Here is a 72,089-nt window from a genome sequence, read left to right as displayed (position 1 = left end):
GTTGTGATACAAATTCAACCATGAGACTGGATGAAAAGCTACAAAAATAAAAGACATTAATTTATGTCTGTTTGCAAATGAGACATCATACATAAAAGACCCCAGAAATTTCACCAGAAAACTTTAGAAATTTTCAACACTTTCAGAAAAGTAGCAAAATACAAATTCTGCTTCAAAAACCCACAGCCTTTCTATATAACAGTAACAATACATTGAGAAGAAACTCGTGGAAGCAGTTTTACACACACACACACACACACACACACACACACACACACACAAACACACACACACACACACAAGTGTATGTAGGAATAAGCTTATGCAAGATGAAAGATCTCCACAGCAAAAACAGAAGACAATACAAAGTGGAAAGATTTTCTATGCTCAGAGAGAAATAGAATTAATATTGTAAAAATGACAATCCTACCAAAGAAATGACAAATGGTATTTCATGAAATCATAAAGCTTCTATACAACAAAGGAAACTCACAGCAGACCAAAAAGACATCCTAGAGAGTGTGTAAGAAGTTGTGGCCATTGAAGCTTCAAGAGGAAGATTAATGTCTAGACTCTAAAGAACTGCTAATATAAATGCCAAAAAAAATCAGATTTCTTCAGTTAATAGGATAAGGGAATGAACTGACTGTTCTCAAAAGGAGAAATGCAGATGGCCAATGAACATTTGAAAAAGTGTTCAACACCCTTATTTTGTAGGAACAATAAAAGCCTACTTAGGGAAAATTACTTTTGGTCAATAGAATAAAATATCTGGTCTGGGTGGAGAACAAACTTTCCACATGTGCATGTCAATCATCAGACAAGGAGCCACCGCTCATGAAAAGCATTCATCTCAAATCATACTAAAAAAGCAGGAGGGTGAAATATATATATATATATAGTGGCAGCCACATAGCTGTGTAAGTCTGTCTGCTTTTCTGAGTTACTCAGAAAAGCATAATTTGTCATTCTCTTCTTTCTATCCCTGTTCCAAGCACTTTTTCCATGAAACCTTGGACTTCACTTTCTCTGAAGCTCACCTGTGCACCTAGCAGCTCGTCTATCTTGTGGCTGTCAGTTTGACTCAACTGCATGGTTTCTTCTTTCTCTGCTTCACGTTCCCCCTCAGGCAGCTGCCAGGACTCACGGTTTGTCTATCCTGGTGTTTTCCTTTTAAATGCTATTAGCTACCTTACCAAATATGTTATTTGATTATATTATTAATGAAACTTAGAACCCTAATAAGAGTCTCCAATTTCTAAGGTAACATGTAACAATATGTGGTCATGATGAGAGCCCCCCAAATTTTCAGTCACACTTAGCCATCAAGAAAATGAAGATGAAAACTGCTTTGAGATTCCATCTCACCTCATTCACAATAGCTGTCATCAGATGATGATAAGGATTTAGGAAAAGGGAATCCTGTTCACTGCTGATCAAAGCGCAAGCAGTGTACACACCATTGAAATCAATAGGAAGGACTTCATAAACTAAAAATAGATTTACTATTTTATAATCCAGTTTTGCCATGTCTGAGTATATACCCTCATGAGAATATGAAGTTAGAGTCTGGATCACACTGCTTCTCAGGCTACAACACCTACAGCAGCCTCTTCCTTTCTCACAGAACAGTGGCAAATGCCCTACTGGTGACATTTTCTGGTTAGCAGATATCCAATTGCCTAGATTTCTTACTCAGGCATCGAAATGGGTATTGGTGGCTATATAATCTGTTCCCCACGCTCCTCCTGGCCTCTTGTCCAGAAACCAGAGCCTGGCTGCAGGGTTTTTCTGTGAAATCACTCCTGTCCTCACTGATGGCAAGAAGAGACCCACTTCTGCTACAAGGACCCAGAGTTCTTTTTTCCAGAACTCACTGCCGTCATTTCTGCCTATGGTACTGGGGCCTGAATGTTCCTCAGACTCACTGACAGGTTTTTATTAGCATTCCGCCACATTCAATTCATATTTGGGAATAGCTAATAGTATGTCAACTTGACACCTTTAGAAAGAGAGAACTTCAGTTGGGGAGTTGTCTGCATCAGATTGGCCTACTCGCATGTCTGTGAGGCACTTCCGTAATTATTAAACATTAATTAACTATTAATTAATGAATTACTAAACATGTAGAATGGCAAGCCCATTATAAGCAGTGTCATCTGTAGGCAGGTGTGTTTGTGCTGTAAATAAACGTAGCAGAGCAAGCCTTGTTGAGTAAGCAGGTAAGACACCTTCATGGTGTCTGCCTCAGTGTCTAGATCCAGTTTTCTTCTTGATCTACTGCCCTAGATTCTCTCAGTAATGGACTTTAATCTGTAATACATAACAAACTTTTCTTCTTAAGTTGGTTTTGGTCTGTATTGTTGACTTGTTTATTTTATGCATTTGCGTGCTTTGCCTATATGCATGTGTGTGTGTGTGTGTGTGTGTGTGTGTGTGTGTGTGTGTGTGTACTGCTCTGTACATTGCCATCCCAGAAGAAGGTATCAGATCACCTGTTACAGATGTTTGTGAGCCACTGTGTGAGTGCTGGGGCCCAAACCTGAGTCCTCTACAAGACTATCAAGTGCTCTTAAGTGCTAGGCCATCTCTCCAGGCTTTTGGTCATTGATAACAACAACAGAAAGCGAACAAGAATTGTAACCAGCCTGAAAGATGTGAAGATATTCTAAAGAGACATTTGTGTCTCTTAATCTATCAGATTGTTGATAACAATGGACTATGAAGAAATGTGACTCCACCCCTACCTCCACCCAGGAATCTCATTCTGGAAGGAGGAAAAGGCACAAGCCAGAAGGATAACCTCTCTAATTGAGAGAAGTTCTTTCAAACCTGTCAGACCACCTTACAGAAGAGGACTGGAGACCAGTCAAGGAGGATCAAGGATGAGTATGTGCACAGCTCAATAGGACTGCTTAGATCCTCATACCCACGGCCTTCTGCTTAAACTTCCATTTCCTTTCATGACTCTGAAAATGAACTTGAGAGACTTACTGATCTATTTTTTTTTCTCTTCTCAATATGACCACACTGAATAAAGTTTCTTGTTCTGTTTTCTTTGTTTAGAAATAACTGGACCTAATGTGGGGAACAGGTTAAGAACCTCAAGCTCAATAACAAAACAAGACCCTTAGCCCTGGCCAACCAGAAATCCAAATCTGACTTGGCCACTTAATATCTGTGATCCACAGTCTGTTTTCTCAGGCTTCTTATTTGGGTTACTATTAAAGGAAATGTCACTGAGCATAAAAAAGCATCCAGTGGTATAAAAATGTCTACTCAAGACTAGTGAGTTCAGTCTCTATGTCTACTTTTCTTTTATTCCCTAAACATAACAACAGGAGAAACTGCCATTATTGCTGTCTTTGTCCAGAAGGTGCCAATAGACTTGCTCTTCTTGTCCAACATTTGATTCTATAGTCATTTCTAAAGCATTCACACCAAGATAAAGCAATTGCTACTCAGGTTAACTCATTTTTCCCTGTATAACCCTGGAGAATAATGATTTTGGTAATTTAAGAAAAGCATAGATTGCTTTAGCAAGGATGCATGAGTGATTACATAGACCAATATATTCCTCTTGACTACTCACAGAAGAAACTGAAAGTTCAGTAAGTACCCAGCATGCCAATTAGTTCAAAGTGTGTCATTATTTTAATTAGATAAAATCAAGGGTTGCCAAGGTCATAGTTGAAAAAATGTTCACTGTTCCATAAGCAATTTTTTATGGTTTTAAAATTTTTTATTGGCTATTTTATGCATTTATATTTCAAATATTATCCCCTTTCCTTCTATTCCCTCCCCCCAATTTTATATGGCTTAATTTTCTTTTTTATCCACCCTTTTCTTTTCCAGAAATCAATAAATACTTTCTATGCTTGCTTGCTTGGTGTTTTGCTTTGCTGGTTTGTTGCACTAGTAATTATTTTTATTCTGTTGTGTCATTTTCTAAGTGCCATTACAACAGTTTTAGTTTATAGGATAAATGGAAAATCTCCACCAAGTCATGTCTATGTACTTTCCTCCCTTCAATATAATGCTTGCTTCTAGATTGAGCCTTTGTCCCTGGCCTTGGTCGGCAGGTGGAGTGGAATTTTTCTGCCCTGGAATGTGCAGAACCCCTTATTTTGGATCCATGGTTTATTCTATTGTTTTGGGGGTGCTCATTTTCTACTTACTTCTGATAGTTGCTATTCCTAGTTGTCAACGTGACTATATCTGGAATGAACTACAATCCAGAACTGGAAGGCTCACCTGTGATCCTGATCTTGAGGATAGGAGATACAGTTTCTAACCTGGATCGTGATATGGAGATCATGAGGCACAGTGGTTATGAATCTCAGGACACCAAGTCTAGGAGATCTCTGAGTTCAAGGTCATTTGTGACAAAGCAAGGTCCAGATTCAGGAGTGGTGGTTCACACCTTTAATCTAGGCCATACTTTCTGCTGGAGACCTACATAAGGACATTGGAAGAAGGAAGACTCTCTTCTTTGCCTGCTTGCCTTGTAGGACTGAACAACTGCTAGATCCGTGAACTTCCATTCACAGCTGCTGCTCACCATTGTTGGGGAGTTGGGCTACAAACTGCAAGTCACCAACAAATTCCCTTACTATATAGAGACTACCCATAAGTTCTGTGACACTAGAGAACCCTGACTAATACAGAAGCCTTCTCAAGAAAAGATGAATAAACTTGTTTGGAGACTCGACACACTAAAAAGTTCTAATCTGTCCACCCTCATACTCTGGATTCCATTGTCAGAGTTCAAGAGTAGTTGCTCCTTTCCTTCAGAATCTAAGATAACCTGTCCAGTCAAAAGTGAAACAGTGACCGTAATAAAGCCTGTGTTTGTAGCATATTCTCTCCTCTCTCTGTCTCTCTGTCTCTGTCTCTGTCCCTTTTCCTATCCTTCCCTCCCTTCCTTCCTCCCCATTTTCTCTTTAAAATTTCTGTCTGTCTCTCTGTGTCTCTGTCTCTATCTCTGTCTCTCTGTCTTTATCTGTCTCTTTCTCTCTTTCAAATCTGTGTAGCTCCTATAGTGTAGAGTTCACCAGCAGTGATAGAGACGTTTCCCACAGGTAAGTGCTACCTACTGCTCTGTTTGCTCTGGATTACTGGATTATGTTCTTAACACTGCTTCTCTCTGCTTTCTCCCTTCTTTCCCACACTGACCCTCTGATTTCCTTATCTCCCTGAGCTGCTCCATTGGATTTCTTTGCCTTCATGCTTTTTCTTCTTAGAATATTCCATAAATCTATCTTCCACTCTCAAAACTTTGGTCTCATAATGGTAAATTTAAGAATCTTTCTTTTTGTTCTGAATGCCCATCATTAAATAACAATTGCTTTCTTTTAATTATTTAAATAAATTGCTTATGTGTCATGTGTGGGTAAATTTTTGTTTCTTGTTGTATTTCCTTTTATATGTTCACTTTTGCTTTTTTTAATCTTCTATCTCCTCTGTTTGTTTTAGATACTGTATTCATATGAATATTTACTTCAAATTCCCCATTTATTCTTAGTATAGAATAATAAGATGCTCAAGGATCAGAACGAGCTGTGTGTGAATGGCCGAGTTGGGTCCTTTGCAGGTAGACAATTTAATGGGATGAAAAGTCAAGACTTTTGCTGGGCACACCTCCAACTGTCAGTGTTCATGTTTTTTATGATGTGGCACATCCAGACAACACCTCCATTCAGGAAACAGGACTGGCATAGTTTTTAAGCCTCCTTTTAGGTTACAGCTTTTAAGCTTGGCTGTTATATTGTACTTCCTAAGGAGGATAAGAAGGCAACATAGTGTGCTTTTTAAAGTATATTGTAGCTCATTGATGTGTTCTCCTTTTATGGATTGATCTAACTTGGGTTCTTGTACTCCACAGTCTGCAGAGAGCATGTCCCCACTGTATTGGGATAGATTGAAAGCTTGTCTCCTTTCCTGGCCCACATATTCGGTGTAGACAGCTTTCCCACTGCATAGCCATTTTCTCTACAATAGCCCAAATTATAAACTTTTTATTTCTTGCATGAATTGCTTTCTTTCACTGTAGAATTTTAACTTAACGGTTAACCAGGTTTGAACTTTCGGAAACCCATAAATTAACTCTTAGTGACAACATATATTAAACGTATATTCTTATAAAACTTTATTATCGACATTAGTTTAGCCACTGAAGAATAAATTTGATATTGCCAAATTTTCATGAGAAAAAGGAAAGCAGTAAACAATTTTATTAATTAAACAGTGTTCCAGATCTCTAAGAATTCTCCTTTTTTTTTCACTCCCTGGTCTGGCATCTCCCCATGTCCAAGCCTTTTAAAATTCTTGTCTGTCTATGAGTGCAATTGCTTATATTGTCACATGTATGATTATTGCCAGAGACCCAAAAGATCTAACTATCAGTACAGTAAGGAAATCAGCAAAGGTTTAAACAATTTCCAAACGTTCCTTAGTTTTCTAACATGGGAGAGGAATACAAAGTTTCTGAGTGTACGAAGGTCCTCATACAAGGTTTGTATTTTCCTCTGAGACAGGGACATGCCTGACTCATGTTTTTATTCCCCTAAAGCCCTGGCTTAGTGCCTTGAAACTGCAGGCATGTACTAACCGCTGGACGAATGAATAGATACATTTACTTCTTTCTCCTTTGCCACATAGAAAGACCCGATTCATTGATTTCCTCTTCTGACCAGGCTTCCAGTAATTAAGACATATCTGTCTTACTGCCTATGTGGTAGCTAATAAAACAAGATTTATCTCATGTAATGGTGAGCACCAATCCATAATCTTGATGTTATTATGGTAGCACCTCCCTATTTTATGTTAGATTTTTATGTTTTATATGTAAACCTCTGTGCCTCCATTTCCTTTTGCTTGTGGTGCTAGAAACTTGGACTTAAGAGGATAACAAAGTCTATTTGGAGAGAGTTGCCCTCTATACATTGTGCATTTTTATATCCCTAGAGGTCAGCTGAACCCCATTTGTTTCCTGCAACTCTGAAAGTCTTTAGTGCAAGTAAAGGAATGGTGTCATTTTGCAGTTTTAGATCATGGTTGGTGATTTTTTTTAATACAAAAAAAAATGAAAAGCGAAGTTTGAAATAAGAAGCCATAATTAGAGCACAAATGTTTTTTATTGGAGCACCTTCGTAATTCAATAACAAATCTAGTAACAAAATCAGTAGGAAAAGAGAGGAACTAGTGCTCATAAAATTACCATCTAACAACTATAAAATTATGGCGTGTTTATAAACCTGTGTGCTTCCCAGCTTTATTAGAAGCCAAACCAGTATTGTGATAGGATTGTTTATTAAACAATCTTAGCCATAAAAGAACAGCTGGGAAAAATCATTCATGACTTCAAGCTCTAATACAAAGCAATAGTGATAAAATTTGCATGGTACTGGTACAGAGACAGGCAGGTTGACCAATGAAATAGAATTGTAGACCCAGAAATAAAACCACACACTTAAGCCCACTTTATCTTTGACAAAGAAGCCAAAAATATACAATGGAAAAAGAAAGCATCTTCAATAAACAGTGCTGGTCTAACTGACTGTTTGTATATAGAAAAATGAAACTAGGCCCATATTTGTCACCTTGTACAAAGTTCAAGTCCAGGGGATTAAGGACTTCAACATAAAACCAGATACCCCAAATCTAATACAAGAGAAAGTGGGAAAGAACCTTGAACTCATTGGCACTGGGGAAATTTTCCTAATCAGAACTCCAATGGCTCATGCTCTAAGATCAAGAATTGATAAATGAGACCTCATGAAACAGGAATTCTTCTGTATGGTAAAGGACATAGTCAAGAAGACAAATCTGCAATCTTCAATTGGGAAAAAAATCTTCACAAACCCCATATCTGATAGAGGGCTAATATTCAAAGTATATAAAGAACATAAGAAGTTAACCACTAAAAAAGCAAACAACTCAATCGAAAAGTGGGTGTATAGAGCTAAACAGAAAATTCACAACAGGGGAATCTCCAATGGCTGAGAAGCACTTAAAGAAATGTTCGAAGTCCTTAGTGATCAAAGAAATGCAAATTAAAATGACCCTGAGATTCTACCTTACAACAATCAGAGTGGCTAAGACCAAAACTCATGTGACAGCACATGTTGAAAAGGATGTGGAAGAAAATGGGACACTCCTCCATTGTTGGTGGGATTGCAAACTGGTACAACCATTCTGGAAATCAATCTGGAGGTTCCTCAGAAAATTGGAAGTAGATCTACCTGAAGACCCAGCAATACCACTCTTGGGAATATACCCAAAAGATGCCCCACCAGACCACAGGGGCATGTGTTCCTCTATGGTCATAGTGGCTTTGTTTGTGATAGTCAGAAGCTGGAAAAAACCCAGATGTCGCTCAACAGAAGAATGGATACAGAAAATGTTGTTCATTTACACAATGAAATACTACACAGCTATTAAGAATGAGGACATCTTGAGTTTTGCAGGCAAATGGATGAAACTAGAAAATGTCATCCTGAGTGAGGTTACTCAGACCCCAAAGGACATGCATAGTATGTATTCAATAATAAGTGGATATTAGCCACCCCACCCCAAAAGTACAGAATATCGAAGATACAGTTCACAGAACTCAAAAAGTTCAACAAGCTGAAAGGTCCAAGTGAGGATGCCTCGATCTCCCTTGGGAAGGAGAAGAAAGCAATCACAATGGGGCGGGGATCTGGGTGGGAAAAGAGACAGGGGTTTGGGGAGAAGAGGGGAACATGATCTGGTACTAGGTGGAGGAAAAGGACTGAAGCCCTGAGGGCTAGCAGAAAAAGTGGAAACAGGCAACCTCGGAGTCAGGGTAGGAAATGGGGGAGCCTCTAGAATGTACCAGAGACCTTGGATGTGAGAGATTTTCAGGACTCAGAGGGAGGGACCTTAAATGTAATGCCCTACAGTGGGGAGAGGGTACCAGTAGAGCCCACCTCCAGTAGAAAGACAGAGCATCAACTGTGGGTTGAGCTGGTGACCCCTGTGGTTGATTTAGGGAAAAGCTGGAAGAAGCTGAGGAAGAAGTTGACCTTATAGAAGGACCAACAGTCTTTATTAACCTGGACCCCTGGGATCTTTCAAACACTTGAAGACCAACGAGGCAGCTGATATAAGAACCCTAACACATGTACAGCAGAGGACTGCTGGGACTGGGTGCAGTCAGAGAAGAAGCACCTAACCCTCAAGACCTGGAGGTCCTAGGGAGTTTAGAGGTCTGGTGGGGTTGGGATTGGGATCAGTGAGATGGTAGACCCGGAGCAGAATAAAATCTGGAGTATCAAAAAAAAAAAAAAAAGAGTTTAAATAAAACTTTTAAAAATGTAATGTGGTGCTTCTAGGTTTTTAAAACATTGTTTATATTTATTTTTTATGTGTATGAGGTTTTTGAATGCATATATGTCTGCAGCATGTGCGTGCCTGGTGCCAGTAGTGAAAGGACACTAAAATCTTTTGAACAGGAGCTAAGGATGATTCTGAGATACCATGGGCATGCTGGGAACTGAACCTAGGTCTCTCTGCAAGAGCAGCAAGTGCTATTAGCCACAGAGCCATGCCTCCAGCACAGCCTCTAGGTTTCTAAAGTCCTCATAGTTTAATAGTAAGGGTTCGTCCAGTCCCTGTGACTACTATGAAGACATAAGATTGCACCGCCAGTCTACAGCCTATAGAACTCTGTGTATTGGCCATACACATGTTTATCCCATGAAGACGGAGCAGCAGAATGGCCCACACATATGAACTGCTCTAATGACATCACCATGGCTCAAATCCAGTCCTGTGAAAAGAATACAGCAAATACGTTTTCTGGACAGAATTTGATTTATAACTGCATCTATATGTCAGAAACCTTTGCACTTTGGACAATTTGTTACATAAATTTTGCTTAATATTGTCTAGATTCTTAACAAGGTATAGTCCCAGAGGTGATTCAAATTCAATACATTTTTTCCCCAATTGTAATCAAACACATTGCTACACTACATGGTTCCTTCAGATTTTTCTCATATAGGGAAGGAAAAAAAAAAAGAAAAGGCTACAATGAACTTTAATCAAAACATATTGCTACAGTACACAGAAATGAATGTCACTTCTGGAGTGACCTTAAGTGCTGATTCACTTACAGAGTTTGAGTCAAGTCCCTCTGTTTAATCTTACTCAGATTTGTTCTTTCTGATAGTGTGAGAAAATACATTCTACACATTATAAATTATATATAAATTATAAATAAAAAAAGACATGAATTCCAGTTGTGAAATAAACATGTGGGTGATTTGAAATAATGGAGTCACATAATAGTGAACTGTAGGTTCTCTCCTAATAAAGTCACCCAGCAAGGTCACCTAAGACCCCCTCCTGGTCAGGTGATTCAAGGGCACAGCTTTTGGAAAAAAGTCTGGAGAGACTTGGCTGTATTTGCTGGATAAAGTTGTACTTTGGCTTATGCCAGTGCAAAGAATCTGCCATGAAAATTGAGGCATGGTCTTCCTTGTCAGGCTCTGCCGGGCTCTGCCAACACCATGATTTGGCACCATGGATGCTTCCATTAGTCACTGAAAATTCTATCAACAACAGCATCTTGTTCAGGCATGTGGTGGACTGTGAAGGGTGAGGTAGCTGTGAGGCCACATTTATGCTTCAAGTCGTGCTGCCTCTAATATGAGCACACTTCCCTGCACACACGGCAGGTCCAGAGCCACATCACCACCTTTCTCTCTGCCTGACTGTCCAAGCAAATATTTGAAATGGACCTGAACCATGACTTTAGATGATTTAAACCTAGTCCATATTTTCCCAGGATTGCCTGAAAGAGACTTGATATTTTTGGAAGAGACAGAAGCAAAGTGGAACTTAGCAAATACCTTTCTGTTTCCATGAGTTGAGCTGCAGTAGTTTAAGCGACTTTAAATGCTAGCTACATGGGAAACATTGTTTTATATTTAATAGCTCCAGTGTGCACATTTACAATATATTTTGTTTATTTTCAGTTTGTATTTTTAATAACAATATTTCTTCTCTTTCTTTCCTCCAAACCCTCTGATATGCCCCTTCACATTTTTCTTCAAATTCTATTTTAATTGTGTATGCATATATGTATTTGTACATACATCTATTTCCCAATTATAACCTGTTTATCCATATAATATTATTTGTGTGCATGTTTTCAGGGCTGACTCCTAGGCACTGGTCAAGCAAATGGTGTGCTCTTCCTCGGAGAGGGCCACCTTTCTCACTGACAGCTTTACTCAGTCACCTGTCATTCTTTTTGTGAGCTTGAGGCCTCATGGACATTTTCCCAAGGGGAGAATATGAATACTGTGTGAGATTCCAGCCTGTAAATGCTAATACCTGCTCTACACTTTCACATCACATAGCAGATTAGAAATGGGCAGACTGCTTTTCATGCTGTATGTATAAACAAGAAGGATGTGGACTCTTAAAGAATTTGAAAAAAAAAAGAGTTCTCTTTAATTTAATTCATGTTTCAGGGTAAGATTTATTCATGCCATCTTATTTCAAGGTTTTTATTTGCTATTTATTGTTGCTTGGAATAAAAACCAGAGCATTTTTCATTATCACTGAGCCCTAATTTGGTTCATTTTCTAGACAAACTTTCCTTTATTTTTCCCTACTACAAGAGGAAAATACACATTCAAAACAAGGATTCAGTCTATGAGATGGGTCAAAATTTCATTTATTTCACATGACTATAAATTTCCCAGGAACTCAACTGTTAGGAAGGAAGGAAGAAAGGAAGGAAGGAAGGAAGGAATGAATGAAGGAAGGACAGAAGGAAGGAAGAACAGAAGGAAAGAAGGAAGGAAGGGCAGAAGGAAGAACAGGTGGAAGAAAGGACAGTAGGAAGGAAAGAAGGAAGGATGGAAGGAAGGAAGGAGGGAAGGAAAGAAGGAAGGACAGAAGGAAGGATGGAAGGAGGGAAGGAAGGCAGGAAAGAAGGACAGAAGAAAAGAAAGGTGGAAGAAAGGACAATAGGAAGGAAGGAAGGAAAGAAAGAAGGAAGGACAGAAGAAATGCCTAAGGTGTTGGGTTTGCTTTTTTGGCACCACGATAAAATTTAATATATAATAAAATAAAATGCAGTACTTTAATAGTATGTACCAATTTTAAAATAGCAATGTTAGCATTTTACTATGAATAAAATTATGTGATAAACAACTATGCCCTAGAAGTATTAATACAAATATTAGCAAATGTCTTTACTCTTTAGCCTCATAACACACCTGGACTTAACATCTGCATTCATGCTGTTACAATATTTTGAGTTTTAATTGAATTACACAGAGAAAGCCTTTCCTCATAAAAATATGTAGCTGAGAAAAGATCATTTTTAAAACCCCGGGAGAAAAATCATAGATGTTTTTCTATAGCTTCAGGGTGGACTTTTTACCTACCAGTTTAGGGCTCTGAGCATGTGTGTTCCAGAAAATTAACTACAGACAGCAGTGTTATTCATGTCTCTGAGTCACAGGCCATGTAGTGTTACTGTTTTTTTCTTAATTGACTGAAACAGACATAAAGAAAGACTGCTCACATGCACCAAACTTTTCCTTAGAAGGTGAAGAACAGACTGATCTTATCAGCTGGGTTCCAGGGACATAAAACAAACAAGAGAGGAAACCAAGGGCTTGAAAGCCCAGAGAGTCAGAATTTTGAAGGCACATAGGTCTTCGGTGACAAAGATGGGCATGAAGACATTGAGAAAGATTGACAAGGGAAATGAGGAAACATAGTGGGAGAAAAAGAGGAAAAAAAGCACATGTGATGTGCTTTTGTAATGTTGAGTCTGGACACAGATAATCGATGTGTATCAGAAATCTATACATGTGCTTCAGTCAACATGTCACTTAACTCGTTTTATGCCTCATCTACTGAGGACTTAATTTGTCATTGGCTTTTCATTCTGAAGAGATTTGGATTCCAGCCATCTTCCCTCCTGCTAAGTCAACTAACTTATTCATGATACAGTTCCCTTGCTCCTAAGCTTTTGTTTCTTTGTCTTTCCAGTGCAGGCAACTTGTCACTGGATTCTTGTTATTGATTTTCAGGTTATTTACCAATGTAAAAATGACTTCCCAGATCAGAAAGGTACAAAATAACTAGTACCTCTATCAACCAACCAAAAACCTATAGGCAACACCTTCATCCTATAAACACTGTCAATTATTTTCTAGTAACCACCATTCCCAGTACAGCTGCAGCAGTAAAGAAAAGAAAAAGCCTTGTTTAACATCATTAACCCTTTCCAGAGACTACTACTAAAGCTGCAGGATGGCCATTTAGCAACCTTAGATTTCCTTTGATTTTTCTTCTAGAAAGAAATGTCTAAAACACCAGAACCGATTTCTACTTCCTCACCCAGCATCTTTCTCTACCAGCAACTGATCATTCTGCAAGTGGACTGGGGGAAAGTCAGCCTGTATCTGCCTATGTTCCTGTGCCTACCCCAAAAACATTCATTGGATGCTAAACTGCAAGTTCCCAAAGCAAGGCAGTCTGGGAGAATTCTGGAACAAGCCAGGAGCCATATCAAGGTGAAAGGTTGTAAAGAGTTTATGAGCAGAGAAGGAGAGTGGGGGTAGAATATTTTTCACATTCTATTCTCATATATGTAGTATAAAGTATGGTCAACATAGTCCATTTTCTTATGGTCAGTGAATATTTCTGGGTAGTCAACTGTGATTCCAAGTACCTATCCTGTCTAGGAACATAATAATTACTATAATGTCATTATTGACCATGCTTTTAAGACATCTTTTAATATTCTCTTCATAATGACTCCCATTCCATTTTGTCAATATAACCTTTAATTCCACATAAATCACTTGTGTATAAGTCTCTGATTATTACCAGTTACACTATATGAATAGTGAAGATACACTATAAACATTTCAGGCAACCTTTTCAAACATGGGGTGTTGCTTTAAAACAATAGATTTATTTACTTTCTATTTGTGTATGTGTGTGTGTGTGTTTGTATGCACATGCCTGGGTGTATGTACACAGACATACATGTTTGTGAGGTGCAGTCAGAGGCCAGAAAAGGACATTTCAAACCCTGAAACTGGAGTTATAGGTAGTTACGATCTCCCTGATGTGGGTGCTGTAAATGGAAGCAGCTCTCTGCAAGAGCAGTAAATGCGCTTAACCACCAAGCCACCTCTCTAGCCTCTTAAAGCTTATTTCAAGCAAGTAAATAAATTATGTTTCTGATGGTTTTGCATCTGAAAATAAGAAGAAAATGACTCTGGAGAACTGAAATATTTTTTTTAGTGAATTATTTTAATTTGGAGTTAAGTGTTATCTTCATACTTGTGTAGTGTGCCAAGATAACTCAGGGTAGTGAGCCTTTTCACCTCCACAGACACTATAAACTTTTCCTTAACAGATAATAATCATAATTATTTATGAAATATAGCATCATATCTCAACATATATGTACACTATGCACTGGTGAAGTCAGGGTAATCAGCATCTCTACCTCCTTGCATCATTACTCTGTGGTTGGAGAAATCGAACTCCTCTTTCCTCCCTATTAAAAAGCCTAAGTTAGTTACTCTGGCCAGTTCCAAGTTGTGCTGTTGAGGGCTAAGACTTCTCCTCTAATTGTTTTCTGGTAGCAATTAAGCAATCTCTCATTCTTTCTCCCTCCACATCTGGGTCACCACCTTTAGCATAACCTTCTCTCATTTTCACTTCTGGGTGTTGGTTGAAAGGAAATGGAACCATCATTTAAAGAAACATCTGCCCATTCGAGTTTATTGCTACATAATTCACCGTGACTAAGATATGAAATTAGGTAACAGCTTATCAATGGATTGACGGAGAAAGAAAATATGGTTTGCATCGCATATCACATGTCTAGCCACCAACATGCTGACATTGTCAGTAACCTGATGTGACTGGGGACATTGTGCTTATTGTGAAATCAGACTCAAAAAGACATACTGCAGTTCTTTTTCTCATGGATGGAAATTTTTTCGACAGAGGGGCAAGACATGCTTTGCAGGGGTGACTACCTCTGAAGAAAAGAAGAAAGCTGCCCTGAGATAAGGAAAGCCAAGGGTAGGATTGTTTTCTCACACACACAGAAGAATGGGAAGCCGGAGCAGTTTCGGAGGAATTAAGTCAATTTGCTAAGTCCCTGACAGTGGGCTTGTGATGAATGCATGGATGGGGGAAAGGGTTCAAGTCGGTCAGGGATTCTGGACCAAGCTGAGCTTTGTAGTTTGAGAAGGAAACTTCTAAAGGATGTTTTCCCAAACAACACAGCAAAACCCAAATATAGGGCATTCTTCTAGCCAGCCTTGTTACAAGTCATTCCCTCCCAGGAATAAATATTTAGTTTAAAATAAACACACACATTCAGATGGTCACATTTGTAAGAACTCTAGGATTTAACGGTGAGCATATATGTACATGTAAACACATAATACAGCTATTGTTATTTCTTCTGCATGGCCTGTGTGCTGTGATTTGTTTAGTTTGTGAAGTCTCAAACTCTTGAGTTTGCAGCAACCAAATTGTCATTTGGGATGACCTCCAAAGTATTGCAATTTTCTTGAGCTCTGAAAAACAGAAATGGATTCTAACGCTCCATGAGAGGGCCGACTGAGACTCTAGGGAACGTAGCTCTTGACACGGTTTTTCAGATTTCCTTTACAAGTCTCTGACTTGAAGGATCTTCCCGTAAGTTTGGTCTGTGACTCAGCAGTAGGTTCCGATGACTTAATGCTTCCTTTTACCCAGGAGGAGAACATTAGTATTTACTCAGTCAGTGATCCCCAGTTAGGATGGCTGCAGCCTCAGGGGACCTAAGCGTGTGGCTTGGCATTCATTTTTTCCCCCTCTCAGAAAATCAGTACTTACAGTCAGCCTGCTTAACAGACTTTTTTTTTTTTTAAATCTCTTTGGAAATTTCTTGGTTAGTGTGCTTTCACACTGAACTAAAGCCTAGTTACACATATGTTGCTTTCAGCAGAGCAAACCGTTTTTATATATTTTACATCGCTGCTCCTTCAAGGTCTAAAACTCCAGTCTTGTCCATCAAATTCTCACAATAATGCTGTCATTGAAGCTATTATGGCATTGTAGAATTAATTCTTTAGAAACAGCAAGGGAGAGTAAAGGACTTCCTGTCTGAGGCACACATGCATGACTCTCAGGGTTGAATATCAATCATTTGCAGTGTAAGAATTTGTTGTTCTTTTCAGTTGTGTTCATGTATTTGCTGTGTGATAGAGTTTGTACATTGGCAGTGATAATAGTCTTTTTTGTTCATAAGGAGATTGAATTGTTTATATTGGAAAATGACACAGAAACTAGTGGTCAGGAAATATATTCACATGAATTAACTTTACCCTGAAGTTCATTACCATCTGAATTACAAGTAGCAAAAAAAAGGGGGGGACCTGGGCTCTACACACACACACACACACACACACACACACACACACACACGCGAGAGAGAGAGAGAGAGAGAGAGAGAGAGAGAGAGAGAGCGCCAACCTGTACTGTCTTGACGTAGAACCATTTGCATGATTCAGAAAAAATTAGCAAAAACTCAAACAAGTGCAGTTGGTTTAGAGGGGGAACAACTAACTGGGGTGTGGAAGGAATATGAGAGGTGAGAGAGCCGTTTGCCTGTTCACTAAGTTGGGTGAGGGAATGAACAGAGGAACCAAGCTTGTTTTAATATTCAGGACTTGTGGAAAAGGTTATACCATGGACAATTTCAGTGGATATTAGCTGGGAAATTCTTCTCTAATTACCCCTCAAATTGATCCCCTTTCTCCTTTGCAGACAGAATTGATCTTCAGTAGGGTTCCAAGACTTTACAGATAAATTTCTAAGGAAATAGGACTGGATTCTCTCCCAATTACATTGGCTTTTCACCAAAGATATTCAGAAAAGCAATGGCTATTTTATTGTGAGAGTAACTAAGTCTCACAAATTTTCTGCAGCATCCCTGCATTAAAAACTGATGTATGAGACCCAGAGAGATGGCTGAGTTAATAGCGTGTATCACTCTTACAAACGACCCGATTTTCTCTTTGGCTCACACCCATCTGTAAAGCAGGCTCCATGACCCAGTGCCCCTACACCCAAGGACCCCCTTTCCTGTGCAAAAACCCTCCCTGAATATTTATAATTAAAAATAATAAATACTTAAAAATATTGATGCCTAAAATCAGCATCTAGGTATGTACTTGTTAAGAGACAAGGTCTCTTTCTGTAGCTCAGGCTGGCCTTGAACTCAGGATTCCTCCTACCTTACCTTCCACAGGGTTGGGCTTGCAGGCATGGACAATGCACTGGGTTGGAAATTCCAGATTAACTATATGCATCTTGTAGTCCACATAGCAATTTTGCCAAAATTCATGAAAGCGAGAGAGTATCTTTTATTGGCTTATATGTAAATTGGGTGGGTTTTCTGGATGCTTGATTACATGAGCAGATATTGGCACATTTCAGGGAAGGACAGATTCTTTTGGGGAACTCTGCTGCCATTGTTGTTGCTATGGTACTTGGTAGGATCCTGGATTTCCAACAACATCCAGGTAACCTTTAGGTGTAGTTGTAAGGAACACTCAATGCTTCTTAATCTGCCCAATACAAAATCCAGCCCATTGTTTAAGATGCTGTCTTGAATACACCTTCACACAATAAAATCATTGTCAAAGGATAGGATTCTAGATTATATTCTGAGGAAGCTTTTAGTAAACATTGAAGATACACCTGCATTATGACTGTCTGTACCTCTGGCTCTACACATGCTTTTCTGACCTGCAGAGGAGTGGTTCTCAACCTTCCTAATGCTGTGACCCTTTAATAAAGTTCTTCATGTTGTGGACACCCCCATCCATAAAATAATTTTCACTGCTATGTTATAGATGTAGTTTTGCTACTGTTATGAGTCATATGAGCATATTTTGCATGCAGGATATCTGATATGTAACCCCTGTGAAAGGGTCTTTTGAGCCTGTAGGTTGAGAACATTCTTTAGTGATAGCTTCATTCGCACACACAGCACATTCATACATAAATTCCTTTGTCAAAAGCATTTGTGTTGCTGGGTAAATCTTTTGCTATTGTGTTTATAGGTGGAGTCCTCTCCAGTTCAAATGACATATAAGATATCTATGGGGTAGTTTTATTTCACCTAGTCCATATTTCTGGTATCTTGTGGTAGAATTCATTTTCCCGAGATGTGCTCATAGGACAAGACATTGTGCCAACCATGACATTGGCAATGGAGTCCACAGGGAGGAAGACAGACTAGATAATTGGCAAAAGACCTGATTGTATTTTTACTTGTCTGATACTCCATTTTATACAGCTAGAGAACACAGCTAGAAATATGGAAATAATATTTATTTATTTGCATGAAATACAGTCATAGGTTTTCCTGCTTGGAAATTGCTCTCTCTCTCTCTCTCTCTCTCTCTCTCTCTCTCTCTCTCTCTCTCTCTCACACACACACACACACACACACACACACACACACTTGCATGAGCATTCATACATGAAAATTCCCTTTTGTCCTAGTCAGGGTTTCTATTCCTGCACAAACATCATGACCAAGAAGCAAGTTGGGGAGGAAAGGGTTTATTCGGCTCACACTTCCACATTGCTGTTCATCACCAGAGGAAGTCAGGACTGGAACCCAAGCAGGTCAGGAAGCAGGAGCTGATGCAGAGGCCATGGAGGGATGTCACTTACTGGCTTGCTTCCCATGGCTTGCTCAGCTTTCTTTCTTATAGAACTCAGGTCTACCAGCCCAGGGATGGCACCACCCACAATGGGCTGGGCCCTCCCCCCTTGATCACTTGATCACTAGTTGAGAAAATGTCTTACAGCTGGATTTCATGGAGGCATTTCCCCAACTGAGGCTCCTTTCTCTGTGATAACTACAGCTTGTGTCAAGTTGGCACTAAACCAGCCAGTGCACCTTTTACATTATTTAAGTAAATGTTATCATCCGTCCAGTAGTTACCTGGAACAGATGTGCCATCTTCATTGTTAAGGATATAGCTCAGCATCCACATGGTACCCTACAGACACCTTTAATCCTAGGTCCAAGACATCTGATGCCTCTTTTTACCTTGATACATATGGGCAGGCAGCGGTATACACACAGAATAAGTAAAAGTCATTTTAAAAAATCACCACAAATTGGAAACATGTTCGCTTCCTTTTACAAAAGCGTGTTTATTTTTCTTCCTACAGCTGGTCTGTCTGCATACCCTTGAGGTCAGTGTTACCCCCGAGCCCTCAGCACCACGGGGTTCATTATAGCCGGGGTGGCATGAGTCCAAAAGAAAGCCAAACCCAATGGCTTCTTTCTCAGAAGGGTCAAGGTGTTCTTCCAAACTTCTTAGGAGCCACATTAAAAGATCTGTCTACTGAATCGCCGGGGAAACGTCCCGTGTGGCTTCCCACCACGTGACTGAGACACTACTCTGACGTCTGGCTTTTCTCACCACCCAGTGATAAACTAACCCCCAGAGCTGCATGAAAGAAGAACATAGCTGTTGCTGAGGTTGGGGTTTTGTGCACTGCTGAGGCTGGACCCCCCCCCCACCCCCGCCCACACACAGCACTGAGTGGTGTTAATGTATTTATGTACACTGACCTCATGAATATCAAAATACCAATTTTGTTAAAGACGTTGCGTTCAATGTTTCAAAGCTCTGCGAGGGCCTTGATTTTATAGTAAGGAAAGAGGAAAAACAAAACACAAAACCTACAAAATAAAACGGAGTCCTGTAGTTTCTCTCCTGGTTTCTTCTGAGTTTCCAGGGTATTTTGGACACATGGCCTCGGTCTTTTTAAAATCCTCCATTGTGGATTAGAATGCAGAGCAAGAGGTCCTAAACGCCCCTTGTAGGTTCAAATCCTTACATCTCACAGATCAGAACAGATGGAGTCTTCGCTAATGACATCCACAGGCCTGCACTGCCCCCTAGCGCACAGTGTCATATTCCGTCTTCTGACACCAGGGGTGGGAGGCTGCAAAACCAGTTAGACTTTTTTCTTCTCTTCTCCAAAGTGGCCTCCTGTTGTGTATTCTCATAAAAATTAACAGTATGAAAGACAGTACAATTTCAATTCTGATGTTGACCATTATGCAAGATTCAAACTAATTATCCTCCACTGTGAATAAGGAGAATTTGGACATGATTTTTAAGAAGTTGTTCAGTGGAGACATCCTATAATTTCATAAATGAACTTTATCTGAGCCCCAGTGATTGGGGAGCTGAAAAATTAAATGAATTTTATATGAATGGGGGCGGGCAAACTTTCCTAGAAACTATACCTTTATTTGGAATCTTCTGCAACACTAACTATAACGTCTTCCATTGTAGTGAGGTTGGAATGGTGCAGGTCTAGAGCTCCATTATAATTTATCTTGGGCCAGCTGTATCCACCTAAGTAACTATATCTTGCCCACCTCGGTGACCAAACGTCCTGTGACCCATACAAATGTTTGGAACATACTAACTTAGCAGAACACTGGCTTCCGCCAGCCTCAAAATTAAGAATGGAACAGATTATCTGAGAACATGGCTCAGGTTCTCTGTGTTGCTGTAGCTTGTGTCTCTGCTATTCCCACCAGTGTGGCTGGAAAGGGTTATGATTTATGACTTTCTTGCTGCTGGAAACAGCCTCAGCACTGAACACAGAATTCAGGGTTATTAAGTCTGTGTTCACGGTCAAATATATTTAGTTCAAGAACGAACCTCCCCTTTTAAAGATTTATTTATTTATTTTATGTATGTGAGTATACTGTCTTCAGGCACACCATGAAAGGGCATCGGATGAACCAACTTTTTCTTTCCTTTTTTCTTTTCTTTTTTGTTTTTAATCATTTTTATTGAATATTCTCTGTATTGACATTTTAAATGTTATCTCCTTACCCCTTACTCCCTTCACCCTCCCCCTTCCTTTGCTTCCATAAAAATGTTCCCATTCCCAACCCCTCACTCAAACCTCAATGCCTTGGCATTCTCCTACACTGGAAAAATGAGCCCTTACTGGACCAAAGGCTTCTTGTCCCATTGATGCCAGACACTGCTATCCTCTGTGACCTGTGCAACTGGAGCCATGGGCCTCTCCACGTGGGCTCAGTGCTTGGTGTTTTAGTCCCTGGGAGCTTTGTGTGTGTGTGGGGGGAGTTGGTTGGTTGGTTGATATTATTGTACTCCCCATGAGTTTTCAAAGCCTTTCAGCACCTTCAGACCTTTCTCTAGCTCCTCTATTGGGATCTCTGTGCTCAGTCTGATGGTTAGCTGCAAGCATCCTCATCTGTATCAGTGTGGCTCTGGCAAAGCCTCTGAGGAGGCATCCATATCAGGCTCCTGCCAGTAAGCACTTCTTGGCAATAGTGACTGAGTTTGGTGATTGCATATGAAATGGATCCCCAGGTGAGGCAGTCTTTAGATGATCTTTTCTTCAGTTTCTGTTCCTCTATTTGTCCCCGTATTTCCTCCTGTGAATATTTTGTTCTCCCTTCTAAGAAAGACTGAAGCATCCACATTCTGGCCTTCGAGAAAATGGGGAAGAGCTTAGAACACATAGGCACAGGGGAAATTTTTCTGAACAGAACACCAATGGCTTATGCTCCAAGATCAAGAATCGACAAATGGGACCTCATAAAATTGCAAAGCTTTTGTAAGGCAAAGGACACTGTCAATAGGGCAAAACAGCAACCAAAAATTGGGAAAAGATCTTTAGCAATCCTACAATAGACAGAGGGCTAGTATCCAATATATACAAAGAACTCAAGAAGGTAGACTCCAGAGAATCAAATAATCCTATTAAAAATGTGGAACAGAGCTAAACAAAGAATTCTCAACTGAGGAATACTGAATGGCTGAGAAGCACCTAAAGAAATATTCAACATCCTTAGACATCAGGGAAATGCAAATCAAAGCAACCCTGAGATTCCACCTCACACCAGTCAGTATGGCTAAGTTCAAAAACTCAGGTGACAGAAGATGCTGGCAAGGATGTAGAGAAAGAGGAACACTCTTCCACTGTTGGTGGGATTGTAAGATGGTACAACTACTCTGGAAATCAATCTGGTGGTTCCTCAGAAAATTGAACATAGTACTACCGAAGGACCAGCTATACCACTTCTGGGCATATACCCAAAAGATGCTCCAACATATAACAAGGACACATGCTCCACAATGATTATAGCAGCCTTATTTATAATAGCCAGAAGCTGGAAAGAACCCAGACGTCCTTCAGCAGAGGAATGGATACAGAAAATGTGATATATTTACACAATGGAAATACTACTCAGCTATTAAAAACAATAACTTTATAAAAATTTTAGGCAAATAGATGGAACTAGAAACTATCATCCCAAGTGAGTTAACTCATCCACAAAGAACACACATGGTATCCACTCACTGATAAACAGATATTAGCCCAAAAGGCTCGGAATACCTAAGAAACAGTTCACAGACCTTATGGAAAACCAACTTATTCATGTTCCCTTTAAGGTGAGAATTGTGTTTCAGCATCAACAGTGTATCCCTAACATCAGTATTAGAAATCTTAAACATTTAAAGACAATCTAGGGCATAATAATATGATGGTTGTAAAGATGAAGGTATCTGAAATCCAAACAAAACTCTCATACTGCAATAATCCACAGGCCCAGTGCAATGGCTTGATGCTTATGTTAAAGAACTTCCCCTGCATATCTAGAACTTCACACTGGTCTTCTAAAACACTTCCCTTCTAGGCTGCTACAACCACGAACTAAATAATCTTAAATTTCTCTAGCTGTAGGAGGCCTAGAAAGGCTGGCTGGAGTATGAACCAACATATTGATGTCAGAGTACAGTTCACTTGAGAGAGTAAGGGTTTAGTAGAGGCTAAAAATGAGAAGCAATCTCAATGACTGACTATGAAGAGAGGCTGCATGAATGTCCACAGTCCTCCTTAACAAATAGGGTAAATTTTACCCTATGTCTGATTTACTATCCAGAATGAGGCTGGGGGTCAGCCTTAAGCTTACCAAGGTGTGGATTTAGAACAGAGTCTCTCCAACAAAACAGAAAGCCCTTAGATGTACAAACTGATACAAAGAGTGAAAATCATCCACTGCTAAGTGGCCTTAAAGACAATTATGTATGATGTACATATCATATCATATCATACTATGTTATAAATACTGTATTTATGTGAAATATTTAATATTAATTATGTATAATTAATCATACGTTATTATCCCTTGTACATCAGGAATGAAAAGTGAAATTACTTTTGAAAAATTAAAAAACCACACATTGTCCTAATTGTTCAGGATTTCACATCTTGAAACACAGACTCTCACAGGAAGGGGGTTCATTTGGTTCCTCTGTGGCACTATCAGGATGACTCCAGAGAAAGCACGCCTCACACAAGGCCTCTTCTGTGCCTCAAGCCCTTCCCAGCTGTATCCCTGCATCTCAAACTACAGATAAACATGATGCTCTTCTGCTTCTTTCTTCCTATATGCCATTAACATGTAAATTATTAAAGCATTAGCCAGAAGAACAGAGCAGTAGTTAAGGTGTAAGTGAGTATGGACAGTAACATGCGTAAATATTTGCAGAATTCTCAACTTGGTCTTTTCCACCCCACAGCATAAGTCTCATAGTGTCTATCAGATGGGGCCTACTGAAAGCAATTACAGGAGTCATTATTGTACAGTAAAGGCCTCCTAATGCACCATATTAAATACACTGGACAATGTCTGGGTTTCATGCATTACTATGACAAATAGCCAGTTATCAATTTTCTTCATGAAAATTGGCAGATTGACTTTTTAAATGAGAGCCACATTGGAATCCATGTGCAGACACATGTGGCTGCACAATTTACCATATCTCTAGCACTTCTAGATAGTTTCTCTGCCATATGTTATATCAAACTTTGGCAGTTTGATTGGACAGTAGTGTGTTATATGGCACAGTGCCAGTAGCTCCTTGTGAATGTACGGGTACTTAAAGGGCCAATATCTACTGCAGTCATCAGTGGTATGTGTTCTAAAGTCATCTATCTTGACAACAAACCTTTTGTCTTGGTTAGGGTTTTTACTGCTGTGAACAGACACCGTGACCAAGACAACTCTTATAAAGACAACATTTAATTGGGGCTGGCTTACGGGCTTAGAAGTTCTGTCCATTATCTTCAAGGTGGGAGCCTGGCAGCATTCAGTCATGGGTGCAGGAGGAGCTTCGAGTTCTACATCTTCATCTGAAGACTGATAGCAGAAGACAGGCTTCCAGGCAGCTAAGATGAGGGTCTTACAGCCCACACTCATGGTGACACACCTACTCCAACAGGGCCACACCTTCTAATTGTGCCACTCCCTGAGCAAACTGTCACCCACTTTTAAGCAGTAAAGGTTGTGTGTGTGTGTGTGTGTGTGTGTGTGTGTGTGTGTGTGTGCTTCCATTTGCTTTTCAGTTTAGTACCTAATTTAGCAAATAATCAATGAAATGATTATTGATGGGATAAAATAGTAGGAGGATTGCCCCATGCTTATGGTATTTTTCCTATTACTGCACATACTGAGGGACGTCTAACACATGCTCATCTTAGCCATGCTTGGTGATGCCAGGTCCCATATCACTCATCCTCACTTTGCATGAGTGCGACACTGTGTTTCTTTCTCTTATGAGATTTGCATGGAAGACAGGCCTCGAAGCACATGGGAAGTGCATTATGGGAAAAGGTTCAAGGGAGCGTAGAGTGCTCAGCCACAGATGGGACGTCCCTCCCATGGCTTAGGGACCATGACAAAAGAGGAGACAGAACGAGTATGAAAGCAGATTAGGGAAAATGTAGTCAAACAGTGTCATCTGGAAGGACAGGATTACTACACTGGTGAACTCACAAAGTAGTGAAGGGCTGTACCAGAACCATACAAGATCAAGCCAGTTCAATGGAACACCTGAGTTGCTGTGGACAACTGATCACTGCCAGGAGAGAGATCCGATTTTCCCTAAGGGTATGGCCTCTAGTAGGTCAAGTATACCCCAGTAAATGACCGAAGACCAAGGAGGACATGGGCAACATAAACTGGGTAATAGGTCACTTGAAGTGCCAATAAAAAGATGGACATGAAGTTGATGTGGCATAGGGAGGTGTGAAGCTCTGGGAGGAGAAGCTTGAGTAAAACAAGTTGGATGAATAAATAGGAAGCCCACAGATTGGACAAAAATATTTTCCAACAATATATACAATACTACATAGATAGTTTTTAAAGGCAAGGAAACAAATGACCTAATTTAAAAGTTGGCTAGAGAGAAACATTTGGAACTGCAATGGAGTCCTGCCTGCAGGACATGCTAGTGGCCCAGTGCTTATGGGAGTAACCAACGGATATTTCCTTTAACTTAAGGCCCACTTCAAGGGACAGAACACACAGCTGATGCTGCCTGGGTGACCAAGCACTTGAAACTAGAGAGTTCAGGGATGGGGGGTGGGGGGCAGCAAATACTATTGTTCTTTGAGAAATAAAGTAATAATAAAATAACCCCTAGTGATGTTTTGCTATGCTCATAGAACAGTGCCTTACCTAGCTCTTTTCAGAGAAGTGTCATCCTGATGTGGATGGGAACACATATAGAAACCTTTGGCCAGAAACTACGCAGAAAACGAGAGACTGTGGTACAATCAACCCTAAAGGGGATGTCTCCGTCAAATCCTTCTCCTTAGGGTTCAGGGAGCCCCATGGAAGAGAGGCAGAACCAGAGAGAATAGAGGACACAAAGAAAACACCGTTTTTTAAGTCAACACAATCACAGCTCAGTGAATTCTCAGACCCTGTGGTGGGATGCAGAGGACCTGAGAAGTGAGTGCTGGTCTACTGTATATATATTATGGCGTTTAGTTTAGTGCATTGATGGGATTCCTACGTGTGTGAATGAAAGGCTCTGATTCTTCTGCCTTCTCTTGGGCTTCTTTTTCCTTCTATTTGTTTTATTTTATTAAATACTACTACATTGGGTTATATTATTATGTTATATTTCCTTAGAAGTCTATTTATTTTCTAATGAAAGAGAGAAAGGGATTATATCCATATGGGAGGGGAAGGGAGGAGGAACTGAGAAAAACAGAGAGAGGGGAAACCACCACTGGAAAAAATATTATGTGAGAAAAAAAATCCATTTGAAATAAAAGGGAAAAAATTTAAAGTTGGCTAGAGATCTGAGTTCTCAAAAGAAGAAATACAAGTGGCTCAGAAATATGTCAAAAATGTTCAAATCCTTAAAAATTGATTAAGTGAAAACTGAAGATTTCTTCTTATCCGGGGCTAGATCAAGAAAATAACTAAGAGCAAATACCAAAGGGTGTGTGGAAAGGAGAGGACTCGTTCACTGTCGATGGTATTGCAAATGGAATAGCCCCTCGTTAAAACCTATGTAGGAAATTCTCAGGAAGCGAAAAGTAAGTTCTCTGTATACATTTCCTGTACTATGCCTTATCATGTGCCCAAAGGACTAGATATCCTGCTCCACAGATACTTGCTCAGCCATGTTATTGCTCCTCTATTGACAATAGCTAGAGAACGGAAACAATCTACATAGTCCTTAGTGCTGACGAATAGATGGTGACTACATTCCCAGTGATAGTACCACTCAAAATGGCCTAGTTCCTTCTACACCAATTATTGATTAAGACACCTGCCATCAAGACACTCTTGCAGAGGCATTTTTTTTTCCATTGTGGTTCTTTCTTGTCAGATACTCTGTCTTGTATCAAGTTGACAACTAAGCCAACCAGGGCACTGTTGCCCTTGGCTGCCTTCAGAAGAACGTAAAACACTGTGGCTGAACATAGCATACACTTAGGACAGAAGACTTGGAGGAACTGAGGTTCCTCCTTCCAAAGCCCTCCAGAGTTTTATCTCTCAAAGTATCCAAAAGCGCTATACAAAGTTCCACCGGTAGGGGGTGGGGGTGGGAACAGACCAATAATCCTACTTACCGTGTGCCGGCTTGACCATGGTCAACTTGACACAAGGCAGAGCCATTGGGAAAGGAGTTTCAGTTGATGAATTGTCTGCCAGCAAGACCGCCGAGCATTTTCTTAAATATGATATGAGAAGATTCATCCCACTAGGGGCAGTGCCATCCCTTGGACGGTGATCTTGGATAAGAGAGCAGGCTGAGGAAACCATGAGAAGCAAACTAGTAAGCTGCTCTCCTCCATGGTCTCTGCTTCACTCCATGACTCTAGCTTCCTGCTTTGACTTCTCTGGACTATGAATTGTGTGTCTAAATGAAAATAACCTTTCCTCCCCTAGTGGCTTTTGGTTGTGGAGCTTTGTCACAGAAATAGAAAGTCCAATTAAGACACAGTTGTAATATTTACAAACTGTAACAATGACCAGAATGGAAATATATACCCAAGATTACAATAGCCACACTTACATCCCTGGAGTAACCAACAGCTGTCTAATTGGACTTCAGTCCTGCTTAATAGGAAGGGATCCGTGCACAGGAGTGTAAACCTAACCAACCACCCATGGGTAGTGATGTTGTAGACTCTAAAGGAGGACTTGTGACTGTCAGTTTCTTAAATGAGTATAATTCCCACTTGCACCCTAAGGATTTATCTTAAAATCATAGATAAGAGTAGCTCTCACCTCTCAGAGTCTCCAAAAATATATTTTAATTATTTTTGAGAATTTTGATCATATGACTATTTTAATCATATTTACTTCCATATCTTTCCCAAAGCCATCCCAGCTCTTGTCCCAAACACCTAAGTTTCATGTTTTCATCTTTATTTCTTTCAGAAAAAAAATATGTCTTAGCCGATGTCTTGTTCCTTTGCCTTCCCTACCTCCTCTTCTGTGATGTTCCCTGAGTCTTAGGCATAGGACTGTGTTGTAAATATGGAAGGGAAGGAACAAGGGAATTAGAGAACTGAGGGATTATCGTAGGAGTGATGCAAATTTATTACTCACATATTACAATCTCAATAAAATAACTGTTGATTTTATTTGGGGCTAGACAAGAGACTCTCAGTGGTTCTCTGACTGTTGACTACTTGTGGATTTCTGAGACATTTTCTTGCAAATAAAAAGAAAGAAACTTCTTGGGTACAGGTGTGAAGGGAATGTTAAGCAAAAAGAAACTTCTTTTTTGCAGCAAATAAAGGCTCTCCCTGAAGAAGATGACCATTCTCAATTAATACAGCTATAATGCAACCTTTGCACCCTAGGCTAGGGGGAACATCTCTGAAGAGGGGCAGAAAGATTGTATAAACCACTGAAGAGCAAAGTTTGAAGTGAGGTAATATTTTCAACACCTGACAGGGAGCACTCCAGAGATCATAACATGGTCATCTAAACAAACACGAACAATTGTGAATACTAATGGTCATTCCTGCATGGACGAAGGAAATTGCATAAGACCTCTCCAGTGGACGAACTACGGCATTAATGGTAACTAAGACAGGATGAAACTGTCTTCTCCAGCAATTAGCCCCTAATACATTTTCCAATTCTTAGTGGTCAATCTTAAAGTAATATGCATAAGAAAAATGCTAACTGAATTCATCAAACTGTGTGTGTGTGTGTGTGTGTGTGTGTGTGTGTGTTGACTAAAGAAGAGCTTATGTATTTGAGATGGAGAGGAAGGAACAAGAAAATGAGGTAGAAATGATAAAATACTGAATTCATACGAAATTCTCAATATAACAAAACAAGTGTAAAAATAGAAAAGTGCAAAATGAAAGAGGACCTGAAGTAGGGGTGAGGGGATGTGTGGGTCTGAGGTAGGGGTACAGAAACATGGAAGTGTATCTAGGAGGAGTTAATGGGAAGGGTTAAGGTGGCTATGATAAAAATACATTTATAAAATTTTAAAACAATTGACAAAATATTAAAAAGAAATGTTAGTTATTAAGGTACAATACCCCAGTAATTGATTTATTAGTAAATCTACACAAGAATGCATAGAGCTTTCTTAGTAAATAAGAAATTCCCTAAAACTCTCTCTGGAAAGCATTCAGACTCAGTCACAACTCAGAAAATAAAATGCTATCTTACTATTAGTTCTATTACATTTATTTAAAAGTCTCAGAGCCTGAGAGAACAAGAAAGCACCCAACGTTTACAAAACACATTTTGTTTATTGTTTGGTTAAGTGTGTTGTCTTGATACAATGAAATTCCACTGAGATACCAAAGTTGCATGAATTATGCTAAAGAATTTTGCTGTTAGAGAAGGATTAGCATCACACTAAAGTAAGAAGCAAAGAAGTGTAAAGTATTCTGACCCTCACTATCCACATGATGCAAGTGTTAGAATGGGGTGTGGATGGGTAAAATGACAGAAATGAAAGGTTTATACCCGAGCTTTCAGAATGCTATTTATCTGACTTTTATGCAAAATACAAACTATCATACAGAAAACATGTATGTCTAGTTAAAATTAGAGCTATATTTAAAAATACGAGATAATTAGATTTTAGTTGAGAACTCATGATTAATTTTTACAAAAAGTCACAGCAGCAAGTGAACAACTGAGAAAAACAATCTTTCTCATAAAAACATTAATATAATCGAAGCTGAAGCACCTGTCTGTTATTTCAAAAAGACCTGTTGGCTAAATCTCTTTCTCTCAGGATAACCCAACCCAAGAGCATTTAATCTGTTTTTAATAAACTCCAAAAGAATATACTCATTAAACACACACACACACACACACACACACACACACACACACACACAGTCTATGTGAAGGCTGAAAGCAAAGGTGTGAGACTCATTAATCAAATCAGTGGATTCATACATACACTGTCCTTAGTATAAATAAGTACTCTGCTGGTCTTCCATAGTCCTCACTGATAATCTGGGGAAAATATGGGAGGAAAATATGAACTATGTTTTCTTACTGTTTGTATATGATGAGTTGCTTAGCATGTAAAGCAGGCAAGGAGTATTAAAACGATGACAGGGCTTCCTGGAAATTAGATGGATTTCAAAAGAAAACATCAAATGAGATATAAAACTACAGCAGGTAATTGCAGACATCAGAATAAACATTCAGATATAAGGCTTGTGAAAATAAGAGTGCCCGCACTAAATCTGCTGAGTAAGCAGATGCACAAGGTTTGTAAGTTGACAAGACCTTATTTAGCTGTGGCCCTGGTCAACTCTCCCTGGTACCCTCATCCTACCTTCATATGCATTGCCCAGTTCAGGAGATGAAGAAAGATGCACAGAAAATATAAACTGCGTATAAAGAGAATATATTTTATTGTGTAATAAAATAAAATTCCCTACTGAGAACTTTATGAACTTTTACGCACGTTGCAGATGATGCTCTGGTGCATGCCCAAAAGAAACATTTTCTTTGCACATTAAAGCACATTATTTCTGTGCACCTTCTGGATCCTAAAGATGAGGAGTAAGAATAGCAGTTCTCTAACCGAAAATCAAGTTTGACCCAATGGAGAAGAGACAGACAGGCACAGATGACGACCTATGACTTGTAAGTTGATAACCAAGCGCTTTGTTTTCCCAAAGCTCGCAGTCCTATAGCTGTAACACTTGTGTTTGTATGTTTATTTGGCTAATGAAGCAGAGGTTTCACAATAACCGAGTGTCCCAAGAAGCTAAATATTGAACCGAGACACATGTCAAGCCAGAAAAATATACTTGCTAATAACTGAAGGCTATGTATAAGCCGAATGCAAATTTCTCTAATTCTGTTTTCAATGGATGATTTGTTTGATCTTCCTCTATCTTGATGAACGTCTCGGAGGAGGGTGTTCAAAGTACATGAAGTCCTGAAATTGGAGAAGAAATTATATTTAGATTGAGAGATGGATGGCGGGTAGAAATAATTATATTAATGCATATCATAGCCTTCACGATTTATCATGGGAACATCCCATTCCAGTAAATAAATCTCATGCAATATTTATGAGTGAAGCTAATGTGTGAGAGAGAAGACAGATAATAAGCTTTTCATATTCAACAGCAATTAAAATGTTATCATTAACTGGGGGTAAAGCTCAGTGAGGCCGAAGGATGATGGAACTTTGGTGAGCATGATTGTAGTTGACATGTGAGAGAAAAGGGGGCAGCTGCTTTGTAATTCCTCGATTATATTAATGTTCACAGAACAGCTGTTTTGAAGTAGTGATAACCAATAGGAAATGAAGCTGACTGCACCCACTGTCTATCTGGCACCTTCCAGGTGTGCCCCGGTAGACGTTATTCAGCTAAGCTGCATCACCCTGGAAACGTCAGCATGCTTGCCCCTGCTCCAAATGAGTCAAGCCAGTCACCCAGGGCCAATCATGTGCCTAGAAGTGGCACAGAAAGAAGCTGGCTGGGTTTCAAAATAAATTTTCTGCTATAGAATACTGCTTCCCATTATAAGGAACGATCCTCTCAACGCAACAGTGAAAGGCTTACAATGAGGAAGCAAGAGCCAAAAATCATGGCTTTCATCTTCACATCCAGGGCCAAAGGAAAGCGAATCTCAAAGTGGTCTGCATTTCCCATCGTTGATAAAAAGCCGTTCCACTTCCTGATAATGCTGCCGATGTTAGACGCTCCATCTAGAGAGTTGATCTGCAATGCCAAGAATAGGTGTTTATGAAAAGCATCAAGGGAGGTGCCTCTATCCTTTTCTTAGCAGCAGTTTGTGCGGTGAGAATCTATAATGCGGGAACAAACACTAGTGACATCATTTCAAATGAGAAATTCTTGTGTTCAGTGCCTTGAAACTGTTTAGTAACTGAGCTGAGATGTATCTTAAAATCCTCAACCTAGTAAAATTTCCTAATCCTTAAATACATCCTTTGGGGATTTCTGTCAGAAGGTACAGTCTGGATTGATAGTTAAAATCTTTTCTGTAGCAGAGCGAGAGAATTTGGGGATACAAAGTCACTTCCAACCAAGGGAACCTAGAGGCAAAACTAAGGGGTTTGTACTATACACTGTACACGACTCACTCAAGTCTTTGTGGGACATACCCACCGTATCTTAGCAGACCATGGTTTAAGATTGGGATGGAAGGGGGTGGGGGAAAGAGAACATCTCAAATGTAAATACAGAGTATTTAATAAAGAAAGAAATGGAATGGGCTTCTAAGGGAGACATTGACCTCTAACTCATTAGAAATACTCCAACCAGAGCTGCTAAGATCACTCATCATGGATGATCACACACAGCCCGCACCGGGAATCTGGTTTTTTGTTATTTTCTACAATAGCATTAATAAGTGAAAAATGTTTTATTTTATGGTAATATAAAATGAAAACCAAGGAAAGCTTCCTGCAATCACAGGAAATGGTAGAAGGAATAAGTTTAGTGTATGCCAAGCTTCATCCTGTTAAAGGAATTTGAAAAAATCCCCTAAGCATCAGGGCTTCTTTTCTAACAATGTCTTTGGCAGATCCTGGGATAAATACAAAACAAAATGTCCTTTTATATTGAGAAAATGTTACTACATCACCCTGTCATTCATTCTAGCCATGCCCTTATGAATGTACTGAGGGCTACATTTCGCAGAATTTTGCATTTCAAAATAGATATAAGCATTCTAGAAATCATTAGGAAAAAAAGAGGTGACATACACCAAGAATAAATTGATGAAATCAGGCTATTTACTCCTAAACATTTTCATGTTCTCAATGGGAAAAAGATGTTTTTAAAAAGGCGATGCCACTCATAATTTGAAAGATGTCAAGAAACCATGAGGAACCACATGAAAAGGGTTGATGTCAACGCACAATTCATTCTTTCTTTATAGTACCTCATTCACATGAAAATCTGCTGAAGAACATGGTGGCTCTGATATAGAAGGGAGGGAGGAAGAAGAGCAGAAGCTCAGTTTTTGACATGTATTTACCTCAAAAACAGAGTCGGAGCCACAACCGTAGGTTGCACATGGACCACGCACTCTCATTATGCTTTCTCTCTTCTCGTTCTGGATGCTGTAAGAGGCTCTGCATAAGTTCCAGTGTTCTGCAACAAAACCAATGGTGACCCCAGGAGGACACTGCACTTCCAGCTGCACACAGAACAGTGACAGTGGTTAGGATGCTGTATGTGCACAAATCATAGGTGTTACTCACATGATTGTATACACACATACACACACACACACACAACTCGAATGCACCCCCCATACTCACCTACACGCACACATGCATGCACACACGCTCGTACACATACCTGGATTTTGATTGGTTGATAGCATTATAAAACATGTGATTAATGTCCATCCCTACAATTCCTCAATTCATCAGAAAGTAGCAATTGCCAAAGTTCTACTTGACCTCCCCCAACTCCTGCCACCTATCTATCCCATAAGGAGATAAAAGAAAACTCTCAAGGAAGGTCTGTCTTGTGATATATAATTCAGCTTCCTTCCCTTTCCACTACTTGGTTTCAGTTTCATTCTGAGCAGTAGGCCTAGAAAGCTTCCTCGAGTGTTTAGGAAGAAGTCCCAATACCACAAAAAGCACAGATCAGGAAGTGACTATGACTCCCACTCGTGTTCTCTGACCTCTTGCCTTGCACAGGGGCAGCAGAAACAGCAGCAGGTGCAGCGGAAAGGCCTCTGCATAGTCATGATCTCTCTTCCCAGGCAGTCAGTGACCCGGAGCACAAAGGGTCGTAGATTCCGATAGGCATTCCTGGTAAAGTCATCTGTGTCTTCCATCACGATGTAAACCATCTGGTCTATGTTGTTCTTGATATCATATCTATTATTAGTTTCAAAATGTGCCATCACTAAACGTTAGAATGAGAAAAGGATCTTAAGTTAGAAATAGCTGAGACGGACCTCAGACAGCCTTGGTTTCTTCAATGAAAAAAGAAAATGGAAGGAGCAGAAGGATGAAGAGGAGAATGAGGGAGAGAGGAGGAGGAGGAGAAGCAGATAAGGGGGAGAAAGAGAAGTAGTAATTATTATAGTACTTGTGGTAGTAGTGATGGTAGCATGATTGGGGCTTAAATAAATCTTTAAAACATTCAGAAAAAAAGGTGGAATCCAACCATGTGACACATTAAGTATTTTCCTAACGTAAAACATTTGCTAAGTTTAATATAAAATTATTTTAACAGTTTCCCCACATCAGCACAGTAGTTAATGCAATGTTCCTGGAATATCAGAATTCAGAAAATGTTAATGATAAAATCAGTTTCACGGAATCACACATTCCATTAAGCCGTGACCATGATTTAATCAGCTCATGACATGGATGGAATGACTGGAAACATGGTACTTGCACATAAAAAAATAAATCCAGAATCATCAAAGTCCCTGTGCTGTCCCCAGAGGGGCATGTCCAGCTCCTACCCTGAGCCCGAGGAGCCTGTAGGGAGAACAGAGCCAACTGAATGGATCATCTTTCCAGACTTCTATAACAATAGCCAGACAATAACTCAGCCATCTTGCATTGCGTTTTCTCTTTGCCACTGACTGTAGTGAACTGTGGGGCTCTGCCTAGCTCAATCCACAACTCTTCTCCTTCTTGCACCCATCTAAGTAAGGTAAATGCAGAGGAAGGAAAAGAGCATGTGCTCCAAGGGAGATAATCAGGTTAAAAGTAATTCCTTCTGGAGTCCAAGAGATCATCAGTGCTTGAAGTACCGATAGATAAGACTGTATATAATAATTTTTTAATTTCTTTTATGAATATAAGGTAGCACAGAATTTCACTAAAAGTCCATTAGCATAAAATAAGGGACTAGGTATGAAATAATATAAGTATCCATGTGAGTAAAATACCTCTAATCAAAACACAATGTGCATCAAAATGAATTATACATACCTTCCAGAGGCTCAAAATGCTGAAGAACATGTATATTGTCCAACTGTGGGGACAGAACAAAAGCAATTATAAAACAGGAAGCCAGAGTTAATATGTATTAGCATGAGAAAAGAATGTGATACCACAGTATTAAAATGTATTAATCGTGGTCTGGAGAGTTTGTGTAGCTTTAAGAGCACTGGCTGTCTTTCCAGAAGAAGTAAGTTGGTTCCCACAACGTGCATGTTTGCACACAACCATCTGTAACTCCAGTTCCATGGGATCAGACACACTTTTCCTTCTCTGTGGGTACCAGGCATGCAAGTGGTGCACAAATACATATGCAGGCCAAATACCCATATGGATGGGATAAAATAAAAATAATTAAAATGTCTCTATTGGTGCCAAGTATCTCTTTGAAAACTAGATGGAAAGGAATCTAACCATGTAATCAATGGCGATTATCTCATCTGCATCCAACTAGATGGATATTAGCAGAGGTGTCTAAATGAGAAAAACAGTTTCTCTTTAAAAGACGGAGCTGACTGACATGAGGAAAACACCTGCTTGCTACAGTGCGGAAGCCCTATACATGCGCAGAGGAATAGGTTGCTTCTCCATCAACTTCTCTGAGATGGTCATAGAGTAGTAAGTCAGGATGACCCAGTGTAGGCTAGACAGAGAGTGTGTGATTCTCCTGTGGTTTGCGGAAGGTAAACAAGCCAAGGTACGCCTTGAATAGGACTCTCTGTTTCACATGGTTTCTTGAGTGACACACCCAGTGGTTAAGCACCATGGACAGTAACACAGCAGGTTCCGGCCAGAGTCCACGCTCTAGTATCAATGCCATGAGTGTGGTACGATGTGAGTAAGATTTGAAGGGGAGGAAGCATTCTAAGATAGCAGTCCATCCAAAACAAATGGTTAGGAACACCATTAAAGAAACTCCTACTTCAATGGGATTGGAATCACGTTGAGGATGGCTAGTTTGAGGTTCCGTTATCAGTTACACCTCTGCACATCCGGCAGAAGATAAAGAGCTCTCTCGGACAAAGGAGCCATTATCAACCTAATTGTAAGCCATTTAGATCATTAGACCATTCATAATCGATGAGCACGGAATGCTGCCTAAAAGGTTGCATTTTATAAAAAGTTCATTAAATAATGAAAGCTACATGAATGTAACAACAAGACTTAAAACAACTGGTTACTGGTGACATATGGGGTGATTAGTTCAAAGAGAATATAAGAGGACATGATCCATGTTTAATGTAAAGCTGATATAAATTAATAAGGAGATATCGAAGGGTCATTTCATATAAAATATCAAAATGGCCACTAAAGTTGTTTGCCGTTTATTCTGTAAAATACTAAGAAATTAAAATATAGGAATATAAAAATATTTACCATGTGGTAAAGGTATCTACTGCAGGGAAAAATGTTTTTACTGTGGCTGTGCCAGCAAGGAGTAGACAGACAGGCAGAATGGCTGGCAACGACAAAGCTCTGGAAATAAGCTGCAGTGGGTAAGAGCTCTCTGCAGGCTTAACAATGTATCATGTGATCTGCCTGTGAGAACTCAAACCACCTAACAGGGAAATGATGCAAGAGAAGCTAGTAGTGTCCAGAGCCAGCATCTGTAGGAAGTGCCCTGGTGGCCAGCAACTGGACAGCCATTACAGGTTTATCCACTAAAACTTCTCACAACATTATAGGCTGCTGTTGACCAAACCGTTTCCTAAACAATAAGAACAGAGACTACAAGGATAGAGTTAGTGATTAGAGAGGAACAAAAATCAGGTTCGTCTGGCTCCAAACCTCTTTCATTTTCATTTATTTTAAACTCAAGAATTCCTGACAGGGAAAACAGAACTCATGAAATAGGTTGGTATTTCAAAATCTTTTGAAATTTCATTGGGTACAGAAGTAGAGCTTTCTAAGTGATATTCATTTGGTCACTTCTGAAAGCCTTTCAAATAACAAATGCACCTACTAAGTTTGCTCAAGCAACCTTAATAAGAAATTTCATTCGCAAAATATAATTCAAAGTTTTCTAACTGTTGACCTTCACGTATCTGCAATGGAACAGTGTACCTGTGATTTTTCAATACATAAGAATAACAGGTCCCTTCCACACAGAGAACTGGAAACTAACATGTCAACTCCAAAAATGTTTGGCTAACTATATGGAGTACATTAAATTGAGATGTTCTTATAACTAATGTACTTAAAATACACCCTTTCCCAAAAGAAAAAAAATGTATAAGTTTGAAAGGCATCTCCACAGTTAGCTTTATTTTATTTTCACCAACCAGTTTTCTTTATCAGGTTTGAAATCTCATTTGTACAAAAACTGCATATCACACAAGCACCGTAATTTACGTGTACACAAACCCGGAGAGTCACTGTGCCCTATGAAAGGGACATGGATTTTAGTTGGAAGCAACATCTTGTACTTACTGAGATTTGTATGCTTGGGGGCTCTGGGGTGTTAAAGAGAGTCTGTGGTGTTGAGAAGAAGCCATGGGGTGAACATTCTATGACTCTCCCTCCTTTTGTCTAGTGTTCTCTTTTAATTTTGTTTTTCATAATGTGTACCATTCATTTGCAAGCAAATGGCATAGCCTCAGGTTAGTGACTCTCATACGTAGTTTTCTGATTTCCTTCAGAAAGCCACACTGAATAATTTCAAAGTTATTTTTGTTGCTTCAAGAACGAATATGTCTTACGAATACACTCTTGTATTCACTGTCTACCTACAAAGTCACCATCACCAGCCTCTACTGTCAGTGACTTATCTGCCTGTTTGCTCAAGCCAATGTCTTGTTCCCTCTCCTTAAACCTCACGGTGGTCACACTTCATAGAAAAATGCTTTGGATTTATTAGAGTACCTGAGCTAAGTATTCCAAACCAGGAGGGCAGTTAGGCACTGGAGCTGGCCCTGGCATCCACATTACAGAAGCAGGCTGATTCATCAAAGGATATTTGCCAGGTTGGTACTGGATTGGATGAGTGCCACTGATGGGCTGGTACAAGGGGATGGCACCAGGCTGCTGGGGAATGTAGTATCCCATAGGCAAGCCTGCAGGTGGAGCGATAGCTGGTCCAGCAGGGCCTGTGTTCTCAAACAGATGAAAGTATTATGCATTATCAATGCAGTGTATTAGAAGTTAAATAATTTCTATATAAGAAAATAAAGATGCAACGTGCTTTTTAAAGAAAATAAGTCCTGCTGTTCTCTGACTGTGTACCCAAATATAAACCATGTACTAAGAAACAAGAGAAACAAGACAGCCTCTCAGCACATGAGGCTTTTTCTTTGGGGATCATAAATGCATTTCATTGGTTCTAATGAAGCTAGCACAAGGTCTAACATGCAATTATCAATGTCATGTTACAGCCTACCACAAAGGGATCCTTAACTGTCTGTCAGTCACTTCTCTTTATCCTTTCATCTGGTCCTTGGGCAGCTTCCCTCAGAGTCAACTTCTCACATTTTGTTTCTTCATCGGACTACTATAAGTGGATCAGTTTCAACAAGTGCTCCCTTCCCCGGCTCTAAGATGGGAACTCCGGGATCACCTGCAAATCTAGCCTACGCTCACCCTCTTTGTGGCCTGGGGTGAGTGCCCTTCAGAAATGTCCAGGCCTTCAATCATAAGCCCAGGCCAGCTCTCATGAGACCATTAACTCCACCCCAACGGTTTCACTCTTATGACCTGAGCAAACCTCAAAACAGACACCATCTCCCCAGCCTTTCTCATAGGCCCCAGCTGGTGAATTTTTGTTAGGGGTATGAGATGCTCAGTCCAAAGTACTTATCCATATTTATGGCCTATTCTCCACACCCCACCACAATCCAACATCTGATGAGCTCTGTCTCTGTCATTATAAATCATTCAAGCTCCCAGGAGTAGCATTTTCCAATTTTTTTTTGGGGTGGGGAGTATTCAGAATAATAAAATGCTACAAAATAACAAAAGCACAACATTGTCCTCCACCAGGGCTGCTGAGGTCATGTTTGTTACAGAGGACAGGGGTACAGAAAAACAAACAAACAAACAAAAAAACGGATCTAAATTTCAAAAGTTGGTTGTTTAAATGTACTACTTGCCAAAGTGTAAAAGAGTCATTTTGGGATTGTTTCTTTAATTCTGCCACAATATAGTAAGTGCTTCAAAAATAGCCTAGAATTCTCAAAAAAAAGAGACTCCTGGCTCAGATTCCATTTATCAAGCACAATGTCCAAGTCAAACGGCCACTCTTATTTCTTCCTCTCTCATCTCTGGAAACCATTCTCAGTGGTTTGCCTAGGGTGGGCATGTCATGTAGATGGTAGAATGTTTTCAAATTCTATTCATGATATAGCACAGGCATTGAACTTGCAATATTTCATTCATTTTATGGTTGATTAGCATTCTGCAATGTGGAATGTATAACATTGTTCCTGTTCTTTAATTCAAAGGACGCTTGGGTTGGCTTCACTTTGGTGATTATAACAACAATGTTTTATAAGCAGCAGAACAGTGAGACATAACATAAAATGAAACAATGGGGACCAAGCCAGTAAGCAGCCCTCCTCTGTAGCCTCTGCTTCAGTTCTGCCCTTACTGCCCCTCCATGATGGACTGGAAAATGAAATAAACCCTTTCCTCCCTAAGTTAATTAAAAAAAAATGTTCGTACCAAATGTGTACATGAAATTTGTTTTATTAAGAATGCAAGTGAAATTTTTTTGGGGATTATGTGTAATCATACAGCCACCTTGACAACCACAGCTGCCATCTCATGGGCGTGAGCAGTCTTGTGTCTTCATTCATTTCTTTCGGAGCTTTTTTTTTGCCTTTCTTCTTAGGAATTTTATTCTTGTGTGTTTTGATATATTAAAAATACTGCGAATGAAAGTTTTCCTGATAAGCTGTAATTGGTCAATACTAAGACAACAGGTTTTTGATGCTTCTTTTGCATTCTGCCACTTTGCTGAAAGTGTTTATTAGGTCTAAGTGCTTCCTGATGGCGTTTTAAGGGTCCTTTAGGTATAGAATCATGTCATCCACAAACAGGAGTGCTTAGAGTTTTGTTCCTTTTTCTTTATAGTCTTTATCTCTTTCTCTTGTTTTACTGTTCTAGCTAAGAGTTCAAGCACTGAACTGAGTAAAAATAGAGAGAGTGGGCACCTTTATATGTTTCAAGTGAGAAAACTCACTAATTTTTTCCCTAGTTGGTATTATATAAATTATAGATGGGACCTATATAGCCATTATTATATTGGGATTTGTTTCTTCTATTTTTAGTTTCTTTGAAGATTTTATCATGCTGAACTGTCAGAAACCTTTTCTGCATCTATATTCTTGCATTATATAACATTTACTATATTATTAACTACATTATCTCAATATCCCTACTGCATATTGAGCAAAGAATAGGAACACTCACTAGGGGACCCTTCGAGGGTTGTAGAGCTACCAACTGTATGCCAAAATCTATTTCAATCTTTAAATTACACACACACACACACACACACACACACACACACACACACACACACACACTTCCAGTCATAGAAACAAAGTGAACTTGAATTAAGCAATACTGAGAAAAATAATCTGTTGGTACAAAAAAGGAGACAATCTCAGAGCTTGAAGAAGTTTCTTTGAATGGAAAATAGGGAAAAGATAGCATTTTCCACAAAACAAGTTGTGCATGGGTTCAAACTCCTCCAATTTAAACATTAGTTTTTGAAGTTAAATGAATCTGTGACATCACAATCTATGATAAAAGCTTGCTAATAAAGTCACGAACGACAAGATCAATTGTCTAATGCTATCTCAAAAAGAAGCTATGAGGTAAACATTACTTTATCTAGGGAACGTTAATCAAATCAAACCTTAGGAACCAGCTGTTCTGGCTGAGGTTAGAAAGGGACTTACACACTCATTTCGGCTTTCTGTATTTTGGAGCATATTAATGCTTGCAAGAAAAGCAAATGGTCATTACAAAGCACTTAACTGCTGCAATTGCAGAGAAATTCGTAGTGTATTAAGGAATGTCAGAAGGGGCCCCTTAACCTCTGAAGACAAGACGAAGAATGACACAAATGCCAACTCCCTCAACCTGGCCCTCCATGGCAAGGAAAGGTCTTGTGAAAACACAGTCCAGAACAAGAACAGAACAAAGCACACTCGACTCTGTTGAGGCAAGGGCTGCACGTGGTGGTGTTCACACACAAGCCTAGGCAGGTAAGAATATGGGCAAACTTTATGTTTTATATGTACAGCTTGAACTCTGAGCCATGAGGATGAAGGGTAGATGTTTTCACATTTGTAATTCTTAGCATACAATGTTACATTAACCAACATGTGCTTGCTAGCATCCAGATGTAAGGCAAGATAGTTTAGTTGTGCTGAAGAAGAGATCAGTAAAACTGGCATTTTAAAAAAACGGTGTCGACTCATTAGTGAACTGGTTGTTAAGGAACAATTCAAATGTCCCTAGTTTGTGCTCCCACATGCCCTCCAAGTGTGGAAAATAAGTATGAAAGTGGGAGTAATATGTCAATTTGGTTTAGTGATTGCGTCTGAGAACATCTCTCTGTGCCGAGAACATAGCATACAGGCAGGTACAATAGAAAATCTAAAGTGTAGTGTGATAAAATGGTTCAGAATGAGATTATAAGTACCTTAAAGCACACAAAACTAGTTGGATTGTCAAGATCACTCCATAAGAGGGTGTAAAACATGAAGAGTGGATAAAGACAGGGGTCGGGGGAGCCCGGCAGGACTCAAGAGAATGCCAAAGAACACTGAGAAAGCCAGTTTGTAAGGATAGGGGTAGATCCCTTGATTGTAGAAGTTAGGTGTAGTTCTTCCTCTAACCCCATGCTCCCAGAAACAAGACTCAGACTAGAGAATATATTTACAAATACTTTGGCCCCATAGCTAGGCTCTACTCTGACTAGATCATAGCTAAAGATAACCCATTTGTTTTAACCCAGATTCTATCACATGACTGGTCACCAGTACTCATGTACCATGCATCTCTCTCCTCAAATCCTCCCAGGTGAAGCTCCCTTCTGGCTCTATCCCAGAATTTTTTTTTCCTCCCAGATGTCCCACCTCTCATTTCCTGCCTAAGCTATTGGCCAAAGACTTTTTAATTGACAGTTGATGTATCCCATAGAATACACAAGATATTCTCTCTACACTTGATAAAGATGAAAAGTACATATTATTAAATGGTTGATAATGGTAATTTAACATGCTATTAACTTAAAACTCAATGAGAATAAAGATGGATAACTATAAAAGAAGAATGAGAGACATTTTGAGTTTAAGCTTATTATAAAGAAGGTACTCCAATTCCTCAAAGAACTATTATGAGGGTTCCGAACTAGGAATCAGGGAATCTTCCTCAGATTCTCAAAACCTTCATTTAAAGAATACTAATCATTATGGTATGTAAATGAGTTAATTAACATATCTTGTGCATTTTCTATAAAAGCACTTAAATAATAAAAGTTGATGAAAAATAGAACTTATATTAAAGACTTATTCGGTACAAAGGTTAAGTTTCTGAAATTATGTACAAATGTATATAAATGAGTGATTTTTTATAAGTATGTATTAACCCCTGTTTAAAAAAAATGTGAAAAAGTTATGTGTAATAAACTGGCATATTATGTTTCTTTCTGAGTTGGAAATTGCCCATAATGGTTCCTACTATTTCTGTAGAAAAACAAACTGAAGCCAAACAATGCATGTTTAAGTTTGTATAACCACACTACCTCACATTAGTTTACAAAGAACTCTGGTAATAAGCTTTCTGCCAATGCCAATGTGAGAAACTGCCTATGGGATTTTCATTCCTAATAACTTTTAGTATAACCATTGTTTTTATTTCAAAAAGTCATACTACTTTGTCTTCTCAAATAGATTCCACACAACCATGGTTCATTTATTAACTAAGCTTTCATTAAACAATATAGGGCATTATTTTTGGTTGAAAAATAATTCAGATCTATAATGGAAATCAAATTCTATTTGAATTTAAATAATTTCATTAAACCAAAATTTGCAAGTATATTATTTCTGGTTTCTGTGGATTAGGAAAACATAATTCATGTCATAAGATTTGGCACTTCCATGAGTTGTTGGTCATGAAGGTGCCACAGCCTCCAAAAATAAGATAAATTATTGCCATTGTTCTTACTTCCAAAACTGAACTTGATGATGCAGTCTTATTGCACAAAACACAAAAACACTTTGACTATAGACACAGACCCAGAAATCAGACCGGAACTGACCTAAAAGTTTCTTCCTGGGTGGTTGGTTTTCACAGTGTCAGAAGGTACTATATAGGATGCTGAGATGGGAAGTCATCAGCCAATGTTTCTGGTGAGCTACAAAATTCACTTTCCAGGCAAAATGTTTCCAGTAGTAAAGAAGAGGCATGGTTATGATGAGGATGAAGGAGGCGTGGTGCAAAAAGAGATCTTGTAGACACAGCACAGCTGTTGATTGGCTATCTGCTCATGAGACCTCACAGCTGCTTGAGGACAATTAGCACTTAATGGTTGGTGGGAAAGAGGGTATCATTTTCTTGTAGCCTGTGCTACTACAAGCAGTGCTAATTAAACTTTGTGGGACACACACACACACACGCATGTACACACACACAGGCATGTACACACACAGGTACACACACACACACCGACACACATACACTTGTGGGGGGAGGACCAAGACACACAAAGACAGAGAAACAGACACAGACAGAATCACAAAGAGAGAGGGAGAAACAGAGATTGAAGTAGGAAGGAATTTCCTGGGAAGAAGAGTTTCCAGCAGAAGAAAGAGGAGTGAAGGTCACCATATACAGGTGTAAAACTGTCCACTATTCCTAAAGGATATGGTCATGCCACTAGGTGGCGGACACAGTGACTTTTCACTGTTGGTGACAATTCATTAGCAGTGCACTTGGCATTGAGTCCATTTTTAACTGACCTGTGGAGGAACACTCCTGGAACTAAACCCACAGCCCTCATTTTCTAGACAAAGTCTCTTATGACTGAGATAAATGCCTAACTCCACCTATGTTTTTGATATAGAGAAAACCAAGAAGTTCCCATAGTGAACAGAACCTGATTTTAACAGTGTTTGCTCCTTGGAAATAGTGTAGTTATTTCCGAAAATGACTATATTCTCTCAAATTTACTCTAGAACTATGTGAGTGCCCCTCTTCCCAAGTCTCCATCAATAGTGTTGACACACAGAAATCTATACCATTCCTAGTCAATACTTACAGCTATGCTCCTCCTCTTTTCTATCACTCCTGCCATTTACCCACACATGAGGCATGTAAGACAAGGGTCATTTTCCTTGTCTATCAAAGCCTGCTTTATCCAGCACAGCTTTTTTCCAAACCCTGGCAGCGTCAGACAGCACATGCAGAAAACAATATGTTCTGTTTCCCCAGGATGTTCTCTTTTTCTGTCCACTAAGAATATTATCCCTACTTTTACAACTTCCAATTCACAGCTGGGGATCACCAGAATATGCTAAACTGGCCCTCTTTCAACTCCCAGTGTTTATTTGTTGAATTAAATGTTGATTGAGAAATTGACCTTAACTATTGCTAGGATATTCTGGAAGAGGGTGAATTCTTGAAAATTCACCTTACCTGGTACAAAATGAGAATTGTAGTCAGGAGGAGCATCAGGCATAGTGGTTGTCGATTGTCTCTGATTTTCCATTTCTTTGGTAGGATGCTCAGGGGCTGTGGGGACCACACCTTGAGAAAGAGAGGGACATGACCCACACAGTAAGTGATAACATGATTGCAAAATGCAGTCTTTTTTTTTTTTTTTTTTTTTTTTTTTTTTTTTTTTTTTGGTCTCTTTTAAGCACCAGAAAATGCGCTCATTTCTTATGAAAAACACCTATTAATAAATTTCATGAATGTTAGGCTGAATGTAAGTTTTGTAAAGGAAACTAAGCATCATACTGTGCTTGTGGCTGCTGTCTAAGCTTCCTTGGTTAGGCCACCTGCAGACTCCCACCTACACAGTTAATCTCCTGCAGACAAAAGAGATTCTTTCTCTCATTGTCTGAGAAACACTGGGAATATAAAGCTGATTTTTCATAGTCTTTTGGAAATGCGGTCTCTAAATTGAAAACATGAAACAAACTCTCAGTAGTTACAGCCCTAAGCACATCAGTCATACTTGGTTCAGCCCATATCTGCTGTGACTCGTGCACTTACTGAATTCTTCCTAAAAGCCACTTGGTCCCACTGTCACAAAGGTTGCTGTAAGGATGGTACAGACGCCATCACATTATGCTGTCTCTTGTTCTCTTGTTGAGATTAAAGGAAATCCTGACTTGACTCACTGTAAGAAAGGGTCTCAGTTTCCTAAATAAATGGCTGAATTTTATATCAGAGGAAACAAAAGACCCTAACTGTGAGGCAGAATCATCACCTGACCCTTTTGCCTCCGGGCTAAAAGTCATGGCATCCTCTCAGCACTCCTGCCTGTCTGGATTTCTCTCCCATCTTTCTTTTGCTTCACCTGATTTTTGCTAAGCACTTAGCATGCAAACATGAGCCGATTTTACTCCTTTTCTTTCAGAGCATTAATATGTTCCAATGAACATACATACACCTATATCAAAAGCGTCAAATGGTGTGAATGCTCAAATATGTCAGAATAAAATGTATCCTTTCAAAGAAAACACATTTTTTTTTAAATATAGTAAAATTGGGACCGGATTCCTCACTCCAGTTAAGAGAGCTTAACTGGTCCAGAAGTTAAGAGTGCTTCTTGCTTTTGCTGAGCGCCCTGAAGGAGTTCTCAGCACCCATACTGGGCTGCTCGCAACTGCTTGTAGCTCCAGTTTCACACATGAACACTTTAATTAAAATAACAAAATAAATTTTAGAAAATTAATAAAAATCTTACCTGACATTCTGATGAATTCTAATTATTCCTGTAAAAGAACATATGTTAATACCTTTATGGGTATATACAATATGTGTATGCAACAACAGAAATAACAGAAAGTTTACAAACGCAAAGGAACTGAACGTCTTACTACTGAATAAAAAATTCATCAAGACGAAAATGGAGTTGGAAATGGAAACCTGTTTAGAAATGAATGTAAGTGGAAGGAGAAACAATAGCCCCAAGTCTGCAGAACAATGAAGGCAGGTCTAAGAAGCATGTTTATTAACAGCAATGTGGAAGTGTGAGCTGAATAAGCCCTTTCCTCCCCAACTTGCTTCTTCATCATGAAGTTTTGTGCAGGAGTAGAAACCCTGACTAAGACAGGAGAAATCAGCAAGATTCACGCATTCTTAGCCAAATTAATTAAAAGAGAGGAGAAACAAATTAATAAAATTAGAGATGAAAAGGGGACTACAACAAACACTGACAAAGTTCATAGAATTATAATAACACATTCTATAAAATACTTGCAAACAGAATCCAAGACATCAGGGAGATTATCCACCAAGACCAAGTTGGCTTCATCCCAGATATGCAGTGTGGGTCAACATAGGCAAAACAATAAATGCAATGCAGCATATTAATGAAGTAAAATGTGAAAATACACATGATCATTAGATGCAGAACAGGCCTCTGACAAAATTCAATGTCCCTTCAAGATAAAAGTTCTGAAAATCCTATGGATACAGGGGACATTTTTCTAACATAATAAAAGTGATTTAGAGGAACTCCACAGCAATATCAAATATCATCCTAGACAGAGAAAAACAAAGGATGGCCACGAAAATCAGGACAAGACAATGATGCCCACTCTCTTCCTACTTTCTCCGTGTAGCACCTGAGAAATTAGCTACAGCAATTCTTCACAAACTTAGAACGCAATCTTCAGCTTCTCGTGGAAGACACAAAGCAACCAGGATAACAGAACTGTCCAAGTTCTCACTATCCCGGATTTCAACTTCGATTACAGAGTCTGAGCAACAGAACCAGCCTGGGGCTGGCGTCACGACAGACACACTGATCAACGGGATCTAATTCAGAGCACAAACGTAATCGCCCACGCTGGGATCCAGCAGTCTTCTGTGCATGCCTGGCAGGTGTTGTGAAGAAAGAGGCAGTAAAAGAAGACATTCTTCAAGTTCGTGAGGGTGGAACTAATTCCTGTACCGACTCCAGGAAGGCAGTATTGCTTTTGCTTTAGGATCTCCCTAGCCTAGGTGCTTGCTTCAGGCTAACCTTTTGCAGTTGTTTGGCCTCCACCCCTCCCCCCCTCCCCCCCCCCACATCACCTCCCTCACAGATGAGGGAATCTGTGTGTATATTTTGCTAGTTACTAAGCGTGTCTATTCCTGCAATGTGAAAGTAGGGGAATTCCAGGGAGTATGTTTTCACACTCACAGATTGACTGGGAGAAGGGTTTTGGGTATACACCATGATTGTTCAGTTTCCATAAGCTCCTACTCCGATTGGTTGGTTGCTATATAAGACTCTATTCTGAATGGTTGGGTTCCATAGCCCACACTTTCTGATTGGTTGGTTTCTGTAAACCACTACTGTGATTGGTTGGCCATAGTGATGTCTCCTAGACTAGAATCAATTCAAAGCCAGTGTGTAACAGCTTTTGAATAGTGAGATTTATTCCTTTCTTTTAGTATATAACTATCATGAAATAAAAGTAATTTTTTTAAGATTCTTTAAAGAAAGAGGGGAAGAAAAATTAATACAATGTTCAGTATTATTCTTATAGGATTTTTCCTCAAGAAGAATTGGGCATTTCTTCTGTCAAGGAGTTCTGGGTCTGTAAGCTGACTATAAATGGCTAGTTTTTTATGAAATTGACACCCGCTAGAGTCTGTGGGAATATGGCACCTCAGTTGAGGAAACAGCCTCCCCCAGATTGGCTTAGGGTGCATCTTAATTGATGATTGATTCAGTAGGATCCGGATCACTGTAAGTAGTGCTACCGATAGTCAAAAAGAGATGAGGCCAGTAAGTAGTATTTCCTCGTGGTCTCTGCCATGGACTATGTTGTGGAACTCCGAGCTGAAATAAACCCCGTTCTCATCCCCTCTCTGCAAAACCCATACAAGTTAGATAGAAACTAATTCTAAAGAAATAATGCAGAGTGTGCAAGCATATCACCTCACAGACTGCAGATGCCAAGTCCCCCCCACACAACCCCCCCACACGTTTAGCCACTAGGGCGTTTTCTCATCAACTTAGATTCTCTTTCTTTTTTTTAATAGTCGTACAATACAATTCTAGCCAAAGTAAGCACAATAATTTCCAGTTGGTACAAGCAAGAATTCTGTCATCTTAATCCTCTCTTAATAGTAAACTGTTGCAGATGTTCTGTCTGTCAGCAACCCTGAGGCACTGAGACTGGCTTCTGCCTTCGACGTTTCTAGAACTGAGGCACACCTCATTAGTATCCCTGCTGAAGCCTTGGCATTTGGGGACATATGAGTCACACAGGGTATCTACAGACGCCTGGGCCATAAAAGAGAGAGGCTGGGCAGTCAGGACACAGACAAAGCCAGGTCGGGGAAAGGATTCACTTCCTTGTGAGGAGGCAGCTGCACCTGCTACTTCAAATGACGTCTGACAGCAACCGAAGACATATTAAACATCGCACATTCTTACCCACCCGTGTCGCTGTTCGTTTCTTCTACATAATGTTTGCCAACATATTATGTAAGCAGGGTAATTTGGCAGAGGCCAGAATTCTATCTTAGTCCTGGAGTAGTCAGTGAACTGAGGAACATGCTTCTGTCACTCAGCACAGCTAACCAGACTGAGACACGGACACAGAAGATGGCTCTTACCTTTCGCCTGTACAAATCATGACACGGCACCAGAAAACCATCCCATAAAACCAGAGGTTCTAACACACACATGGAGATTTCAAAGTTCGGTCACAAGACCCAAGCTGGTCAGAAATTCACAGTGAAGCACTGGCCTTGTGCTGATCTCTGGGAGGGAGGGTTGTCTGTTTGGTTATTTGTTTGTTTGTTTTTGGCTGGTTGGTTTTGTTGTTGTTGTTGTTATTTCGTTTGTTTCTTTGATTGCTAAGTGAGGATCACTAGGCAGAGGCTTAGAGATGCATTCTAAAACCCTGGTGTTTGCCTGTCTTTTAAACCTTTGTTTTAAAACAGGACAAAAAAAGATGGTTTTCCCTGCTTGTGAGCTAATATAGCAAAGCCCTGTACACAGTACCCAAGTCTCCTGTCCATCCAGTGAGTCTAATATGCAATTAATTTCTGAGCCATGATATCTTTTTAAAATCTTAATCCTCACTTAAAGACACCTGGAGGTTAAAAAAAAAAAAAAAAGATGGGGCAGCCACCCAATAGTGCAAGCCACCCAATAGTGCAAGCCAGCACATGGCTGACAGCACATACCCTCTTCTACGGTGTGACACTGAAGTGACCACGAGAACCCAGCTCTTTTTCAGGTTGTCCTGTGGACCACAGAAAGAGTACCTGTGGTACCAACCTCCAAGAACTGCTGTAAAATGAACAGTTCCATGGAGACAGCCTGAGGCCCACAGACAATCTCAGATGATCGGTATTCCAACTGATTCACTACTGATTCACTACTGATTCAGTTGTGCACGCACAGCAATACTGTGGAACATGCTCTGGCACTCAAGTCAGTCAGCATATACCAGCTCAACAACTGCCGGACCAGCCAGAACTTTTCCTCTCCCAGAGAGGGAGGTTCTAATTTCCTCCGAATTTTAAGTGTTCAAAGGAGCCTAGATAAGAGAGTTTGTTTCTCAATCTCTCTCTCTCTCTCTCTCTCTCTCTCTCTCTCTCTCTCTCTCTCTCTCTGTCTCTCTCTCTCTCTCTCTCTCTCTTTCTGTGTGTGTGTGTGTGTGTGTGTGTGTGTATCCATTTCTTTTAAGAGAGACAAGATCTCACTCAACAGTCTAGACTCACAGTATAGCATAGACTGTTCTTGAATTCACAGAGAATCTCCTGCTTAGGTTTTCTAAGTGCTGGGATTACAGCCCTGAGCCAGTGTATCAAGCTCATTGCATTTTCAACATCAATGGACTAGAGAATTGGACTAGAATAAACTAAGTGTCTTAGCACAGTTCTCCTCGCAGTTGAAGGCCTATGTGTAGTAGGTATATGAGTGATGATATATTTGTGTGGGAGTCATATCACATTTGGTGAACACGAAAGGGCTAAATAAAATATTGTGATTCTTTTCACATGTTCACATTTAGCCTCATATGTCACAAGGGACCAAGACAGGGGAATGCATTATTGTTTCAATAATCCTAAGGAAATTTGTAGACCTTGTCTGATGAAGTAAAATCTGTCAGGCCTTAAAGAGAGATTCCTACTAGATCTTCAAGAATTCATATCTGATAGGTCTTGCTACTGTCTAACCATTAGTTTCTTCTACCTCCACTGAAAATGACACTAATTAAACTTTTATTGTTATATGTATAATTTAGTTCTAGATAACAGCAAACTTGTGTGGCTGGTCTTTTTTTGGGTTCTAAACTCTGGGGATGTCTCAGTGACAGGGTTATTCTTGTTATATATGGTATATCCTTAGGATTACACATGAGGTTATGCAGAGGAAATGATTCAAGATGTGGACTGGTCATTTCTGGAAGACATATCACATGTTCAGGGGGTTAGAATGTTCTAACCTCTAGGGAGGTAGGGGACTAGAGACTTAGTTCAACTACACAGTCTAGGGTTTTAGCAGTCAGGTCTATGTACAGAAACCCCAATACAAAGAGTACTGAGTATCAAGTTAGCTCCACAGCTTCCTTGGGTAAAGGGATGAATGTTTTGTATTTAGGACAATAATCCAAGCTTTACACTAAAGCCATGCGTGTAGGGGACTGCCACACAAGAGGCATGGTGTTGTGTGCAGGTCAGGACACAACGCTCAGAAGGCAGTTTCTTCTACAGTGTGTGTTGTGGGCATTGAAATCAGCTCCTTAGGTTCAGGAGAAAGCATCCTAACTCACTAGCCCCTTCCACATGTGCTTTTATGTGGCTAATCTTGATTTGCATTTCTTATAATAAAGCTCTACTCACTTAGGGAGTCCTGAGTCCTATGACTTATTACAGAAAACAATTCACACCTGAAGGGGTGGTTGGGCTCACTGAGTGGTCAGAGTGTAAGTGATCGGGAAACCTCACACCTGTGTCAAATGCCTGGCATGAGAGAATTCTTCTTGCCAACTGTGAGACTGGTGAGTCTGTATTGACTTTGGATATTTAATTTAATGTTGGAACTAAAACTGAAATATGTACTCACGTAACTGAAAAGGTTACTAGCCACTTTGATTATAGAAACAGGAACACGGGGCAAGAAGCTTTTAGTTTGTTACTCGGACTCCTGGCCTCAGAATAGCCTGAAACAAATGGGAAGGCACTTGGTGACTTCAGGACATGTATGCCTTTTTTGTTCTGGCTTGGGTAGGCAAGGGTGACTCTAAAGAATTCCCAATAATGTTTCCTAGAACCTAACAAAGACCTGGAGATCCAAACAAGAGAGAATAGTGCCCAAGTATGAGTGTGAATGCTGGGTTGTGTCCACTCAAGAGCTAGCTGAACAACAGAGAAAAGAAAGCTACCATTGAAGTCACACACTCAGAAGCTGGCCAAGAAGGACGGCCTCCAAACAAGTACATGCACTGCCTGACCAAACAGTGAGACGGTCAGCTTTCTCCATGGAGTTTAACAAGACTCGGGTTCTCCTAAATAATACTCAAAAGGTACAGAAAACAACACAAAATTATGGCACAAAAAAAAGACTAGAAAAAGGTCAACTCTTAGGAAAAAATATCAGAAGATGTTAATGCTAGGATGATGGCAGTGCTGTCTTACCTTACAAATTACTTAGGTATTGAAAAAATGTTCCAGAGTCAAGAATGGGCCATGGAGCAAAGTTCCTTCGCTGGGTCAAGGAACTTGTCACACAAGTATGAGCTGAGTTTGATCTCCAGAACCCACACAAGATGAAAGAAGGAACTGATTCCTCAAGGCTGTCCTATGGCCTCCACATGTATGCCCTGGACATGGGCACCCACACATATGCATTATGTGCACAAATACTAAAATAAAGTTTAAATGTCCAATACTGAAAGTCTCAGCAAAGAAATAAAAGATATAAAAAGTAGATATGTTTTAGAATTGACCAAATACAATAACAGAAATATAAACACCACTGGATGAAATCAATAGGCAAATGGAGACTGTGAGTAAAGCTACTAACTGAACAGTGAACCAAAGAGAATTATCCAGTCATATAGAGAAATTATAGAAAAACACAGATGAATTATAGAACAACCAAAGAACATGTTTGAGCATGCAATTCCATGGTGAATGAATGCTCAACATGGGTGAGGTCCTAGATTTGATCCCTACCATCTATTCTGTCAATTTTGCTTTTGTTCATTTATTAAAGATCATGTTATAATGCAGTTACTATAGAACACACACAGTTTCGATTAACCAGTAACATAGGGATTCCTAAAAGGACCCAGCACTAAAGGTGACTTGGTGACAAGCAGACAACTTGGACAGAGTTACAGTAAGACAATGATTCAGTATTGCAGACTGTTCCCCCGGGGAGAATCTGGGAATGTAGGACTTCTCTGATAAAGTATGACGTTCTGTTTAAAAAAAAAAAAAAAAAAAAAAAAAAAAAAAAAAAAAAAAAAAAGGAATGCTCAGCTTTCACCAATCTCCTAGCAGTGAGACTGAATGTATCCTAATAAACTGTCAGGTCAGAGTGACCTGGACATAAGGAGACTTAGACACTAGGAAAACAGAGCTATAAACAGTGCTTAGGAACTTGACCCCCCGAAACTCACAAAAAAACTACAGAACAAACTCAGGCCATCTCACTATAAAAACACTGTAACCAAGTGGGATTTATCTCAATAACAATATGGGATTTTACTTACTTGAATGTACTTCATTTTTCACTTTTTCTTAAAATTTTTATTAGCCTATTTTTATAACCAATAATACAATTTCATATAGAAATCAATCAATACAGCAAAACTGCATTTAATCTCAATAGACCCCAGAACAAAATATCAAAGAGATCCAATTCTCTCTCTCTCTCTCTTTCCCTCTCTCTCTCTCTCTCTCTCTCTCTCTCTCTCTCTCTCTCTCTCTCTCTCTCCCTCCCTCCCTCCCTCCCTCTCTCTCTCTTCCTCTCTATCCCTCTCTATCTCTCCCTCCCTCCCTCCCTCCCTCCCTCTCCCCTCCCCCCCTCTCTTGGTTAAAAATATAAAGCAAAGCACTCAATAACCTCGAACGAGACGGGATTTCCTTAATCTAGCCAACAATCCTGTAAAGCATTCCATAGCTAAAAAAAGAAAAAGTAAGAAAACCTGCTTCCGGTAAGACTGAGAGCAGGAGGGTGCTCCCAGTGTCCTCTCTGTTCAAAGTTATCCTGGAGTTTCCTGCTGGGATAGTTATGTTAGCAAAAGAAACGAGACAAGCATATTAAAAATAAAAATGTGACATTTCTACATTTCCTCTGCATGATGGCTTCTCGGAAAATCACTAGACGCTCTTAAAAAACAATGAAAAAGCTGTGCAAACTCAATCAGACAGAAGACTAATAAACAAGAGGATAAGAGGGAGGAAAGGGGGAGGGGCAAGAGAGGTCAACTGGAGCCTGAAGGGAACTAAGGAAACCATACTGACATAGCGTTCTCTAAAGCCTCTTTCTTTTTTGTTTTAAGGATTAATTTATTTATTATCTATAAGTTTACCGTAGCTGTTTTTAGACACATCAGAAGAGGGCATCAGATCTCATCACAGATAGTTGTGAGCCACCATGTGGTTGCTGAGAATTGAACTCAGGACCTCTGGAAGAGCAGTCAGTGCTCTTGACTGCTGAGCTACCTCTCCAGCCCTAAAGCCTCTTTCTTGAATCTAAGTAACTTTTCTCTGTCTTAAGTCTAGAGATTCAATATTAGTTTGGCTTTGGGTGGTCTTTTTCTTTTCTGTAAATGAATACAGACTAGAAGCAAGCAGCGGCAAGTGTAAACTACATGCTACATGCCGGCTTAGACAACACCTCACAGTGGATCATCATAAACTAGTCATCCAGGGAAACAAGTAGATGATCTTGCCTGAAACATGTAATGTTTGCAGCACACTCAAGACTATTATTATGTAGTTTGTTAAAGTATGAAAAGGAGAAATTTTGACAAGAACAACAATATTGCTTATAATTTCATTAATAGGCATATTATAATCCAAACAGTAATTAAAAAAAATATCAGCTGAAAACAAAAGTTGGCAATGTACGCCTTCATAGTGATTCCATAAGGAAGGAGCCCTTGAAGTTTGCCAGACATAAAAGTGGGTTGCATGTAACTCTGTGCATAGACCTTAAGCCAGCTTCTTGGCATCTGTGGTGTGAAGCATTGATTTATTTTACAGGCTTTTTTCTTGTCCAGAGAACCAGTAGTAGAGAAGCTGACCAGAAAGGGTCACTAAAGGACCCTGGTAGCTGTATTCCACAGTTCTTCAACCAAAAAGGTGCTGGTGTACAGGTCGAGGTTAAGAAAATACCCAATGTATGCAGTGTAGATGGGGACGTTTCATTGTCAAGGTAAAGGGGACAGTAAAATATGTCATGAAGATAAATCCATCAGACCTACATGCAAAAGATATGGTTGGAAAACTACGCTGCATAAAGTTAATCCTCCAAAAAACTAGAGAAGCCGCTTCTCAGTGAACAAACAAACCCATTACAAAACCCAAATCAAAGTTGGCTGTTGCATGTATAACCTAAAATAGTCCTTATTTTAGTCACACCATGAATCCTTCCAAAGAAAAAAAAATGTGCAGTTGACTATTTCCTTATGATCTTGTGGGCTGCATGTGGGATTAATTCCAAAATAAAGGCTGGGCTAAAATGGAAGCAGAGGTGGCAGTGAACCTATAAACAACTGACATACCTGGGAAACTCTTTCAAAAGGTGATTTGCTCTTTCTATTTTAACTATCAAAAAGTGTATTATTATACAGTATAAAAATATTCGCACTGCACTTATGCAGAACATCACCAAGCCTAGTGCACTATCAAGAATGTTGCCAAGTCAGGACTGTGCCATCTTCTCCTTAGATAGGCAGAAGGCCTCTGGCTTACTTTAGATAAGCTTGAACAATTATACTTACTAAAGAGAATTCTTAACGAATACGTTGTCTGAAAGTGAATATTTACTCAAGCAGTTCAGCAGTTACATAAGAAGAATTCTATCCTTTTTCTCACCTATATATTGGACTTTTATATCACAGGTATATAAACTTCTAGTTTTTGTGTAATACTGTATGTGTATGTGTTTCTGTGTGTAATATTGTGTGTATGCATGTGTGTATAATATTGTGTGTATGTATGTGTGTATAATATTGTGTGTGTATCTGTGTGTATAATGTTGTATATGTATCTGCATTATATTGTGTGTATTTGTGTAATATTGTGAGTGTATGTGCCTATGTGTGTAATATTGTACGTATGTGTCTCTGTGTGTAATAGTGTATGTGTATGTGTCTCTCTATGTGTAATATTGTGTATATACATATCTCTGTTTATAATATTGTGTGTGTATAATATTGTGAGTGTATGTGTCTCTGAGTGTAACATTGTGTGTGTATGTGTATGTAATATTGTGTGTATATGTTTTTCTGTGTGTAATATTGTGTGTATGTATGTGTGGGTGATATTGTGTGCATTTATCTTTTAGTACAGAGTGAAGCCTTCTATATCTGTTCTTATTAAAATGTCTCTAACCATTAATAGAACTATTCTCATTTGATAATTAAATATACTCAACTGACTGGCTTGGCTATTTAAATTTTAAATCGTTCCATAATTTATGATATCACAACTTTGGAAGCACTTATGTAGATAACTCTGTGTATCAACATTTTAAATTCTAGAAGTAAACCCAGAAGGTACAATATTTGTGCATTTGAAACATTGTTAAATATCCATCTAAAGAATTTAAATCAGTTCTCCCACTGGACAAAAATCTAGGCAATACTGCTCACAGTGCTTCTTATCGTCCACCTTGCAGGAAGAGAAAACTTGCCTTGATTTCTCAAATGTCTTGTGGTGGAAGGGGGTGAGTAGCTGTCACCTCATCTGGACGTCTCCACTGCTGGAAGTGTCCCTTTCGTCATCTGCTCATTTTCTGTTTATTAGTTTTCTCTTCTTTGTCATTTGTGTGAAGAGCATTAAAATTTCATTTTATGTTAAGATTTTCCCCAGTTTTTGCTTTTCTTATTCAGTGGTTTAATTTTTGGTTTTCTCAATTTTTTTTATTGAAGAAGAATATATGTATGTATTTAATCTAGAAGAATATGTATTATTAAGGTGGGCTTTAGCATAATATTGATGAGATATAAGAATATAAACTTGCCTATACTATCTTCTTTTGGCAAAGTTAATAAATATGACAGTGCACAAAATTTTGTACTTTTTTGTCTCTATAATAAACATCAGAACACCATCGATATTCATGAAGGGCAAAATGGAGTTTTCCAGGAGTATATCTCAAAATATTTCAAAGAAGAAAATGAAAAGAGGATGAAATTCTTCAGGAAAGATAATACAGTTTTCCTATGGTAACTGAGCTACTCTGTCTGTAAAGGAAATATATACATGAATAGCAAACCATGGATAATTTGTAACTTTATTATTTTTCTTACTATAACATTTTCTTTATAAACATGTACACAGAAATATGTAAGAATATATAAACACCCAAAGTAAGTATAGTTCATTCTGTATTCCAAATGTCTCAAAGGCTGCAGCATTCATACATGCTGTAACTGTGTGTATCTGTACACATACATGTCATTGTGTGTCTGTAGTTCCTGCTTGTTTTTAACCAGCATGTTGCCACACATCTGTGTTAAAACATTTATACCTTCCCAAAGACTAGGAGTATGTATCTTCTATCTTCTGATGCATCAAATTAAACCACTAAATCCTAACAGATGGTTTCCAAACAGTTTCAAAACTTGCTGCATTAGAGAGAAGACTGCTAACACAAGCATCTTTAAGGCAGGCTTTTGACAGTGTTTTTATTATTATTATTATTTATTTTTTATATTCTCCTGTATTGTTACAGCACAAATTACTAAATAATAAATAACGAATGCAACTATTCACAGCTATCTCTTTAAGATACGTTTTGCCAGCTCACATTTATACTGGAAGTTTATGCGCAAACATTTCTCTTGCCATGTCAGCAAAAACAAGATGATTAGATATTCAAAATCTGGGCTAGTAAAAGATAGCGCTGTGCTTTAATTGCATAGCTTGTTTTGATCATCTTGCTTATTATTTTCTTGAGTTCCTTTGCAACTGTGCTACTGATAACCACAGCGTATGCTGGGTTAAAGTTAAATTACCTTTCTTTGCTCTAACAACAGCGTTCCTTTTTCCTATGATTTCTATGTACCTATGCTCACAAGCATGTTCTTAATGGGCCCAGGTTCTGCATAATGCTTCCCATTTGTCATGGACACAAACCGTCAGGTTTCATGGATTCAAATTAGCCATCCTGACTACATTGTATATTAACTATAATAACAGTTTTTATTATTAGTTTACTCAAATGAATGCCACGTGGTTCAAGCATGATCAGTTTAAAAGTTATCTGCCAGCCCCTTCCACTGACTTCAAATGTATATTTATTAAATAACCGTTTTTTATTTTACCCTTAAACCTTTCTTCAGTTTTATTGTAATGTCTGGAAATATTCTACTGTCTGCTCATTCTTCAAAATTCTCTATTTTTATATAAAATAACTGCCATGTACTCTTTTTATTAAATTGTAGCTTGGCAATTCACTCAAATAGGCTAGCTAAACAGCCAGTTTCAAACTATCTATCAGTTAGGATTCTATTTAATTATGTATTATTTTAGGGACATGATATTTCCACCTAAGAAAATATATTTTATCGGGCTCTCCTGTGTAGCATAATTTTAATTCCTGGAGTTTCATATTCTTATCCACAACCCATAGTTTAAACGGATTTTTCATTTTTTGTTATTTTATACTAAAGTGCGTTTTCACTGTACTTTCCAGTTGGCCTGGCGTTGTTTGTAAATCAGAAGATCTACAAAGTGTGATGGAACTGGAACGCTTCTTAACTTTGTTATTGTCCCTACAAGTGTATCAGCTGCTTCTTGTGGACATTTAAAGTATGTACTTCAATTATGCGTAATGCGACATCTTCGTGTCCTCTGTTCTGGTGATGTCACTGGCACATACGATGTCACAGTGTGGCTAATTTAATGCTCACGTAATGCCTTGCTTCCTTTCCCTTAAGGAGGAGCTGGAAGGCGGAGGTTGTGTGTTTACTTCTGCCGCAGCATCCATCTGTGTCCCGGAAGTTTCTTGGAAGTCAGCCTTACTGCCTAATGTCTTCATAAGGTACTTCTGTTACTCTTCCTGGCTCCACTTAAAATACTCTACAAAATAAAACCCTAGACATACTGGGGTTCTTAAGAGTATATACTTTCACACAACAAAAGACATAAAAGTCTAAGTCCTAAAAGGCTAATATCATACTCTGTAAAAACTGGAAGGTGGGGGGGGGGGGGACTGGATCTATCTTTTAGCCACAGCTCATAAAGTTATAACACATCTAAACCTGCCCAAGGCCTGAGATACCCACAAAGCTTCAAGGAGGGGACCGGGGCTGCTACTGGTGCAGGAGGGAAACAAGTGGAGAGGGTCGCCGGGAAGGGCTTGCACCTTCGAGACTCTCCCATAGAACCTCCACCCCGCACCCCATTGCCCTGTCAAGACCTAGGGTGGGGGTACCAAGCGGACCCCAACACAGGAAACCCCGCCCCGTTCCAGGAAGCGAAAGTTGCGCAACCACCTGCGGCTGAGCGGCAACCCGAAGCGCTGCCCCGCCTCCTCCGACGCCAGGGATCCCAAAGCCCTCCAGCCCGCATCCCCAAAACGTTCGGGGGTTCCCGCTCACCGCCGGCCCCGCTCTCCGCCCGCAGCTACAGGCGTTGCTGGCCGCGCTTCGCTGTCCTGCCCAGGGAAAGGCGGGAGGCGCCGAGGAGCTGGGGCGATCCACTCGGGGCAGCGAGCAGGGCGAGCCTTCCCGGGAGGGCTTTCTGAAGGGTGGGGCGATGGCGTCTTGAACCCCAGCCAAGCGCAGGGTAAACAAGTCGTGGGCGCCAGAGAAGCCCGCGGGTCTGGGCTCCGAACCGCTCCTCTGCTGGAGGCGGGGAGCAGCTGCTCTCTGCTCTCCTAGCCTCAAGGCTCAGCTCTCATTCCCAGCCCTGGAGGAGCAAGTTTGATCTGGGAGGGAGAGGGACGACTGGGAATGGGGTGCGGGCGGGGCCGCAGCAGGCCTACTCATGATTTCTGACTCTCAAAAGAAGACAATAGTTACTTGGTTAATTGCTGCTCTTAGGCAAAAATACTTTTCATCAAACTAAAGTGGTTCAGCCTTGCACAGGAAGCTGAAGGAAGTAGACAAACCCAAATGTCCTTTAACCTCACTCAGAACAACTGGACACAGCCTGGCCTGAGGAAGTCGACAGTTTGGCCTAGCAGGCTTCCCTCTGGGAGGAGTTTTCATGCGGACAAGCACTTGGGAGTGGAGTTCTGGAATTTTCCATGTGCACTAGAATAGAATAGATTTAACAATTACTAATGTTCTCTGGTCGGTACTAACTGCCAAGAATACTTCTCAATTAAAGAAATACAGTATTTTATTGAAACCATGAAACAAAGGAGCTGACATCAAAGTTGTAACAAAACGTAGTGTTTTGAATTTGTTAGAATTTGTTAGAGAAACCAAGAAAGTGAGCTTGTGGATATGAATACTGGCCCCATGTGAGATACCAAAACCATTCAAGATCAAAACATGTCTGCGCAGCACTGCTTGGAAGACAAATCAAACATCTGAAAGCAACTCTCAGAAGCGTGAGCTACAGCAAAATTCAAGGGCTTTTGAATTTCCAGAACAAGTGACCCCCAACCCGAACTCCTGGGAATTTGGGGGGGGGAGGGAACTAATACCCTGCTTTCTCTATGAATCCCTACTGCTCCGTGCCTCTGTCTCTTCGTGCGTCTTTTGTGATGTGTGTGTGTGTGGGGGGGGGGGCGGGCGGAGGTGGTGTTTCGTGTTTTGTTTTCAACAATCTTAATGTCATATGGGGGCAGCTCAGTAAAACGAAGGTTTCCTCAGATTCCATTTCCTTAATCCTGTGTTTTCAATGTAATGTTCCCAAACGTGCAAGTGCTAAACTACACAAAATTCGACGTTTGAGTCAGCTGGCGGTCACTTGTGCTTTGCCAAAACTTAGAAAAAAAAAATAAGGTAGCATTTATAATGGCCCATGCGTATGATATCTTGTACTCACCTGGTTTTGTTTGCTTGCTTGCATATGTCTGGATTTTCCAGTTCTCTTGAGCTTCTAAGTATGCTTTCTTTTCTGGCACAACCGTTAAGATGATTCCACAGCCTCTCTAAAATCTTAACGTATTTTATTCTATGTATTTTATTGGCTTTAAAAATATGTATGCTTGCACTACAAAGTAATTATTACAAATTGTGACATTTCCAAATATGCAGCACAGCAGTCCTTTCAGTGTTAATCTCACCAGCGGCATATTACTCTATTTTCTGGTGTATTCTTCAACTTCATTCTCTTGCGCTTTGAAGTTTTATTAGCAAGGTTTCTTGCCTCCTATTTTTTTAAAATCAAGTCTAAGACTGCTCTATTTCAATTTCTATTGCCTTGATAAAATCACCTAGTGAAAAGCAACTTAAAAGAAGAGTTTATTTGATGTACAGTTCCAGTTATACCGATGTAGGGAAGTCGAGGCAGGAAGCATCACATCACAGTCAAGAAGAGATTAAAGGCACGAATGCTTGCTCGTTTTCTTTGTTAGCCTCCTTTCTTACTACCACAATGAGCTAAGTCTTCTTAGATTAGTTAAGAATCCACATATATAGTTATGCCCAAGGCCTGCGTGCTCTGGAAAATTCTCTATTAAGACTTTCTTTCCAAGTAATTCTAGGTTGCCTTGAACATTAAATTTAACCATCAGAAAGTGTTTTCTAAAACTTTTGTGTCTTTTAAGCATAAGACCATTTCATCCACAAAAAGCATGCTTTGACTCCTTCCTTTTATAGTTCATCCCATTCATTTTTTTCATCTTGTCTTACTGCTGAATAAGACTTACAACACTATACTGGCTAAGAGTAACGAAAGAGAGGGCTTTGGATTTCTCCTGTTTAATTTAACGGTGGCCCTTGATTTATTTCATATATAGCCGCTATTGCATTGAGCCATACTCCTCTAACTTTTCTGAGGCCTTTTATCATGAAAGGATGTTGAAGTTGGTCAAAGAGCTTTTTTGCATCACCTGAGATGATCTTTGGTTCTATCCTCCAGTCTTTTTATGTGTAGAATACAGGGACTGATTTGGCATGCTGCACCAATCCTGCCATGAGAAAACCATGAGTCATGGCTCCCGATGTTCTTAATATGCTCCTGAGTTTGGTTTCCATGTATGTTTGAAAATACTTGTGCCAAATTCATAAGGACAGTTGTTCATTTTTTGTTTTGTTTTTTCTTTCCCATATTATAAGCCAATTCTGTTACCAGAGTAATAATGTTGACATCTTATGATGAATTCAGTGTGCATATTTTTCTTTAATTCCTCAACATTTTTTATTTCCATTTATATGTTGGGATTCATAGCCATGGTCCTAATATTAAGATTTCAATATTTACCTTTGTGCATCTAGTCACACTAAATTTGTGATTTCTTTGTATTCATACTGTTTGTGGTTCTTTGAGCTTCATAAATGGCGTGGTGTTATTCATCTAATTTTGAAAGCTATTAACTATTTTTTTCATTAACCTAGTCTTTTGAACATTTTCTTTCCTTTCCTGCTGGCAATTGAATTAAATGTGTGTTAGACTCACTGAATTTCTAACAAGTCTTTGTTTACATTTTTCTCTGTTAAATTATAGAAACTTTAATATGCTGGGAAGCCTATAGAAAATATTGGATATATAGTGTCAAGACTCCTTCTTGAAACTTTCATGTCTCTTGATGAAATTTGATAATCAATAATTAACTAGAACCAACCATCATTTTCTTGAAATTCTTGAACATCATTACTATCAGTTTTCTGCCATATTCCAATATTGTTTTCTCTGTTTCTGTGGGCTGACACTGATCTTTGGCAACGAGTCATAAGTTCCTCTTTTTTTTTTTGGAGTACATTGCAAAATTTTACTGTGTACAAGATACTGTGGATAATAAAGATTTTGACTTCTGTCTTCTTCTCTTGAAGGGATTTAGTCATTCAGGTGGTCAAAGGCTAATCATTAACTTCTGGAGCCCTTTGTATATACTTTGGTAAGGCAGGTCTACTATGTGCCTGAAGGTGAGACAAAACTTCTCTGGCGTTAGAATTTCTCAAATCTCAACCTCTGTCTCCCTAGCAAGAGACGTGACTTCAAATCTCAGTCTAGTCCTTTCATCTGCTGCTTTCTAATTCCTGTGAGTTTCATAGGAGTCTCTGTAAAATGTGCTGCTAACCTTTCTTTGTTCCTTCAAACCTCACTATGCAAAAGCCTGAGAATAAATGCTTGTTCCCTAGCCCTGGCACTAGGGGGAGGTAGTGGAACTTGTGGAGAGTGAGGCCTGGTGGGAAAAGTGTGGTTGCATCTATGTTTTTGACTGACCTGTTGGGAAGAGGCTCTTTCTCTTTTCTCTTCAGTTCATGGACTGTTTCAGAAGAAAAGGTGAAAAGAAGGTAAGAACTGGTGGATGAAGATGAGATCTACACGATATTGCCTTCTAGAGAGAATGTGGTGGCTGATATAACTCACAGTAGCTGGGGTTACCCGCACCAGACTTGAACAATCACAAGCCAGTCTAAATTCCAACATGAGCTATAGAAGGTCTCCAGACTTTTGTCAGACTAGCTACTTATGATGGGTGATTGTTAAGGGAAGGAATCACTCTGTTTTGGGACATGGCTGGTGGTAGGTTGTGAAATTCCTTGCTAATGGTCCCACACTCACAAACATATTGCAGCACTAATTGAACTTGAGGAATTTGTAACATATGGGGGACACGAAGTTGGGAGGATGTAGGGTAGGAATCACCAAGACAAGTTTGGGGGAGGTAATGTGGATGGGTCAGATATGGTACCAAGATCTCAGAATGTTTTGCCTCCAAAACTGGAAGTCGTAAATTGTTGCTGTTTTTAGTATATTCAGTCTAAGATACTTTTTGTAAGTAGCAGACATGAGCAGTACATATGTAGGGCTGGTGAAATGGATCTGTGGTTAAAAATTATTTTTGGTGCAAGTCTGAGGAAGAGTTTAATCCCCACGAACATGTAAGCCTATGGAGGAATGAGAGAACTGACCCCAGAAAGTTGATTTTTAACTCTATATGTGCATTGTGGTACATCACACGTGCGACTGTACCTCTATACTCACATGCAAATAAATAAAATATTTAAAAATCTGTTCAGTATGCATTTGTGTAGCATACTTATATCCTCACATGTTAATAATAAGCACAGAATAAAAACATATATACAATAGTTTTACTAGTATGAACAGAAGAACTGAAGCATTAAGCAGTGTTATAAATACAGGGTATGTGGTAGAACATATTTCCCTGAGCCAAACAGCCACCATCTTTAGTGGATCAGCTGTGTCTCATGGTGGAAGATCATCAGTAAGAGGCTGTTTATTCTTGACACCCTCTCACTAGAAGGAGGGGTTGGAGAGAATCACTGGACTCTCCTGAGGTTCCAATTACTCCTCCCAGACATGTGTATGTAACCCAGTTGTTGCAAGCTGTTTGCTGCTTTCAGGAGACACTGGACAAAATAGCTGAGGGAGATTAACTAAGAAGGGTTCCATCTATGTTGCTATGAGGAGACCATCATCCACCTGGGGTAAGACTTTGCAGTGAGATCTCTCTTGCCATGTTCTGTAAATAAGTCTGGTAAAGTCAGTTATTCCCTAGGGTGGAACCATACTCTGATTGGCCCCTGGGATCTTATGAGGAGAGAAAAGACAACAATTCTTACAGCAGAACATCTGGGATGTAGCAGTGGTGAAACAGGACAAGAAATAAGGACAGTGTGGCTTGAGAGAATAAAGTAATGTGGCCACACTGGCAATGCGAGCAAGATCTAAAGCAGAATAACTTTTTTTTTTTTTTTTTTTTTTTTTTTGAGATAGGGTTTCATTCTAGCCCAGGTTAGCCTGAACTCACTATGTAAACCAAGTGACTGTCCTCATGGTTCAGTTTAGAGCCTGGCTTTGATATTTTTTTTTTAAAGATTCATTTATTTATTTTATGTGAGTACACTGTAATTGTTTTCCGACAGACCAGAAGAGGGAGGGCATCAGCTCATATTACAGATGGTTGTGAGCCACCATGTGGTTGCTGGGAATTGAACTCAGGACCTTTAGAAGAGAAGTCAGTGCTATTAACCAGAAGAACTCTTTAAAGCTGTACTATTGCCATAAGCTTTCGTCGAGTCATTAACTAGGATATACTAATTTAATTAGACTGACTTTTTGAGTTTATATACTATAGCATTATTTATGTAAACACAAACCCATATACATAGTAACTATAAACTCATACAATGCCCCTCTCCTCTTTTCCTCTCCTTTCTCCTCTCCTTCTGTACTTCTCTACTTCTAAATCTGGGAGGATTGGTCATCAAAGGTAGAGTTCTTGTGTAATCTAATTCCTTGTTAAATGAATATGCTTTCTTGATTATATAAAAGATACTTTGAGCTCTCGACAATCAGTTTATATAGGGCAGACCATACCTATTGGAGACACCAAAAGCTCTAGTAGGAAGACTATCCTGCTAGGTTCCACCAAGTATGCCCTGGTTCCTCCATTAATCTGGAAGATGTTTGTGTGAAGCCACATAGGGATCTGCATATATTGGACCTGAAATGTTAACAAAATGAAAGAATGAGGCAAAGTGCGGATGCCCACTTAAAATAGGACATCTTGTTTAGGAAAGTGGATGCTATTACATAAGCCACCAAGACATCAAACTATGAATTAAGCTAAAAAAAAAAAAAAAAAAAAAAAAAAAAAGGAAAGAGAATAAGACACCTCAATAATTTTTCTTTGTAGTTAAAATTTAATTCACTGTCTTAATAATAAATGTGACTTAAATCTCAATGAAATAATAATATTATAGTTTAGAGAAAACAAAAATATATGGGGATTTAAAAACCGTTTTGATCATAAAAGAGTTTTTGAACAATTATGTATTATTGGCTTAATAATGTCAGTTCTTCTGTTTCAAAGAAACTCCTCATTTATTAAAGGGAGAATGACCACAGAGGAAAGCTTTTTCATGCTGACACTCGAGGATTAGAACTGTCCTGGCACACCAGGCAGTTAGGAAGTGGTGGTGACCATGCATTGGAAGTGGAAATGACCATGTGGTATCTGCAGGGACTGCTGAATAAATGTGTCCACTGATGAAACACTAAAAGGCAAGGCTCGGGTTGGAGAGTTAAGAGCACTGGCTGCTCTTCCAGAGGTCCTGAGTTCAATTCCTAGCAACCACATGATGGCTCACAACCATTTGTAATGGAATCCAGTGCCCTCTTCTGGTGTGTCTGAAGACAGAGACAGCATACTCATATAAAAAAATAAATCTTTAAAAATAAATAAAAGGCAAGGCTCATGGAAACTTCTTTCCACTTGTAATCACCTAGATCATATGTGCTATAAGCTCAGCTTGCTTTTTTTGTGCTGTTTATGCTAATAGAAATATTTAGGTTAATTGCCTGTCACGGGCAAGGCCAAGACCACAGCAGGTTGAACGTCCCATGGATGATTTAATGATTTTCTCAAAACCCTCGATATGTAAAACCTTCCTCTCCTCCCTCTACCTCTGTTGCCCATTAATCCTGAGTATTTGGGGGCATGTAATCATGTCCCTAGAGAATCAGCTACAGTCACACACAGTAAGCCTCTAGCAGTTGTAGAGTACAATGAGTTCTGCTTAGATAACTGTTCTGGGGAAGCTCTGTCTCATCATCAGGGATTTAAAGGTTGTTCGTGGGAAGATGCTGTCAAGGAATTGAGGGTCAATATCAGGAAAGGTTGCTTGGTACAGTGAGTGCATCTCTGTCTAAAATTAAAATATATATATTATGACCTAGAGATGTTATTTGATGGCTGTGGGGGGGGGGTCTGATTTAAAATTGTAATTTTAAAGACAGATATGGATAGACTTATTCCCACAAGTATTTAATCTGTCTCTCACCCTGCTCAAGTGTGTAACTGCATTTGCTGCCAGCTAGGTATATGCTCAGGTCCATGGGACATGCCTGGCTAGACATTTGTTTTTGCCTTGCTGAGATTGTGCTTTGTAGTGCAAAATCAGGTTGAGGGTGATTGGCCCAGTGGGAGGAGGAAGGTGGATGGAAAACTATTGGGGAAATATGGGACATTTTTCTATTGGTGACATTTTGATTAACGAAAAAATAATGCTGTTTAGGTAAATATGCTTGTGATCATATAAATATAAATGGCTGGAGCTCTTCGGAGCCACTTGCTCAGATTGGATGATTGAGGTGAACTCGGGAAGGGGACAAAGGAAAAGCCATAATCAAGATGTATTGTAAGAAAAAAAATCTGTTTCTCAATTAAAAAAGAGGTACAGAAATCATACATTAAAAAACATCTTTCTCATTGTCAAGAAAACAAAACGTCAGCCAACAGAATGGAAAAAGATCTTTACCATCTCCACATCAGATAGAGGCCTAATATCCAAGGAATACAAAAAATTCAAAAAGCTACACACCAGAGAATCAAACAACCCTATTAAAAAATGGGGTACAGAGCTAAACAAAATGTTCTCAATTGAGGAATATGGAATGGCTGAGAAACATCTAAGGAAGTGCTCAACATCCTTAGCCATCAGGGAAATGCAAATCAAAACAACCCTGAGATTCCACCTCACACCAGTCAGATTGGCCAAGATCCAAAACACAGATGACAGCAGATGCTGGCAAGGTTGTGGAGAAAAAGGAACACTTCTCCACTGTTGGTGGGGTTGTAAACTGATACAAGCACTCTGGAAATCAGTCTGGCGATTCCTCAGAAAATTGGACATAGTACTACCTGAAGATCAGCTATTCCACTTCTGGGCATATACCCCAGAGACACTCCAATATATAACAAAGTTACATGCACCACAATGTTCATAGCAGCTCTATTTATAATAGCCAGAAGCTGGAAAGAACCCAGATGTCCTTCAGTAGATGAATAGATACAAAAATTGTGGTACATTTACACAATGGAATACTACTCAGCCACCAGAAACAATGACTTGACCAAATTCTTAAGAAAATGGATGGCAGGCTGCCAGCTCTTAAGGTTGAGAGACTGGTGAGTGGGAGATCTGGACGGCCGGGGAGCAGAGAGACCTCTGCAGAGTGATCTCTGCAGAGTGAGAACGCAGAGCGCGCCCTCCGACCTGCCTGATCCAGGGATGAGAAAGAGAATTTTGGAACTTCTGTTTCCACCCAGCAGTGACTTCAGGGTGCGGAGCAGATACCTGCCCATATGCCACGTGGACTGCCAGCTCCTAAGGTTGAAAGACTGGTGAGTGGGAGATCTGGGTGGCCAGGGAGCAGAGAGATCTCTGCAAAGTGCACACTCGGGGCGCACCCTCTGACCTGCCTGATTCAGGGACCAGGAAGAGAACTTTGGAACCTCTGTTCCCACCCGGCAACCCGGAGGCATAGAACAGGGCTGGACCCATCTGCCACCTGGACAAGTGGAGATCCAGGGACACAGACCAGATACAAGGGAAAGGCTAGAACATATCACTCACAACAAAATGGCGAGAGGAAAGCGAAAGAGTGTATCCCAAAGAAACCAAGACAACCTGGAAACACCAGAACCCACCTCTCCCATAACAGCAAACATCGGAATTCCAAACACTCCAGAAAAAGAAGACGCAGACCTGAAATCATACCTCAAGATGCTGATAGAGATACTAAAACAAGAACGGGAGGAAAAGCAAAAAGACTCAGAAGCTTTGAAAGAGGAAACAAGAAAAACACTCAAAGAACTCAAAGAACTAGAGGAAAACAGAACCAAAGAAATAAAGAAATGGAAGAGGGAAATTAAAACGGAAATTGACACAATAAAGAAAACACTGAAAGAGATAACCCTAGAGGCAGAACACCTAAAAAAGAAATCAGGAGTCACAGAAGCAAACATTTGCAATAGATTACAAGAGATGGAAGAGAGAATCTCGGGGGCAGAAGACAACATAGCAAACATAAACAAAACAGCCAGAGAAGATGCAAAAAACAAAAAGCTCCTAACCCAAAATGTCCAGGAAATCCAAGACACAATGAGAAGACCGAACCTAAGGATAATAGGAATAGAAGAGGGAGAAGAGTATCAACTAAGAGGCACAGTAAATATCTTCAACAAAATCGTAGAAGAAAACTTCCCTACCCTCAAGAATGAGATGACCACGAGCATAAAAGAAGCCTTCAGAATTCCAAATAGGTTGGATCAAAAAAGAAATACCTCCCGACACATAATAGTCAAAACACCAAGTGCCCAAAGCAAAGAAAGAATACTAAAAGCAGTAAGGGAAAAAGGTCAGGTAACATATAAAGGCAGGCCAATCAGACTCACACCCGATTTCTCAACAGAGACTATGAAAGCTAGAAGAGCCTGGACAGACATCATGCACACCCTAAGAGAGCACAAGTGCCAGCCCAAGCTGCTATACCCAGCAAAACTATCAATCACCATAGATGGAGAGATGAAGATATTTCAAGACAAATCAAAATTTACACAATATCTGACCACAAACCCAGCACTACAATGAATTATAGGTGGAAAACCCAATACAATGAGGGAAAATACAGCCTAGTAAAAACAAGAAAACTCCTAAACAAGAAAACTAAAAGAAGAAGAAGACACAGACACAACTCAACCCAAAAAAGCAATAATGGCAGGAAAAAGAAACAACTATTCCTTGATATCTATTAACATAAATGGACTCGACTCCCCAATAAAGAGACATAGGCTATCAGACTGGATACATAAACAAAATCCAGCCTTTTGCTGCATACAGGAAACTCATCTCAAAGACAAAGACAGACACTATCTCAGAGTAAAAGGGTGGGAAAAAAACTTCCAAGTAAACAGCCCCAAGAAGCAAGCTGGAGTGGCTATTCTAATATCGAATAAAGTAAATTTCCAACCAAGAGTTATCAAAAAAAGATAAGGAAGGACACTTTTTACTCATTACCGGGGAAATCTGTCAAGAGGAACTCTCAATTCTTAACATATATGCTCCAAATAAAAAAGTACCCACATTCATAAAAGAAATTCTACTAAAGCTCAAAAAATACATTTCACCCGACACAATAATAGTGGGAGACTTTAATACCCCACTCTCACCAATGGACAGATCAGGAAAACAGAAACTGAACAAGGACACTGCAAAACTAGCCGAGACCTTGAACCAACTAAAATTAATAGATATATATAGAACATATCACCCTAAAGTAAATGAATACACCTTCTTCTCAGCACCCCATGGCACCTTCTCGAAAATTGACCACATAATTGGACACAGAACAAACCTCAATCGATATAAGAATATTGAAATACTCCCATTCATCCTCTCAGATCACCATGGTCTAAGGCTGGTCTTTAACAAAAACAAAGACAACAAAAAGCCTATGTACACATGGAAACTAAACAAAGCTCTGTTAAACAATAGCAGGGTCAAAGAAGAAATAAAGAAAGAAATTAAGGACTTTCTAGAATTCAATGAAAACGAAAACACAACATACTCAAACCTATGGGATGAAATGAAAGCAGTACTGAGAGGAAAACTCATAGCCCTAAGTGCTTCCAAAAAGAAACTGGAGAGAGCTTATATCAGCAACCTGACAGCACAGCTAAAAGCCCTAGAACAAAAGGAAGCAGATATACCCAAGAAGAGTAGTAGGCAAGAAATAATCAAAATTAGGGCAGAAATAGACCAATCTCACTTATGCAAAATACTCAACAAAATCCTTGCAAACCGAATGCAAGAACACATCAAAATGATCATTCATCATGACCAAGTAGGCTTCATCCCTGGGATGCAGGGATGGTTTAATATAAGGAAATCCATCAACGTATTCCACCATATAAACAAACTCAAAGAACAAAATCACATGGTCATCTCACTAGATGCTGAGAAAGCATTTGACAAAATTCAACAACCCTTCATGTTAAAAGTCCTGGAAAGAACAGGAATCAGAGGTCCATACTTAAACAATAAAAGCAATATACATCAAACCAACAGCCAACATCAAACTTAACGGTGGGAAACTTGAAGCAATCCCACTAAAATCAGGGACTTGACAAGGCTGCCCACTCTCCCCCTACCTATTCAACATAGTACTGGAAGTCCTGGCTGGAGCAATTAGAGAGCAAAAGGAGATCAAGGGGATACAAATTGGAAAGGAAGAGATAAAAATATCACTCTTTGCTGATGACATGATAGTGTACTTAAGTGACCCAAAACACTCCACCAGAGAACTCCTACAGCTGATAAACAAGTTCAGCAAAGTGGCTGGATACAAAATCAACTAAAACAAATCAGTAGCCTTCGTATACTCAAAGGACAAACATGTGGAGAAAGAAATTAGGGAAAAGGTACCCTTCACAATTGTCACAAAAACTATGAAATACCTTGGTGTGACTCTGACTAAGCAAGTGAAGGACCTGTACGACAAGAACTTCAAACCTCTAAAGAAGGAAATTGAGGAGGATCTCAGAAAATGGAAAGATCCCCCATGCTTATGGATTGGAAAGATCAACATTTTAAAAATGGCCATCCTACCAAAAGCAATCTACAGATTCAATGCAATCCCCATTAAAATTCCAACACAGTTCTTCATGGAATTGGAAAGATCAATTTGCAATTTCATATAGAACAACAAATGACCTTGAATAGCGAAATCCATCCTGAACAACAAGAAAACATCTGAGGGAATCACTATCCCTGACCTCAAGCTATATTACAAGGCAATTGTGCTGAAAACTGCATGGTACTGGTACAGAAATAGGCATGTGGATCAATGGAATAGAATAGAAGATTCAGAAATGAGCCCTCACGTATATGATCCCCTGATTTTTGACAAAGTAGCTGTAAACATTCAATGGAAAAAGAACAGCCTATTCAACAAATGGTGCTGGTCCAACTGGCACTCAACATGCAAAAGAATGAAAATAGACCCTTTCTTATCTCCTTGTACAAAGCTCAAGTGTAAGTGGATCAATGATCTCCACATTAAACCAGATACACTGAAACTATTAGATGAGAAAGTAGGGAAAACTTTAGAACATATAGGCACAGGAGAAAATTTTCTGAACAAAACACCAATGGCTCAAGCTCTAAGGTCAAAGATTAACAAATGGGACTTAATGAGATTGCAAAGTTTCTGTAAGGCTAAGGACATCGTCAAGAAAACAAAACGGCAGCCAACAGAATGGGAAAAGATCTTTACCAAGTCCACATCAGATAGAGGCCTAATATTTAAGGTATACAAAGAACTCAAAAAGCTAGACACCAGAGAATCAAATAACCCTTTAAAAAATGGCATACAGAGGTAAATAAAACATTCTCAGTTGAGGAATATTAAATGGCGGAGAAATATCTGAGGAAGTTCTCGACATCTTTAGCCATCAGGGAAATGCAAATCAAAACAGCCCTGAGATTCCACCTCACACCAGTCAGATTGGTCAAGATCCAAACTCAGAGGACAACAGATGCTGGCAAGGTTGAGGAGAAAGAGGAACCCTTCTCCACTGTTGGTGGGGTTGCAAACTAATACAACCACTCTGGAAATCAGTCTGGTGATACCTCAGAAAATTGGACATAATACTACCTGAAGACCCAGCTATTCCACTTCTGGGCATATACCCCAGAGACACCTTAGTACACAACAAAGATATATGCACCACAATGTTCATAGCAGCTCTATTTATAATAGCCAAAAGCTGGAAATAACCCAGATGTCCTTCAGAAGATGAATGGATACAAAAATTGTGGTACATTTACACAATGGAATACTACTCAGCCACCAGAAACAATGACTTGACCAAATTCTTAAGAAAATGGCTGCATCTAGAGAATATCATTCTGAGTG

At 39.5% G+C, this 72,089-nt stretch overlaps 1 protein-coding gene across 1 annotated transcript; it reads right to left on the bottom strand.

The window, feature by feature from the left end:
• Positions 1–29,149: 29,149 nt before the first annotated feature.
• Positions 29,150–59,126, bottom strand: PLSCR4 (phospholipid scramblase 4). The gene is made up of 9 exons (XM_080934869.1): positions 58,841–59,126; positions 45,787–45,814; positions 44,508–44,618; positions 37,722–37,945; positions 34,851–34,893; positions 33,581–33,807; positions 32,921–33,082; positions 31,480–31,638; positions 29,150–30,845 (listed from the first exon to the last, which is right to left on the bottom strand). The coding sequence occupies exons 2-9, from the start codon at positions 45,791–45,793 to the stop codon at positions 30,798–30,800; spliced, it is 981 nt and encodes a 326-aa protein (XP_080790995.1). The 5' UTR covers positions 45,794–45,814; positions 58,841–59,126; the 3' UTR covers positions 29,150–30,797.
• Positions 59,127–72,089: the final 12,963 nt, after the last annotated feature.

The sequence above is a fragment of the Micromys minutus genome, assembly GCF_963924665.1.
Source record: "Micromys minutus genome assembly, chromosome: 21".
NCBI lineage: Eukaryota > Metazoa > Chordata > Mammalia > Rodentia > Muridae > Micromys > Micromys minutus.
The sequence above is the reverse complement of the archived record's forward strand: the minus strand, read 5'-3'. Positions and strand labels throughout refer to the sequence as shown.

Bases quoted from the DNA above. Each gene is read 5' to 3' on its own strand.
- PLSCR4 (XM_080934869.1), bottom strand. The intron at 33,808-34,850 runs GTATGTATAATT...TCTAACGTTTAG, and splicing joins GCATTTTGAGCCTCTGGAAG to TGATGGCACATTTTGAAACT. The intron at 31,639-32,920 runs GTAAATACATGT...TTGGCATTGCAG, and splicing joins GCTCCGACTCTGTTTTTGAG to ATCAACTCTCTAGATGGAGC.